Source organism: Ornithorhynchus anatinus, chromosome 4 (genome assembly GCF_004115215.2).
Source record: "Ornithorhynchus anatinus isolate Pmale09 chromosome 4, mOrnAna1.pri.v4, whole genome shotgun sequence".
In the NCBI taxonomy this organism is placed as follows: domain Eukaryota; kingdom Metazoa; phylum Chordata; class Mammalia; order Monotremata; family Ornithorhynchidae; genus Ornithorhynchus; species Ornithorhynchus anatinus.
This window is the reverse complement of record NC_041731.1, coordinates 58,220,965-58,291,505: the sequence shown is the minus strand read 5'-3', so window position 1 is coordinate 58,291,505 and position 70,541 is coordinate 58,220,965. Positions and strand designations below refer to the sequence as shown.

Genomic DNA, 70,541 nt, shown 5'->3' with positions numbered 1-70,541 from the left:
CTTTCTCTTCTTTTCTCTTTTCTTTTCCTTTCTTTTCTTCCTTTCTTTCTTTCCTTCTTTTCTTTCTTTCACTTCTTCCCTTCCTTCCTTTCCCTCCTTCCCTTCCCTCTTTTCTTTCCTTCCTTCCTTCCCTGCTTTTCTTTCTTTCTTTCTTTCTTTCTTTCTTTCTTTCCCTCTTTCCTTCTTCCCTTCCTTCCTTCACTTCTTTCCTTCTTCCCTTCCTTCACTTCTTTCCTTCCCTACTTCCCTTCCTTCCCTCCTTCACTTCTTTCCTTCCTTTCCTTCCTTCCCTCCTTCTTTCCTTTCTTTCTTTCCCTTCCTTCCCTCCTTCTTTCCTTTCTTTCTTTCCCTTCCTTCCCTCCTTCTTGCCTTTCTTTCTTTCCCTTCCTTCCCTCCTTCCCTCCTTTCTTTCTTTCTTTCTTTCTTTCTTTCTTTCTTTCTTTCTTTCTTTCTTTCTTTCTTTCTTTCCCTTCCTTCCTTCCTTCTTTTCTCTTTCTTTCTTTCTTTCTTTCCTTCTTTCCTTCTTCCCTTCCTTCCTTCACTTCTTTCCTTTCTTTCTTTCCTTTCCTTATTCCCTTCCTTCCCTCCTTCCTTCCTTCCTTTACTTCTTTCCTTTCTTTCCCTTCTTCCCTTCCCTTCCTTCCTTCCTTTTTATTGAGCGCTTCCTATGTGCTAAGTGCCTGGAATGTACAATTCGACAAAAGACAGAGACAATCTGATAGAGAAGCAGCGTGGCTCAGTGGAAAGAGCCCGGGCTTGGGAGTCAGAGGTCACGGGTTCCAATCCCGGCTCTGTCACTTGTCAGCTGGGTGACTGTGGGCAAGTCACTTCACTTCTCTGGGCCTCAGTTCCCTCATCTGGAAAATGGGGATTAACTGTGAGCCTCACGTGGGACAATCTGATTACTCTGTATCTACCCCAGCACTTAGAACAGTGCTCTGCACATAGTAAGCACTTAACAAATACCAACATTATTATTAATCCCTGCCCAATGACATGTCCAAAACTGAGCTCCTCATCTTCCCTCCCAAACCCTGTCCTCTCCCTGACTTCCCTGTCAATGTGGACGGCACTACCATCCTTCCCGTCTCACAGGCCCGCAACCCTGGTGTCGTCCTTGACTCAGCTCTCTCATTCACCCCACACATCCAATCCGTCACCAACACCTGCCGGTCTCACCTTTATAATATCGCCAAGATCCGCCCTTTCCTCTCCATCCAAACGGCTATCGTGCTGGTACAAGCTCTCATAATATCCCGGCTGGATTATTGTGTCAGCCTTCTCTCTGATCTCCCTTCCTCCTGTCTCTCCCCGCTCCGGTTTATTCTTCATTTCACTGCCCGGATCATCTTCCTGCAGAAACGCTCTGGGCATGTCACTCCCCTTCTTAAAATCCACCAGTGGTTGCCTATCAGCCTCCGCACGGAACAAAAATTCCTCACTCTTGGCTTCAAAGCTTTCCATCATCTAGCCCCCTCCTACCTCTCCTCCCTTCTCTCTTCCTACTGCCCACCCCATAAGCACCGCTCCTCTGCCGCCCACCTCCTCACCGTCCCCCGTTCTCGCCTGTCCCGCCGTCGACCCCTGGCCCACATCCTCCCGCTGTCCTGGAATGCCCTCTCTCCTCACCTCCACCAAATTAACTCTCTTCCCCTCTTCAAAGCCCCTACTGAGAGCTCACCTCCTCCAGAAGGCCTTCCCAGGCTGAACCCTCCCTTTCCCTCTGCTCCTCCTCCTCCTCTCTCCATTCCCCCTTCTCCCTCCCTCTGCTCTTCCCCCTTCCCCTCCCCACAGCACTTGTGCATATATCTATATATTATTTTTCACTCTATTTATTTTACTGATGATGCGTACATATCTATAATTCTATTTATCTATTTTAATGCTACTGATGCCTAACTACTTGTTTTGTTTTCTTGTCTGTCTCCCCCTTTTAGACTGGTAGCCCATTATTGGGCAGGGATTGTCTCTATCTGTTGCTGAATTGTACACTCCAAGTACTTAGTACAGTGCTCTGCACATAGTAAGTGCTCAATAAATATTACTGAATGGATGAATAGTAAGCGCTCAATAAATACTCTTGAATGAATGAATGAATAAAAGGGGGAGACAGACAACAAAACCAAACAAGTAGACAGGCATCAAAACCATCAAAATAAATAGAATCATAGCTAAAGACACATCATTAATAAAATAGAGTAACAAATAATATATATAAATAGGCACAAGTACTATGGGGAGGGGAAGGGAGTAGAGGGAGGAAGTAAGGGGAATGGGGAGGGGCAGAGGGAAAAGGGGAAGCTCAGTCTGGGAAGGCCTCCTGGAGGAGGTGAGCTCTCATTGGGTTGGACACGGTCCCTGTTCTCCATAATAACTGCAGTATTTGTTAAAGGGGTTACTATGTGAGGGGCACTGTACTAAGCACTGGGGTAGATACAAGCAAATTGGGGTGGACACAGTCCCTGTCATTCATTCAATCATATTTGTTGAGCACTTACTGTGTGCAGAGCACTGTACTAAGTGCTTGGAAAGTACAATTCAACAACAGACACAATCCCTACCCAACAACCGGCTCACTGTCCTACATGGGGCTCACAGTATCAATCACCATTTTACAGATGATGTAACTGAGGCATAGAGAAGTGAAGTGATTTGCCCAAGGTCACACAGCAGACAAGAGCTGGGATTCAAACCCAGATCCTCTGATGCCTACACCCGTACTCTATCTGCTAGGCCATGTTGGGAAAGCATGAGGCGAGTTAATGGAAAAAAATCTCAATTATTTGTATTTATTGAGCACTTAACTGTGTGCAGAGCACTGTACTAAACACTTGGGAAAGTTATCATATTATTATTATTATTATTATTAAGTGCCATCGAGTCATTTCCGATTCATAGCGACTCCATTAATATACCTTCTCCATGCAATAATAAACACATTCCCTGCCCACAGTGAGCTTATAATTTAGAGGGGGAGGCCTCTTTTATGAAGAGGGGGAAAAAAGGCACTTATGTACATATCTGTAATTTATTTACTTATTTAAATTAATGTATATTAACGTTTGTCGTCGTCTCCCCCACTAGACTGAGCTCACTGTGAACAGGGCATGAGTCGGTATTTTTATACTGTACTCCCCTATGCTCTTAATACAGTGCTCTGGATGCAGTAAGCTCTCAATAAATACGATTGACTGACTGATTATTGCCCCTTAAAGAATAATAGTGACATTTGTTAAGTGCTTACTATGTGATAAACAGTGTATTAAGCGCTGGGATAGACCCAAGAGAATCAGGTTGGAGACGGTTCCTGTCCCACACAGGGCTCTAATGAAGGAAGGCAGGCAGACCTTGAGGGGTTGGTTATGTAACCGTATTTTCTGAAGCGGAAAGTGGGACAGGGAGCGGGGCTTAAATGAAGCAGTAAGAGAGGCAGCGAGTCAGGAAGACGGAGCCAGGAAGAGTGGAAAGGGGAATCAGGGGAAGGGAGAAGGAGAAAACAGGAGAGGGGCAGAGTGAAAGATGAGAGGAAGTCAAAAAATGAGGCAAAAATGACAGATATACATGTGATTCATAATAATAACAATGATAAAGTAATAATAATGGTATCTGTTAAGTGCTTGCTATGTGCCAGGCACTGTATTACCCATTGGAGTGGATATAAACGAATCAAGTTGGACACAATCCCTGTCCCACGTGGGGCTCGCAGTCTCGATCCCCATTTTCCAGATGAGGGAACTGAGGCCCAGAGAAGTGAAGTGATTTGCCCAAGGTCACACAGCAGACAGGTGGCGGAGCCAGGTGGGAGGATGGACCCAAAGCTGCAGGAAAACCAGAGCCAGAGATGGACAGAGGTAAGGAGAAGTAGCGATAGTAGTAATAGTAAGCTTGTTGTGAGAAGGGAGCATGTATAACCACTCTGCTGGACTGTACTCCCACAGGCGCTTAGTTCAGTGCTCTAAACACAGTAAGTGTTCAATAAATACCACTGAGTGACTGCTTGACTGATAGTAGTAGAAGCAGCAAGGACAGCAGCATTTATTGAGTACCCATTGGGTGCACCGGATTAGGTGTTTGGAGAGCACAAAATTAAAAAAATAATAATAAATAATGATCAGAAAAAGATCCGACGCATTCACTTCCCACAAGGAATCTACACTCTAACGGAAAGACAAACAAAAATATTTACAAACGGAGTGGCTAAGATGAATAGAGTCTGTATATGAGCACACACAACCAACTTGGTATATAGATATAGATAGTGAGCCACTGGGGGTACAGGATCTGTGTCTAATTCCCACCTGTATACTCTGAATACAGTGTTCTGCATACACTAAGGGCTTAAATAAATACTAGGCTTAAATAAATACTACTGCTACTTTGCACATTCATATCTTCTTGCACTGGTTCCCCCTTATCCTGTTGTTGTGCGATGGGGACCGACAATTCTTTCTTCACCCCGACCAAGCACTTCCTGATTTTGGAGGCTCCCATCGTATTTTTTAATGGTATTGGTTAAGCATTTACCGTGTGCTGAGGTAGGTGCAAGGTTGAACACAGGCATTGTTCCACACGGGGATCACAGTCTTAATCTCTGTTTTACAAATGAGATAATTGAGGCACAGAGAAGTTACGTGACCCGCTCAAGGCCACACAGCTGACTAGTGGTGGAGAAAGAATTAGAACCCAGGTCCTCTGATCCCCAGGCCTGTGCTCTTTCCACCAGGTCACCCTGCTTCCCTCTCTCTCAGCCTTCATCTTACCGGATGGAAGAGTATGAATATTTTCAGTTTATCATCATAAAGAAGCTTCTCCGTCCCTCTGATCACAAACCACACATGGGCACCACAGTCAGAGGTGTCTGTGAATGTGGGAGATACATGTAGAATAACTTGGGTATTTGTTAAATGCTTACTAAGTGCCCAGGACTGTGCTAAGCGCTAGTGTAGATAGGAGATCATCAGGCCCCACATGGGGCTCACAGTCTAATAATAATAATGTTAGTACTTAAGTGCTTACTGTGTGCAGAGCACTGTTCTAAGCACTAGGGTAGATTCAGGGTAATCAGGTTGTCCACACGAGGCTCACAGTTAATCCCCAGTTTACAGATGAGGTAACTGAGGCACAGAGAAGTTAAGTGACTTGCCCAAAGTCACACAGCTGCTGACAAGTGGCAGAGGCAGCATTCGAACTCATGGCCTCGGACTCCCAAGCCCAGGCTTTTTCCACTAGGCCACGCCGCTTCTCTATGAGTCTAAGGAGGAGAGAGAGAGAGCAGGTGTTGAGTCCTCATTTTGTACATGAAGGAACTGAGGCCCAGAGAAGTTAGGTGACTTGTCAAGGTGACAGAGCAAGATTGTTGCAACCCCGGCATTAGATCCAGGCCCTCTGACTCTTGGGGCTGTGCTCTTTCTACTGGGCCAGGGTCTTTCTCGTCTGATATATGCAGTTAGGTATATAAAATATACATTCTGAAGATAATTTTTATGAAGACCCATTAAAACCTTTGACCTAACAGGGAGAGGCGGTTCCCTGCCTAAGAAAAAGCCTCTGGGATCATGGCTAGATTCCTTTGTTCCAACTCATTTCATCACCAACGGCATTTACTGAAGGCATTTCAAAACAGAACCTTGTGGCTTTCTTGTCCAGACTTTTCTGCCAACTAACTTGGTACGTCGGATGCACCACCCTGAACCCATAAAACATGGTACAGAACTACCTGCCAGATGAATTCTTTCTTAATGAGTTATGTGAAGGACGACACACACCCCAAAATGGAGTGTTACTCATTTTCTGGTAAAATAGTCCCTTTGAAGCAGGAAGCTACTAGTTTTCTTGTGGAAATAATCCCTCTGCCTGGTCTTGTCGAGTAGCCCCGCACTCTGCTCTTTAACTCTATTGACCCAAAGAAATATAATAATAATGTTGGTATTTGTTAAGCGTTTACTATGTGCCAAGCACTGTTCTAAGCGCTGGGGTAGATACAGGGTAATCAGGTTGTCCCACGTGAGGCTCACAGTCTTCGTCCCCATTTTACAGATGAGGTAACTGAGGCACAGAGAATTGAAGTGACTCGCCCACAGTCACACAGCTGACAAGTGACAGAGCAGGGATTCGAACTCATGACCTCTGACTCCCAAGCCCGGGCTCTTTCCACTGAGCCACGCTGCTTCTCTAAATATGGTATTCTAGCTCCCTTGTTTAAGGAAGGTTCTAGTCCCAGCTCTTCCTCTTGCCTGCTGGGTGGCCTTGGGTGAGTCACTTAACTTTTCTATGCTTCAATTTCCTCACCTGTTAAACAGGGATTCAAAGCCTGTTCTCCTTCCCCTTAGATTGTGATCCCCATTTGGACGAGGGACTGTATCCGACTTGATTATAAAAATAGTGGTATTTGTTAAGGACTTACGTGGTATTTGTTAAGGACTTACTATGTGCCAGGCACTGTTTGAAGCGCCGGGGTGGATGTGAGCAAATTGAGTTGGACACAGTCCCCGTTCCACGTGGGGCTCACAGTCTCAATCCCCATTTTACAGATGAGGTAACTGAGGCACAGAGCAGTGAAGTGACTTGTCCAAAGCCACCCCGCAGACAAATGGCAGAGCCAGGATTAGAACCCATGACCTTCTGACTCCCAGGCCCATGCTTTATCCACTACACCAGGCTGTGTGGTGCTAAGTACAGTGCTTGGCACATTATAGGCACTTAACAAATACCCTAATTATTATTATTAGTGCTTTTTAGACCAAAGGATGCTGCCCAAAGGCACTACTAAGAGGAGCAGCGTGGCTCAGTGGAAAGAGCCCGGGCTTGGCAGTCAGAGGTCGTGGGTTCTAATCCCGGCTCTGCCACTTGTCTGCTGTGTGGCATTGAGCAAGTCACTTAACTTCTCTGGCCTCCGTTACCTCATCTATAAAATGGGGATTAAGACTGTGAGTCCCACGTGGGACAAACTGACTGCCTTGGATCTACCCCAGCGCTTAGAACAGTGCTTGGCACATAGTAAGCGCTTAACAAATACAATCATTATTATTATTACTGTTTCTTCTGCAACCAGGCCAACTTTAGGTTCCCTACTTACTTAGAAGGTAGTTTGGGAAGTGTTGGGGGAGAAAAGAGAGGAAAGGCTGTCCTATCATAAGCAAGATTGGAGCTCTGATTGGTTTTTCTAGGACTCTATGTCATCATCACTACATTACCATTAACTGTTAACACCAAATCAAGTTCCCCGGGCAAACAGACTTGTAATTTATTCATTTGCTGTCAAAAAAGAGAAGCAGCACAGCCTAGTGGAAAGAGCATGGGCCTGGGAAGCAGATGATTTAGGTTCTAATTCCTCCTGGGCCACCTGTCTCCTTTGTGACCTTGGGCAAGTCACTTAACTTCTCTGTGTCTCAGTAACCTCACCTGTAAAATAGGGATTAAGAGTGTGAGCTCTACATGGGCCACGGAGGGTGTCCAACCTCATTACCTTGTATCCGCCCCAGGACTTAGTACAGTGCCTGGCACATAGTAAACACTTAACAAATACCATTTTTAAAAATGTATCTGGAAATCACTCAGTTTTCTTCCTTTTACCCACAGCTGGTTGGCCCTGTCTTAGAAAAGTACCAGCAGTTCTCAACTCAAGTCTTTTTACAGGATGAGAGAGCGAATAGTTGAGTTGGGAGTTAGAAATATTACTGTGAAAATAATCTTTGTAGAGAATGAGCTCTACATTTAGCTTTACTTTGGCATTCACATGCTGACCTGGTGCTGAGGCTGACTACTAATTGTAAAAGTATGTGGGAGGCAGTTTGACCCAGTGGATAGAGCACTGGCCAAGGAGACAGATGGTTGGGATCGGCTTTTGACTTTTTTCCAAATCCCTTAATATTTTGAGCTTCTATTTTCCTAGATATAAGAGGAGAGGCCAAAATTATCTGCTGCTTACCACCCAGAAGGCTGTAAGAACTGAGTGGATAATATCACTATCTAAACTATGCTGAATCCTTAGAAAAAGCTGTGTGTATTAGGGAACAATTTTACAAGGAATTTTACCATCTCCTTGCCTCTCCCTGATCTCACAGCAATGCTAGGTCCTGGAAGTTAAAGATTCTAACATTTAAAAAAAAAAACAACCTCTGGGTGTTATGACATAGGAAAGTTTATATTTTTAGAAGTATTTAATGAGCCAGATTCTCTGACAGGTTAAATTTATTATTAGGAGAAAACTGGGCTCTTGTGGAAGTTGTGTTAATTCATTTTGTTCACTCCAAAGCTTAATAATAATAACAACAATGTTTGTTAAGCACTTATAAGGTGCTTGTATTACCCTAGGACAGATAAAGTGCAATCAGAACAAAATAAATTATTAATAAATTTAGGGTGTGGATGGCCAACATGCCTACCTACTCTGTTGCATTTTACTCTCCCTAATGCTTAATATGGTGCTCTGATTCAGTAAGTGCTCAGTAAATAACATTGATTTACTGGTTTCATGTGTTAAGGCAGAGCTCCATAGTGTGAACCGTTGTGATACGTCCAAAGTGCCGAATCTACTCTCAGTAAATAGTTTCCAGGAAAGTCCAATATATATTGAATAAATGTTAAGGCACAACAGAAAATGGACTGGTAAGCTTTTTTATCCATGCTGCTAAAATATTTATTAAAACCTGAAGTGTGAGGATCACATAATCGATTGCAACTTATGGACATCCCACTGGAGATTTCAGTAATAATTATGAGTAAAGGACCACCTCGACAGGTGTTTGTTTTGCCTGTGAATGTTTAGGGCAAAAGCAAATATTTCTGCTGGAAAACTCAGCCCTACTGACACTGAAGACATCACTGGGGAGTCTCTGCAAATAACCCTTTCACACTCTCACGTACTCGTTGTTCATTCTGGACACAAATGGTAACAGTCTGTGACTATTAGATCCCTCTGAATTCCAAGTGAATAGGTCAGGGCCAATTTTCTCATCTGCTTTTATTGAAACTAAATGAGGTTTTCAACCACCCTGCTGCTGCATGGTTGAAATCTCAAAAACGTGAAACTATTCGAGACCACCTTAACAATGTTGTGATGGATAAATGGCTCACACATTCTATTCCCCCGACACGCATGCTTTTTATATTACCTGAATTCTATATGACTCGGGCATCTTCTGTAGCATTTCCTTCTGGAGATTTTGGAGAATCTCATTTTTCCTTCCTTTGACCAAAAACCGGGTCTCACGTTATTTGGCCTCTTTCTTACCAGGTTTCACACCTTCAGCAGAAATGATGACTCTTGCTCAGACCAACTTTCTTAACACAAACACACGCGCTGCTCTAATCATTTCCAGTATCCCCTTTCCCTCCACCGCTCTCGCTCCACTAACCCACAGCCCTGGATCTCTGCCTCCATCCACCTCCTTCGCTCTTATGCTCCAGCTACTGAGGGCAGCTGGCGAAAGTCTAAGCACCAAGCCTTCCCTTTATGGGCAGAGGTGAGAACTTCCTCGTCCTCATTCTCCTCCCTCCGGCTGCCATGGTCACTGATGCGGCCAATGAGGTCTCCTCCCCCTCCCCTGGCCACCTCAGGAAAGTCAGGTGGCAGAAGGAATCCTGAAAATTTCAGTCCTCATAATTGCTAAATCATATTGCAACCTTTATTCACCCCTCCCTCAGCCCCACAGCACCTACATCCATAATTTATTTAGATTCATTTCTGTCTCCCCCTCTAGGCTATCAGCTTGTTGTGGGGAGGAAAAATGCAACTCTGTTGCACTGCTGTACTCTCCTAAGAGCTTAGTACACAGTAATCGCTAGATTAATACGACTGATTAATAAATCCTGTCAGTTCTTCCCCTATAACATTTCCAAAATCTGCTTATTCCTTTCCATCCATACAGCCTCCATCGTGGTTCAGATTCTCTTCGTGTCACAATTAGGCTACCGTTCGAACTTCCTCACTCGTCTCCCAGCCTCTCCCCACTTCCCTTTACCCTACACATTTCTCTCCACTCCTCAAAAGCCTGCAATGATTGCCAATTTCCCTCCACGTTAAGTGGGAAAGTTGGCTTCAAGACTACATCAGCTTTCGTCTGCTTTCTCCTTCTCATTCTCCCTTCTGCATTGCCTAGGCACTTGGCTCTGTACCCTTTAAGCGCTTAGGTACATATCTTTTATCTTAATGCCTGCCTCCACCTCTAGATATAAGCTCCTAGTAGATAAGGAACATGGCTACTAACTCTGTTGGTTTTTTACTTCTCCAAGTGTTTGGTACAGTTCTCTGCACATGGTAGGCGCTCCATAAATACCACTGATTGACCGATTGATTGACTCTTACATCTTAGCTCTCTTCACCTGCTACACACCAGCTTGCTCTCTTCTTTCCCCTAAAGTTTTTGTTTTGGTTTGCTTTTTAAGTGCTTACTATGTGCTGGGCACTGGACTAAGTGCTGGGGTAGATACAAGCTAATTAGGTTGGACACAGTCCATGTTCCACATGGGGCTCACTGTCTTAATCCCCATACTACAGTGCTCTGCACACAGGAAGCACTCAATAAATACGATTGAATGAATTTTATAGATTCACTCATTCGATTGTACTTACTGAGCGCTTACTGTGTGCAGAGCACTGTACTCAGTGCTTGGGAAAGTACAGTACATAATAAAACAGTCACATTCTCTGCCCACAGATGCTAGGTATGGGAGGGGAAGGTGTCTGCTAATTCAGTTGCATTGTTCTCTCCCAAGTGTTTAGTAATTAATCAATCAGTGGTATTTATCGTGTGCTTACTATGTGCAGAGCACTGTACTAAGCACTTGGGAGAGTATAACAGAATTATAACGTTCCCAGCCCGTAACAAGCTGACAGTCTAGAGGGGGAGACAGACATTAATATAAATCCCATTGATTGATTGATTGATAAGGTAACAGGCACAGAGAAGTTAACTGACTTGCCCAAGGTCACACACCAGACAAGTACCAGAGCCAGGATCAGTTCTCCGCCTTCCCAACTGCTGTTGCTATCCTCTCTGAAACCCCGGGGGGTTCAGAACCTACAGACTAAGTTATGACATTTAAGCCCAAAGTCGAGAAGCAGTGTTGCCTAGTGGATAGAGCACAGGCTTGGGAGTCAAAAGACCTGAGTACTAAGCCCGGTTCTGCCACTTGTCTGCCATGTTACCTTGAGCAAGTCACTCGACATCTCTGTGCCTCAATTTCCTCAGCTGTGAAATGGGGATTCAAACCTTGTTCTCCCTCTTACTTAGGCTGTGAGCCCCAGGTGGGTCAGGGACTGTGTCTGACCTAAGGATAATAATAATTTTGGCATTTGTTAAGCGCTTACTATGTGCCAGGCAGTGTAGTAAATGCTGGGGTGGATTCAAGCAATTGGGTTGGACACGGTCCCCATCCCACGTGGGACTCACAGTCTCAATCCCCATTTTACAGATGAGGTAGCTTAGACACAGAGGAGTGAAGTGACTTGCCCAAAGTCACACAGCAGACAAGCAGCAGAGCCGGGATTAGAACCCATGACCTCTGGGCTCCCAAGCTCGTGCTCTATCCACTTCGCCATGCTACTTCCCAATGAACCTAATGGGCTTGTACCTAACCCAGCGCTTAGAACAGTGTTTGATCCACAGTAAGCAAATGTTTTTCTTTACTCTTTAAAATCCTGATTTGAGTTCTACTTCCTGGTAGCTGGGTAGAGATTTCTCAGAAATCATGTTCTCTGAGTAATGTCAGAGAGGAAGCTTATTGCCTAACAGATTTGTTCATGAAGAGTCAAGGGGGATTTTGGTCCTGTAGAGATGAAAAATAATTCCCTGCTGTTAATACACTATATTTCTGAAAGTATTCATCACTTGAAATAGAGACTTTGGTTCTGCTTACTTTATCATTCACTGGGTGGAGATGTATAAATGCTAAAACACCGAGCAGAACTTTCACCACTGGTGTTAGTCTCTTGCCCTCCCTAGACTGAAAGCTCATCTTTTTTTATGGTTATTGTTATGCACTTACTATGTGCCAGGCACTAAACACTGGAGTAGATACAAGATGATCAGGTTGGACAAAGTCCTTGTCCCACACGGGGCTCACAATCTTAATCCCCATTTTACAGAGGTGGGAACTGAGGCTCAGAGAAGTGAAGTGATTTGCCCAGGGTCACACGACAGAAAAGTGGCAGAGCTGGGATTAGAATCCAGGTCCTCTGACACCCAAGCCTGTGCTCTGGCCACTGGACCATGCAGGGAACGTGTCTACCAACTCTGTTATATTGTACTCTCACTAGTGCTTAGTACAGTGCTCTACACATGATAAACACTCAATAAATGCGGTTGATTGATTGACTGTAGCTGCTTACAGCCGGATTGGGGTGTTCAAACCCTACAGACTCTAACCCCATTTGTGAAGTAGGGTTTCAATTCTTTGCAGTTTGTGGCTTACTAATGCCACAAAACCTAAAACCTGTGACCTTAGAGGTCCCTGAGCGATCAACAATCTAGCCAATGAGGTAAGATGACCAGAAATCTGGTCACCTAATGTGGTGCAGGCCTAGTGACACGAGGGACCGAAGCCAAAAGGGAGCATTCTGAGAGAGGACTCAGTCAATCAATCAATCAATCAATCAATGGTATTTATCGAGTGCTTAATGTGTGCAGGACACTGTACTAAGCATCCCAGTATAACAGAGTTGGTAGTAAACATGCTCCCTAGGGGCCCGCAAGGAGCTTATAGTTTAGAGGTGATTAGGGAAGAGAGGGTGGGGGAGAGCACAAGGCTTGGAAGAAGGGAAGTTAGAAGGAGAAAAAGGGAGAAATGGGAAAAGGGTGACAAAGAGATAAGAGCAAGGGAAAAATGAGGAGAGATAAGCACAGGCTGGGGGGGAAGGGGAAGGGGGGATAAAGGTCTGACTTGACTCTTCCTTTGCTGCTGCCCACCATCTTCTGTCATCCTAAAATACCTAGGCCAGCATTTCTGCCCAAAAAGGGAGCCGCTGGTATTACCCACCAGTGCCACTGTCACCCAAGTTAGGAACCAACCTATCTGTGACGTGAAGGGGTGTCTCTGTCACAGCCGGTTAACGGGTTTCCGGACATACAGGAAACTTCTATCCACAGTCCTGAAGGGCAAAATCAGTGACAGCTGATTTGGAGAAGTAATACGGTCCACTGGATGGAGCACGAGTCTGCACTTCAGAAGGACCTGGGTTCTAATCCCACCCCCGCCACTAGTCTGCTGTGTGACTTGGGTAAGCCACTTCACTTCTCTGTGCCTCAGTTACCTTATCTGTAAAATGGGGATTAAGACTGGGAGCCCCAGGTGGAACATGGAAGGCATCCAACCTGATTAGCTTGTGCCTAGCTATGCTAACCTCAGTGCTTACAACAGTGCTGGGAACATAGTACATGCTGAGCAAGTACCATAAAAAAAAAAAAGGCATGATGATGGCGGTAATGTGAACAGGGTCGGCTATTACCACTACAAAAAAAAGATGATAAGAAGCAAGCCAAAGCCCAACTGCAAGAATGTCTCATCCGTTTCCTAACATAGAGGTCACTATGAAAGACCAGAAGATATGAGATGAAAATCCATGAACGACAAGGTCCTACTACATGTATTTCAGGGAATCAAACCAAGATGCCTGGAGAAACCTAGGACATGAATATCAACTGAGAAAATGAGGACCGTGAAAAGAAAAGACTGAGTTCCAAGTTTTTGAAATCACTAGGGCAGAGGACTCATCCAAGCACTTAGTACACAGTAAGAGTTCAGTAAATACGAATGATCGATCGATTAGCCCTCTAGACTGTAAGCTCGCTGTGGGCAAGGAATGTATCTCATAATTGTTATATTGTACTCTCCCAAGCGCTTAGTACAATGCTTTGCAAACAGTAAGCGCTCAATAAATGACTGAATGAATGAATCAATGATTAGGGGTCTGATTAAACTGTTAACTCTGCTGACAGATAAACTGGTTCAGAGCTCAGCAGCTTGAACCGTGGCTTTGAGAAGCAGCTGTATCATTTCAGAGGTCTGTTTCAGACTTGCCAGGTTGGCTATGTATTCATCTTTATGATTTCCAAACAGAATTCTTCTCTCAGTATGAGCACTGAGTTAGAGCTTTTCCAGAAGATGGATCTCATTCGAGGGTATAATCATCACATGGATCCCCCACCGCCCCTCACCCCAAAGCATCTTGCTGTCCTCTAAGGAACAGAATAAGGACCGAATGGGCCATCATTCTGACCCAGTGATGGCGATGCTTAGGGACTTACGTTCTCAAGAAGCAATTTTCTTCCTCTCCTTTGGAGCAAATATGCCTTCACTTGAAAATCTACTTTCGGGATTTATGCAATAAAAGTTAGACTTCACCCAAAAAACCCCAAAAAAAAACATGAAACTTATTAGTCATTGTAATGGTTTTAGATTGAGGCACTCAGTTTGGCTTTTTCTTTCAAATGAGGCACTACCCATTTACCAGAGCATGTGGGAGGAACTGCTATTTATTGACCCCACTCTCCTGTACTCCCCACCCTACAAACACATCCAGATAAGAGATTTCCCTCCTCTGGAGGCTGAAATCAACTGATCTCTCCGGAGGAGTTTTCAGCAGGACCCAAGGTCCCCACAAACGAGCTGCGTTCCTGTTTGGAAATCATAAAGATTCATTTATTCATTCAATAGTATTTATTGAGCGCTTACTATGTGCAGAGCACTGTACTAAGCCCTTGGAATGAACAAGTCGGCAACAGATAGAGACAGTCCCTGCCGTTTGATGGGCTTACAGTCTAATCGGGGGAGACCGACAGACAAAAACAATGGCAATACATAGAGTCATGGGGAAGAACATAGTAAATACTCAACCTGGCGGACTGATCCAAATTTTGAAATGATATAGCTGTTTCTTAGAGCCACAGTTCAAGCTGCTGAGCTCTGAACCAATTAATCTATTAGTAGGGCTAAGGGTTTTATCCCAAACTGAACAAACCAATGCCTTCAAAAGGTATCTCCTCTCTGAAGACCTTGGCTAGTCTACAGAGGATCACGGGTTGCTACTGTATTTAACTGGAATATTCTTTTGGTGTTCATTTCCTAATATTCAGTGTTATCCTCTAGATCAGATCAATTCTATCATTTTCCTCTTCGGGACCAATTTTTTCTCACGATTTATATGTCTGAAGGCCTAAAGGTTTTACATTTGAGCTAAAGAGGATTTACCGCATTACCTGCTAATCAGTCCTCCCAGCTCCTTTCGTCAGTTAATTGCTTCAATTAGAATTCATCCCTTACTCCATCTACACCCACTCTCTTGGAAAACTCATTTGCTCCCCTGGCTACAACTTCCAAAAAGAACCTGGGCTTCGGAGTCAGAGGTCATGAGTTTGACTCCCGGCTCTGCCACTTGTCAGGTGTGTGACTGTGGGCAAGTCACTTCACTTCTCTGTGCCTCAGTTACCTCATCTGTAAAATGGGGATTAACTGTGAGCCTCACGTGGGACAAGCTGATTACCCTGTATCTACCCCAGCGCTTAGAACAGTGCTCTGCACATAGTAAGCGCTTAACCAATACCAACATTATTACTCTGTTGATTCCCAAATCTACCTCTCCAGCCCTGACCTCTCCTCTGCAGTCTCACATTTCCTCCTAGGGGGGAATGGGGAGGGGAGGAGGGGCAGAGGGAAAGGGAGGGCTCAGTCTGGGAAGGCCTCCTGGAGGAGGTGAGCTTATAAATATTTTTGCTCTGTAGAAAATGACTGTGGGGACATAATCATTTTGGGAGAATTTCTGTAAAACAATCCAGAATGTTTCCTAATATGTGCCAGGCTCCAAAGGCTGGGAAGGTCTTTTTATTTATTTCACTTGTTTTTATTTTTCTAATCATTTAAGAAAAACAACAACCTAGAAGCTGCAAAAAAAATATCATGAGCAGGACACTGCCAAAAAGAACACAGCCCACTGTTTGCTTGTAAAGATGTTTGCCCCTTTTAGAAGTCCTTTGCAGGAAACAATGTTGCTGTGAAAGATCGCTATTCATTCTGCAAACTTTTCAAACTCTCCCTCTGGGATGTTGAACGCATACTTCAGAAGGTAAAAGAAAGTACTCTGGCCCTTGGAAAATTTAATTAATGCAGAAGAGATGAATGCATTGTCTTTGTTGATCAAAACATATCAGATTTAAATCCCTATGTAAACCGAATTCTATACTATTTTATTGCCATTGCTCTTGTCTGTCTGTCTCCCCCGATTAGACTGTAAGCCCGTCAAAGGGCAGGGACTGTCTCTATCTGTTGCCGACTTGTTCATTCCAAGCGCTTAGTACAGTGCTATGCACATAGTAAGCGCTCAATAAATATTATTGAATGAATAAATGAATGAATACTACCTAATAAGGTGGCAGAGATGTTGGTGGCTATCAGAACCATTTGTCTACATGTCAGGAGTTTCTGGCCAACCTATGTCCAGCACCTGATTGTCAAGGGACAGAATAACGATACTAATATTAATACTGATAATAACAATAATAATGGCATCTGTTAAACACTTACCATTTGCCAAATGTTATACTATGCTCTGAGGTGGATACAAGATAGTCACAGGTAGGACATGGCCCCTGTCCCAGATAGAGCTCAGAGTCAAAGAAGGAGGGAGAACATGTATTGAATTCTTACCTGGGCCTCAGTTTCCTCATCCATTAAGTGGAAATTCAATACCACTTTATGGATGAGGAAACTGAGGCCAGAGAAGCAAAGTGACTTGCCCACAGTCGCACAGCAGGTAAGGGGCAAGAGCTGAGATCAGAACCTCTGACTCTCAGGTTCTACTCTTTCCACTAGGCCATGCTGCTTCTCTCCACGGCAGGCCCCTCGACAGATCTCTCTCAGGCCTCCCATGCCAGCTTTCTGACTGGCACCTCTGCCGCCATCCCTGTCACCACTCCCGCTGCCACCTGGGTTGTGGCGTAGCTTAGTGAATACAGCATGGGCCTGGGAATCAGAAGGTGCTGGGTTCTAATCCCAGCTCTTCCACGTGTCTATCGTGTGACCTTCGGCATGTCAGTTCGCTTCTCTGGGCTTCAGTTACCTCATCTGTACAATGGGGATTAAGACTGTGAGCCCCATGAGGGACAGGGACTGTGTCCAACCTGAGTAATTTGTATCTACCCCAGTGCTAGAACGGTGCTCGGCATATAGTAAGTGCTTAATAAGTACCATGATTATTTTTTTTATCCTGCCCCTCCTTCCCCTTACAGTAGTACATTTCCAATTTTCAAAGTAGTATTACAAACAATAAACTAGTCCTTTATCTTCCAAATAATAAGCCAAATTCTCCCAGATATTAAAGTTAGCTCCTCACACCAAATGAAGCTCCTTTTGTGAAGCCTTGATTACCTTCTGCTACTAGGGGGTGGTTTTGTGTCTGGCTTTTTTTTAAAATTCATTCAATCATAATTATTATTAATAATAATAATAATAATGATGTTGGTATTTATTAAGCGCTATGTGCAGAGCACTGTTCTAAGCGCTGGGGTAGACACAGGGGAATCAGGTTGTCCCACGTGGGACTCACAGTCTTAATCCCCATTTTTTATAGATGAGGTAACTGAGGCACAGAGAAGTTAAGTGACTTGCCCACAGTCACACAGCTGACAAGTGGCAGAGCTGGAATTCGAACCCATGACCTCTGACTCCAAAGCCCGTGCTCTTTCCACTGAGCCATGCTGCTTCTCTTGAGGACTTACTGTGTGCAGATCACTTTACTAAGTGCTTGGGAGAGTACAAGACAACAAGACACATTGCCTGCCCACATGAGTTTAAATGGTATTTGTTAAGCACTTATTATGTGCCAGGCACTGTACTAAGCACCGGCGTCAGATACAAGCAAATCGGGTTGGACACAGTCCATACCCCACAGGAGGTTCACAGTCTTAATCGCCATTTTACAGATGAGGTAACTGAAACTCAGAGAAGTTAAGTGTCTTGCCCAAGGTCACACAGCAGATGAGTGGCAGAGCCAGGATTAGAATCCAGGTCCTCCTGACTCCCAGACCCATGCTCTTTCCACTAGGCCACGCTGGGTCTTAGGCACCAAAAAGTTCCCAGCTAGCCCGTAGGAGTTTCTTGTTCCTTTGAAAGTGTAATTAACTAGTGTCCAGGACTAGCAGTCGTAGTAATTGTATTTACTGGGCACTGTGTGCAGAACACAGTACGAACCTGACACAGTCCCTGTCCTTCAGGGGGCCCAATCAATCAGTGGCATTTATGAGTGCTTATTGTGTGCAGGGCACTGTACTAAGCGCTTGGGAGAGTACAACACGATAGAGTTGGTAGAGGTGTTCCATACCCACAAGGCGTTTACAGTCTAGAGAGAGAGAGCTACTGGAATAACAGTTCAGGAAATATAGAGCTAATGCACCTTCATTTACAAAATAGATTAAAATTAAATCAACTCTTGAAGCTTTAAGAATCCAATATTACAGTTCTTTCATAGGCAAAAACTTCCATTTACTAAATCTAACAGGACCTCATCCAGCCATGCAGAGTAGTGGGAAAAAAAATCTCAAAATACAATCACAAACAACATATGTTTCAGATGGAAAAATTCACTGGGTATTCTGATTTATTTCCAGCCGTCGGACATAAAACTCGCTTGAGTACCCAGTAAGAGCCACACGGTTCCGAAGCAAAAACTAATCTCTTTTTAGCAACGGAGCACAAGAGGATAAACCGAGAATATACAAATCAAGGAGGGTGGAATATGAAAGCTGCAGAGAACTTTCTCGACTGAAGAGAACGAACCAGAAAAAAACTAAATAGTCCCAGATGACAGATGCTGAGGGCCAAATAGAAATGACAGAATTCAAGACTAGAAACTTGCAAAATGCCCAAAGTAGGCCTCTGATGAAGCTCACCATTGCCCTGCCTTAAAACAGCATTTGGAAAGGCCAACTGGGTGGGCTGCAGTTCGAAAAAGCTGAATTGCAGACATATTTCCAACGGCAGAACCAGCTTGTGAGGCGAGAGTATTTGCAAAACTATCAGTCAGTTAATTTCCTAAATAGATGTTTGGACCCAAGTGACACCACAAGAGTACTCTTCTAGCGAACACCATCAGTGCCGCCTTAACTGATCTGTGAGGAAAACAACTCATCTCTAGCCAGTTTCAACAACTCAATCCGGGAGCACTGAGGTGATACATACCTTGAGCTGCTATTTCCTGAGATAATCAAATTCGTGTGCCGGTGAGGTATCTTTGAAGGAGTCTGTGCGCCAAGGTAAAAATACTCCTAACGAGCATTTAATACATCGAGAAGCAGCATGGTATAGCGGATGGCACACAGGCCTGGGAGATGTAAGGACCTGGGTTCTAATCCCAGCTCCTCCACTTGTCCGCTTGGGCAAGTCGCTTCCCTTCTCTGGGCCTCAATTACCACATGTATAAAACGGGGATAAAGACTGTGAGCCCCATGAGGGACGTGGACTGTGTCCAACCTGATTAGTACCATGACTGGTACGTAGTCAGAGCTTAACGAATACCATAAAAAAAATCTACAGGAAAACAGAGTCGGTGAGTACATTTTCAAAGTCTCTATGGAATGCAAAAGGATTTCTTCAATAAATCCTTAATGCTCCAGGTTCCTGAAGTGACTTTTGTAATACCACCTAAACGGGGCCATGTAAATAAAAAGCTTGGGATCTTGGTTTCTGAGGTATTGTTTTATTCCCAGGAGGCAGAGGAAAGATCCTCACTAAGAGTAAATGAAGTAAACAGAGGAGGAGATGAAGAGCTGTAGAATGAGGAGACTACAAAGAAGAACATGGGCAACAAATAAAAGGGAAGAACCTAAAGGCCTCTATTTTTATTGCCCATCACATCAGAGGGGCCAACTTTTCATTTTAAGCACTGGGGTGGGAAGGAAGGAGAAATAACCATTGGCAAGGGACAGGCTTCAAAGAATTAATGCGAGAATACTTATCCTGGGCAAGTTCTGTTTTTCTTTCTTTTTTAAAATGGCATTTGTTAAGCACTTAACATGAGTCAAACACTGTTAATAATGATAATAATAATGGAACTTGTTAAGCACTTGGGTGCCAAGCACTCTTCTAAGTGCTGGGGTAGATACGAGGTAATTAGGTTGTCCCACATGAGGCTCACAGTCTTAATCCCCATTTTCCAGATGAGGTGGCTGAGGCACAGAGAAGATAAATGGCTTGCCCACGTTCACACAGCAGACAAGTGGTGGAGCCAGAATTACAACCCACGTCCTCTGACTCCCGTGCCCGTGATCTTTTCATGAAGCTCCACTACTTCTCATTACTGGGGTAGATGCAAGTCAATCAGGTTGGACACCATCCCACATGGGTCTTACAGTTTAATAATAATAATAATGTTGGTATTTGTTAAGCACTTACTATGTGCAGAGCACTGTTCTAAGTGCTGGGGTAGATACAGGGTAATCAGGTTGTCCCATGTGAGGCTCATAGTTAATCCCCATTTTACAGATGAGGTAATTGAGGCACAGAGAAGTGAAATGACTTGGCCACAGTCACACAGCTGAAAGGTGGCAGAGTTGGGATTTGAACCCATGACCTCTGACTCCCAAGCCCAGGCCCTTTCCACTGAGCCACGCTGCTTCTCATCTAAGTAAGAGGGAGTAGGATTTAGTCCCCGTATTACGGTTGAGGAAACTGAAGCAGAGAAGTAGGCCACAAGCAAGCAATTGGTAGACAGGGGATTAGAACCCAGGTCCTCTGATTATGACTCTTTCCCCTTGGTCACTCTGCTTCCATAACATTTTGGAGCCTGACCCCTGTACCTCGGTTTCCTCATCAGTAAAATGTGGAGAAAATCCCTGTTCTCCCTCCCTCTTTGACCGTGTGCCTCATCAGGGACTGTGCCTGACCTGCTTACAATGTAACAACCCCAGACAGTTAGGTCAGAAAGCCAGCGTTTTGGGACTTTTTATCTCTGATTGGAAACTATCAGGTCTTGCCAGAGATCTAGGAAGAGCAAGTCTGGGAGTTCAGCTCAGAAAACCTGGAGACCATCACCCTCTAAGTGGGCACTCTGACATCCAGTCAGTCCATCGTATTTATTAAGCGCTTACTGTGTGCAGAGCACTGTTTGTCTTCCCCATTTAGACTGTGAGCCCGCTGTTGGGCAGGGATTGTCTCTGTTGCCGAATTGTACATTCCAAGCGCTTAGTAAAGTGCTCTGCACATAGTAAGCACTCAATAAATACTACTGACTGAATGAATGAATACTAAACCCTTGAGAGAGTGCAATATAACAATAAACAGATACATTCTCTGTCCACAAGGAGATTACAGTCTAGAGGAAATAGACCTAACACACCACTTTGGAGACAAAATAATTGTAGATGTACAGAGTCGTTACAGAAAGAAAACATAGTCACGTGACACCCTCAGAATGCACAAACCTATTTCAGTATTATTTCTTCACATTTCATATTTCTTCAGTACTATTTCTACAATACCAGTATCCGATAAGGATATAGCAACTTCTGAAAACAAAGAACACTAAGACCCCATGAGTTGAGGAAGAAACTATAACTCACCCTTGATTCTTGAGGTCTTCCCTGATTAAGCCCTCTTTTTCTCAACTCCCTCTCCCTTCTGCATCCTCCATGCACTTGGATCTGTGAACCTTGGCCATTTGATATTCACCCCACCCCCAACTTCATAGCACTTACGTAACACATCTTTAAATTATATATTATAGAGTACTTATTTATTAATGCCTGTTTCTCCCTCTAGAATGTAAGCTCATTATGAGCAGGGAACGTGTCTGCTATAGTATATTTTACCAAGTGCTTAGTACAGAATTCTGCACATAATAAGCACTCAATAAATACCACTGATTGATCCATCCCTTTGCTCTTGCTGTTTCCCTACCTGGAATTCCTTCCCTCCCCACAAATCCTAAAGACCGTGACACTCCTGTGTTCAAAACCTTCCATGATTAATTTCCCAAATCCCAAGACATATCCACCAAACTGCCATCTCTAGTACTTGTGTATTTATTTAAATTATTTAAATCGTTTCAAATATTTTCAAAAAAAATTCATCGCTATAAACTCCTTCAGAGCAAGAGACACCTCTTGTTCCTGGTATATAGCAATAATAAATGTTACTATTCCTTCTCCTCCTCCTCTTTCATATGTAGAGATGAAGCTTCAGCTAGGGACAGCGACTTGCTCAAAAATCACTCAGGTTTCAGTTTTCAGGAAATTAACAGTACGACAGATTGAAAAGGAAAAAAGGATTATTTCTGCTGCTTAATGACCATTTGGGGCTCCAGCTCCTTTTTAAATCACAATTCGGGGGTGACAATAATAATAATAATAATGGTATTTGTTAAGCGCTTACTATGTGCCAAGCACTGTCCTAAGCGCTGGGGTTGATACAAGGTAATCCGGTTGCCCCACGTGGGGCTCACAGTCTTAATCCCCATTTTACAGATGAGGTAATTGAGGAACAGAGAAGTCAAGTGGCAGAACGGGGATTAGAACCCACGTCCTCTAACTTCCAAGCCCGGGCTCTTTCCTCTAAGTCACCTTCCCATCAGTTGCTTTGCCCAAGGTAGATGAGGTGAGGCTGTGTGATTGGCAGCTGATGACCACAGAGTTGCAGCCCTGTGACCGTTGTGACTGTTGGATTCATTCATTCATTCAATAGTATTTATTTAGTGCTTACTATGTGCAGAGCACTGTACTAAGCGCTTGGAATGAACAAGTCGGCAACAGATAGCAACAGTCCCTGCTGTTTGACGGGCTTACAGTCTAATCGGGGGAGACGGACAGACAAGAACAATGGCAATAAAATTCTAAACAGTTCCGTACAGAGCTCAAAATGTCTTCTTCCCCCAAAGTCCTCGTGAGCTCGTACACTGTACAGTGTTGCTCCTGAACTCCTTGTTCCGCCTCTCTGGATTTCGATCTTTCCTCACGTGCTCTGGCCAACCTCCCAGTCCAACCCCGCTTCCTAGACTGGCAGCCCCCTGTGGGCCAGGGATCATGTCTTATTTATCTCTTTTTCCCGCCTGCGCTTAGTACACGGTGGGTGTTCAATGCATTCCGCTGAGTTTATCAATGAATAAATAGTTGGGACTACAGGCATCTTCTAGCAAAGCAGCAGAGAAGCAGTGTTGTCCGGTAGATAGGGCACAGGCCTGGGAGTCAGAGGACCTGGGTTCTAATCCCGGCTCCGCCACTTGCCTACTGTGTGATCCTGGGTGAGTCGCTTCACTTTTCGGTACCTCGGCTTTCTCATCTGTAAGATGGGCACTCAGTTCCTGTCCTCCCTCCTACTTCACCGGGAGCCCCACGTAGAACGGGGACGTTGCCCGACCTGATTAGCCTGTATCTACCCCAGAACTTAGAACAGTTTTTGACACAAAGTAAGCATTTAACGAATACCATCATCATTATTATAGCGAAGACATGATAAAGGAGTCTGTAAAAGCCATGAATTGACTCCAGGAACCCTCTCACTTTAGCTACCTTGTGTTCAGCTAACTTACAATTTTGATTTTCTCTAAGTATTTACCTCATGCCTAAAAAGCTGTTTATCAAAAAGACTGAACTACCACAAGTGCTTGTGGTATATATTGGCTGGCATTTTTCGGATCCCTAGGCAAATCAATCTCGGTTGTTTTAAGATGGTTTTAATATGTTTTTTTCCAGGACCGAATATACAAAAGCAAAGGCAGTAACGTGTTCTTCTGTTGTAAGCTTGGGTGGAAAACATCAAAATCTACTTTTTGAATTTTCTTTAAAAAATCTTCTAACACAACCTGAAAAGAGAGAACAGGTCATCAGTCGATATACCAGCACAGAAGAAGCCATAATCCTATAAAAAACTTAAGGAACAAAATAGCCTGGGTAAGATCAGAACCTACCCTGCTGAGATGGATAGTAAAGACATAGGAATGGGAATTTTTAAAAGTAGAAGAAAACCGCAACCCATTATCAACGAGAAACGGGATCTCCAAATTCTAGTAAAAGACTATTTCCCAGTACACACACGCAGTAAACTTGAGTTGGAGAGATACGAAACATGTACCCAGATTAAAAACCAATTTTTAATGGTTTTAATGAAGTAGCCAGTCAGAATACAAGAGCTTGTCAAGCCTCCTTGACTTTACTTCCGTGACACAAATATTAGCAATTTCCAGTTTGTCACCTGCTGCGGAAGTCACATTATAGAAAATTCAATTCTATACTTAACATTTTAGTTCAGGGGATGAGCCTTCTTTTGCTTTAGTTACTGAATGATGAAAGAAGCTGATAATTTCAATCTCTCACTGCCTTTTGAGAAGACTGGTACCTCAAAATAGTACTCAGAGAAATGTGAAGAGCGGCAGTGAATTCCTTTCCCTAGAAATATTTGCCCTAGGTTCAGTTCAGGCCTTCTAAATGTTATGGCACCAGAGCTGCTGCCAAAACATTTACTTTATACCTTTCTTCGGACCCAAAACTAAGAATTTTGGACCACTTCTCAGAGGTCTGCAGAAATGCCATGTGGCAACCACAGTAGATTCAAATAAGGAGGAAAGAAACTGGGAACCATGTTTATAGTTTATAATAACTTTATCTATAATCACGGTACTTAAGTGCTTACTATGTGCCAAACACTGCACTAAGCACTGGGGTGGAAAGAAGAGGATCAGGTTGGACACAGTCCCTTTCCCACATGGGCCTCACAAGTCTAAGCAGGAGGGAGAGCAGGATATAAAACCTGACTTGAATTTTCTTTGCTAAAAATAGAGGATTGCCACATAATCAATCAGTCGTATTTATTGAGCGCTTACTATGCGCAGAGCAGTGTACTTGGAAGAGCACAATACAACAGAATCGGCAGACACGTTCCCTGCCCACGACAAGCTTACAGTCTACAGGGGAAGACAGACATTAATATGAATAAATAAGTCAACTAGTATCAGCTAGTCTTTGTTCAGTAACCACAAAGTATATCACGTACAGCATAGCAAAATGTGATATGCACATCTATAGATTAACACTGCTTATTTGTCCTCATTTTACGGGGGAAAAATGTGTGCTGGTGTTCTTTATGGAACCAGGTTTTGGGGGGGTTAGATAAGTGACTGCTGTTACATAGCCTTCACTGAGATAGGGATGTTTCATATCCCTAAAATAATGATGGTAGTTTTAAAATGTTGTGCTAGAATCACACAATTCATTTCCCATGAGTCCCATGAAAGATAGGGACTGTGTCCGACCTCATTATCTTGTCTCCACCTCAGCGCTTAGTAGAGTGCTTGGCTCATAGTAAACTCTTAAATACCACATTGTTGTTCTTCTTTGAGCAGAATCAATGTTAAGAAGAGTGCTAAGCAATTTCTCTGGAAAGTCTAGGAAAGTCTAAGTTTGTGGCTAGCTTTTGCATATCCCATCAATCATTGGTATTTATTGAGTGCTTCTTGTGCGCAGGGCACCGTACTAAGCACTAGGGAAAATATAATATGACAGAGTTGGGAGGTGCGATCTCTGCCAACAGGGAGCTTAGAGTCCACAGATAATCTTCTTGCATAGCCACACACAGATTAATAACACGGTTAAAGGAAAATACTTTTTCTACTTTTATAATGTTAGTCACAACCCACATGATCATGGGCTTTCAAGTGGAAAAAATAACAGCTACGTGATCTCAACTGATCTTCTGAAATTAACAAGGGTTTGTCACTAGTGAAGTTATATTTAAAACATTTAGGCTTTAAGATGACCTTTGGCTGATTGTCTAGAAACAAAATAGCAATTTGCCAGCTAATTGATGCCACTGGGACCAATTCAGACCTCTCAACTCCAGCTTATTTTTTAAAACTACAACCTTGGGACTGAACTCGGGAAAACGATAAACATCCGGGAAGATAGTACTGGAATACACGTGACAGACACATCTAAAAAGGAAAGGTAACGTTCTTTATATTTCATGTCATGGCGGAGCTTAAGGACCTCTATGCCGTAAGCTCGCTGTGGGTGGGGAACATGTCTACCAACTCTGTTATACTGTTCTCACCCAAGCACTTAGTACAGTGTTGTGCACGCACTAATCGCTCCATAAATATGACTGATGGGAATCTGGATCAGAGACGTGAAAGGAAAAACACCCCTTTCGCTCTAACGTGGGCATGGTCAACTGGCAACTCAAGACCAAATTGATGCTAGAGCTGTTTTTCCGAGCCTCTGCCCAGGCAAACAGTACCAGGCTGAACTAACTGGGTGATAATAATAAAAATAATTATGGTATTTGGTGAGTGCTTACAATGTGCCAAGCATTGTAATCAGTAATCAGGTTGGACACAGTTCCTGTGCCACAGGAGGCTCACACTCTTAATCCCCATTTGACAGAGGCCCAGAGAAGTGAAGTGACTTGCCCAAGGTCACCCTGCAGACAAGCGGCGGAGCCAGAATTAGAACCCACAACTTCTGACTCCCAAGCCCATGCTCTTGCCACTAGGCCACGCTGCTTCCTGGCAGGGCGTACCTGGCAGGGCCTTCGGTTTCTTCATAACGTTATGACCAATTTAGGAGGGCATCTTTTGCTCTCATCTAATTCTACCCCCGTTCTTTTTAACAACAATCTATGTTCTGAAAAGCTTCCCCGGTAGCTCAAGTAAAATAACATCAACCGCATTTATCGAGCGCTTACTGTGAGCAAGGAATACCTCTGTGGAGGGCTGAAATGAATCAGGGAGCCATGCACTGAGATGTCATTGTGGCCAGGGGGAAGCGTCCATTTACTGTTATAGCGAGTGTACTCTCCCAAGCGCTTCGTACAGTGTGCTGCACCCGGTGAGCGCTCAATAAATACGACCGAGTGAATCAAATTTAAGGGGCTTTAAGGAATACTGAAAATTACCACATTATTAGTCCACCGAAATGTCTTCCCTGAAATTACCCTTACCGTCTGGAGAAAAGCAGGAAACGTCTTTACGGGGACATTTTTATGGAAGGATCTGGCCTAAAAAGAAGGGAGAGAAAACATGAATCGACAGACCGAATTACTTAAACACCTAATCACTTAAATATCCCCTTTCCCTCTTTTCATTCACCAATCAATCAGTGGTATGTACTGAGCACTTACTACGTACAAAGCCTTATACTAAGCACTTGGGATAAAATACAACAGAATCAGCAGACACGTGCCCTGCCCCTAAAGATTTAACGTAAAATGATTTTAGTATCTGTCTCCCCAGCTAGATGGTAAACTCTTCGAGGTCAGGACTGATGACTGCTGATTCTACCTGTTCTCTCCCGAGTGTTTTGTACGATGCTCTGCACCTCAGAGGCTCAGCAAACACTACCAAACGACTGATACACCCCACACTGGAGAGTGACTAAAGCCCCACATTGTGAGAAGCTGTTAACGTATTACAAACCGTTTATTTTGGCCCTCTTTTATCCCGGGGGGAAGGGCGTGTAAAACAGCTCTGGCTGGCTTGTGCGCCGTACACACAGACACACACACACAACCCCACCCCACCGCGACTACAGATGTCAGAGCTGAGTTTTTACAGAATGTGGGACTCTGGATAGGAAAGGAACAGATTTCTCTGGTGTAGCTCAGCATCTTCGAAGAATGTTTTATCCTAAGAAATGATCTGTTTCCTCCCAACCGTCGGTGTAAAACCCAACCTCATTCCAACACACAGGCTCCCTGCTCTACCCCTTCTCATGTGACCAGGTCAGGTCCTCTCCTCCCAGGGCCTGGGAGACCAGGATCTCTCTTCCAATCAATCCATCAATCAATGGAATGTACTGAACACTGTGTACACAGCGCTTGAGAGAGTAAAATACTTGCTATGGGTGGGGAACGTGTCTGCTAATTCTGTCGTATGTACTCTCCCAAGTGCTTAGTACAGTGCCCTGCACACAGTAAGCACTCAATACACACCACGTGTGATTGACTGAACAGGGTTCAGGCCTGCTATCTCAGGGAGGCCAGAACAACCCTCTTCAATAACTCAAAACTCACCTGGAAACACCACCCGCCTTGTGATTCTCCTGCTTTTCCTTTCCTTTTGAAAAAGAAACCCCATCCTCCCTAAGGAAAATACCCAAGAAGATCTAGAAACCCTCGGTTAAACCCAGCCGCTCCTGCGGCTTTTGCATTGCCGGCTTCAATACTGATGCCTGTCTCTCCTTCTAGACTGTAAGCTCACTGTCGGCAGGGAATGTGTCTATTGTTTTATTGTACTCTCAAGCTCTTAGTACTGAGCTCTGCACACAAATAAGAACTCAATAAATATAACTGAATGAATGAATTGGTTATAGAATGATAAAGCAATGAGACTCTGTCCCAGTTGACACACTTCTTAATCAAGGGGATCCTTTCTTCCCCAAGGCCCAAAGTTTATTACATTTCAATACTACTCCCAGCAAACAGCTTTTCTAACATTGAGCGGGAGGGGCTTGAGGTAATAATAATCATTATTATGGTATTCGTTAAGTGCTTACCATGTGTCAGGCACTGTAATTAGCACTGGGGTGCATACAAACAAATCCGGTTGGACACAGTCCTTCTCTTTCATGGGGCTCACAGTCTTAATTCCCATTTTACAGATGAGGTAACTGAGGCTCAGAGAAGTGAAGCGCCTTGCCCAAGGCCACACAGCAGACACGTAGTAGAGCTGGGATTAGAGCCCAAGTCCTTCTGACTTCCAAGCCCATGCTCTGTTCACTAGGCCAAGCTGCAGGTCACATGATTCAACAGCAGGAATAACAGTCGGCAAAAGCTGAATAAATGGTCCAAACTAAAATAAAACACAAAGAAGCCACCTGGCTTCGGCCTCTGGCTCCGCCAGCCCTTCTTCTCTCCTCTCGCCTTCCCATTGCCCTGTTTTCCTTCTGGGTCCTGCTTTTGTTGCAATAATAATAATAATGATGGTATTTAATAATAATAATAATAATGTTGGTATTTGTTAAGCGCTTACTATGTGCCGAGCACTGTTCTAAGCGCTGGGGTAGACATAGGGGAATCAGGTTGTCCCACGTGGGGCTCACAGTCTTCATCCCCATTTTACAGATGAGGGAACTGAGGCACAGAGAAGTTAAGTGACTTGCCCACAGTCACACAGCCGACAAGTGGCAGAGCTGGGATTCGAACTCATGAGCCCTGACTCCAAAGCCCACGCTCTTTCCACTGAGCCACGCTGCTTCTCACTGACTATGTGGCAGGCACTGTTCTACGCGCTGGGGTGGATACCTGCAAATCGAGTTGGACACAGTCGCTGTCCCATGTGAGGCTCACAGCCTCAATCCCCATTTTACAGATGTGGCAACTGAGGCCCAGAGACATGGAGCGACTTGCCCAGGGTCCCACAGCAGACATGTGGCGGAGCCGGGATTAGAACCCATTACCTTCTGACTCCCAGGCCCGTGCTCTATCCACTACGCCATGCTGCTTCTCAAGAGCTCGGTACAGAACTTGGCACTCAGTCGGCACTTAATACCAGTGAGTCATTGGTTGGTTGACTGACTGGCTGCTCAGAGATGGAATATTGGGTTGTGATGGCACCGCAGGAGTAATAATAATAGTAATAATTATTATCATTATTATTGTGGTACTTGTTAAGCTGTTCTAACAGCTGGAGTAGATACAAGTTAATCAGATTAAACACAGTCCCTGTCCCACCTTGGTTTCACAATCTTTATCCCCATTTTCTACAGATGAGGGAACTGAGGCCCAGAGAAGCAAAGTGACTTGCCTGAGGTCACGCAGGAGACAAGTGACAGAGCCGGGATTAGAACCCAGGTTCTTCTGACTCCCAGGCCTGGGCTCTATCCACCAAGCCGCGCTGCTTCTGCTTCTGCACTGGGGACGCTAAGCACCTAGAACGGCAGAAGGTGCGTAAGCGCTTTTCTCCACTGTCGGCAAGCAAGACCCACTCGGCATGGTGTAGTGGACAGAGCACGGGCCGGGAGTCAGAAAGTCATGGGTTCTAATCCCGGCTCCGCCACTTGTCTGCTGTGGGACCTTGGGCAAGTCGTTTCACATCTCTGGGGCTCAGTTCCCTCATCTGCAAATGGGGATGGAGACTGAGCCCTACGTGGGACAGTGATTGTGTCCAACCCTATCTGCTTGTATCCACTCCCGGGCTTAGTACGGTGCCTGGCAGACAGTAAGCGCTTAACAGATATCATAATAATAGTAATTATTATTATTATTATTATTACCCACTCTGGGAAAGGGGGTGAAAGGGGACATGACTAAGAATGCAGTTCAGCTGATCCCAGCTTCAGGAGGGCCTGGGCTGTTGTAAACTGACAGTCCTTCTTTCCCTACTGCTTCCTCCTACGCCTCTCGCTGCAACCAGGAGACCCAACAGCCGATCAAGTCCGCCAACCGACTCGAGAAGGGTCAGACTTTTCCAGCTCATGAAGTCCCTGGCACCCCACCCGCCCTCCCTCCTACATTTCTCCCCAGTCAGAAAGAGAAAGGCCCACAGTTCGTTTTTCTGGGATCGCCACAATCAAAGAGTTATTCAAAAGACAAACAGAAGGTCTTCTGGATTCTGAGGGCCTATCGTGGGATTGTAGAGGGGAAGCCTAGTGGAAAGAGCATGGGCCTGGAAGTCAGGAGGACTTGGGTTCTAATCCTGGATCTTCCACTTGTCTGCTGTTTGACCTGGCGCATGTCGCTTCACTTCTCTGGGCCTCAGCTGCCTCATCTGTAAAATGGGGGTTAAGACTGTGAGCCCCATGTGCGTCGGGGACCATGTCCAGCCTGATTACATTATATCTACACCAACGCTTAATGCAGTGCCTGGCACATAGTAAGCGCTTAAATACCAGTAAAGAGAGGGAAAGAGAGGGGGAGAGAGAGAAGAGAGGATAGGAGAGGTAGAAAGGATGTGGGTAGTGAAGGAAAAGTGAGGAAAATGCTAGACAAGCACAGAGGCAAAGAGAGGGACCAAAATATAAAGACATAGGCAACAGGAGACAGAAACAATACGAAAGGAGATATCTAGGAAGAGAGTGATGGAGAAAGCTAAAGAAAGAGATAAAAGAAAAAGGGACCAGGGCTCCAGGAAGAAAAAAAAATACAGTATTCATCTAACCCACATGAGCTGCATCTTTCTGCGATTACTACATAATCTTTGAAAAGAACATTAAGTATCCATGAAAAAGAACACTACGACAATATACCAGAAATAGATGAATCCAGTAGTTATATTTGGTTACATTAAGAACAAGACAAATGAACTTACATGCTCTAGGTGAATATGTGCTTGGCTGGCAATGTCATAAATCACATCTCTCACATTTTTCTCTCGATTCTTTCTTAGAAAATCCTCTTGTGAAACACCATGCTGTGGGAAGAAGTCCAGATTTTAGTAGGATGCTAAATGGGTACTTGAAACCAACCAAGTACCTGATACGAGTGAGACAGATTCAGCAATCGGGAACAATTCCCCACAAGATGCTAGATTTTAATCTTTCAAGATAAGAGTCTGAGCAATAAAAATCTACTAGCAAAAAGTTTAAAAGAGGAGGTATTGGTGGATTTCATTCCAAGATGTATAAAATTGATATATTTCTTCAAAATTAAATTGGGGGGTGATTTTGGTAGTTTATCATATATTTTCTATTTTTAAAAAAACCCCATCCAGCTACGTGGCGTACACCTTAGGGGAGGATGAAGAGGGCTAATTTTTCTGACCTACTCAGTTAGGAAAGAAGACATCAACATAAGAAATACAAAATCCTTTAAACCACCACTTGGATACAGAAATGCAGAAATGTATGGATCATAACAATTTTGATCTAGTACAGTCCTCTGCCCACAGTAAGCACTCAATAAATGCTACTGAGTGACTGAATGACTGAAGAAAACTGCATTTGTGGAAGAAACAAAGTCACACTAAAATCACTCTGGCTATTTCAGAAGTAGCTGGTGGTCTTTGCTGAGTATTGGTTGCAAAATGTCAGAGAAAGAATGAGGAATTGGGATATACCAGATACAAAGATAGTTGCTTAAGGAACAGCTTCAAAAAGGAGGAACTTCAATGATTGGAGAGTACTAACAGTTCCCAAAGCAGAGATGGCTGATTTTTTCAATGGATCAACTAAATTGAACACTTACTGTGTGCACACGAGAGGACAGTAGCAGTAGAAGACATGACCCCTAGCTTTATCAGCCCAGCCCCTCAGCATTCAGGAAAATATCCTTATGTTCTCCAGTAATTTCCCCCTGTGGATAGGGAGCTGTCTACCAACTCTGCTGGATTTTCAGTAAGCATTCATGGACTGATTAATTTATGGATTGATTACAGTCTAGGTGGACAGGCAGAGACTGAAGGATATTGCCGCATATTTCAAATAAGAGGAAGTAACGAGGCCTAGTGGATAGAGCCCGGGCCTGGGAGTCAGAAGGACCTGGGTTCTAATCCCAGCTCTGCACTTGTCTGCTGTGTGACCTTAAACAAATCACTTCACTTCTTGGTGCCTCAGTTACCTCATCTCTAAAATGGGGATTGAGACTGTGAGTCCCATGTGGGACACTGGCCATGTCCAACCTGATTACCTTGTATCTACCCCAGCACTTAGAACAGTGTTTGGCACATAGTAAGTGCTTAACAAGTGCCATAAAAAAAAGTAAGACTATATATGAATCTAGACTGTAAGCTCCTCCTCTAGACTATAAGCTCCTTGTGGCAGAGAATATTTCTACTGTTATACTGTACTCTCCTAAGTGCTTAGTATGGTGTTCTGTACACAAGCACTCAATAAATACCATTGATTGATAAGTCATGTTCATAAGTGCTTCGGGAGGGTTAAGAGCACGTAACTGGGTGGTGAAGAAGTGCTGGTGTGAGTTGGAAGACAAAAAGTGGGGAGATTATTCAATCGTATTTATTGAGCACTTACAGTGTGCAAAACATTGTACTAAATGCTTGGGAGAGTACCACACAACTACAAACAGACACATTCCCTGCCCACAATGAGCTCACAGTCTAGAGGGGGAGACAGACATTAATATACATAATATATAAATGAATTACAGACACACACACATATATATATATATGTATGCTGGGGGGCTGGGAGGGAGGATGTAAGAAGGGGGCAAGTTGGGTGATGCAGCAGGGAGAGGAGGGTTTACCTCAGGGAAGGCTTCTTGGAGGAGACGTGCCTTCAGTAAGGCTTTGAAGTGGAGGAGAGCAATTATCTGTCGGAAATGAGGAAGGAGGGCGTTCCAGGCCAGAGGCGGGATATGGGCGAGAGGTCGGCAGCGAGACAGATGAGATGGAGGCACAGTGAGAGGGTCTGCATGAGAGGAATGAAGTGTGCGGGCTGCAGTGTAGCAGGAGAGTAGGGAGGTGAGGCAGGAGGGGGCAAGAAACTAATCGGGGAAAGCCTCCTGGAGGAAATGAGATTTCAGGAGGCCTTTGAAGATAAGGAAAGCCGTGTAGACTGTGAAGGAGTTCCACGTGCAGGAGGAGGATATGAGCAAGAGATCGGCCACAGGAGAGACGAAAATGAGGCCCGGAGAGTAGGTCAGCTTGAGAGGAACGAAGAGAGCGAGCTGAGGTGTAGTGGGAGAAGGAAGTGGATAAGGAGGGAGAGGACTGACTGAAGGCCTTGGAACCACTGGCTACGAGTTACTGCTTGATATGGCGAGAAATTGGTAGCCAATAGATGACTGTTGCCAAATTTTCTGAACCCTCTGAGGGCTGCCCATAACTTTTCTGGCTACAACGGGAAAGAGGTAGGGAAGGCAGACTGTTTAAAGCCTGGAAGTGACTCTTTATTCCGGCAACAGTGGCTAGCTGGCTCTGTTCCCGCCGAGGAGAATGTCAACCAATTAGTCCGGGGGCTTCAAGGGGCCGGGGAATGGGGCGGGATCGCTGACTGTTCCTGACTCTCTCTGGCTTCAAAACCTTATTAAAGGCCCATCTCCTCCAAGAGGCCTTTCCTGACTAACCCCTCCTTTCCTCTTCTCCTGCTCTTTTCTGAGTCACCCTGACTTGCTCCCTTTATTTATTCCCCCCTCCCAGCCCCACTGCATTTATATCCATGTCTGTCATTTATTTATATTAATGTCTGTCTCCCCCTCTAGACTGTAAGCTTTTTGTGGGCAGGACTGTATCTGTTTATTGCTGTAGTATACTCTTCCAAGAGCTTAGTACAGTGCTGTGCACGCAATAAGCACTCAATAAATCCAACTGGCTGACTGACTGACAGTCTTGGAGCCAGCTAGAAGCTGCGGCGCGTAAAACTCCAGAGGCTTTTGCCACCAATCAACTGGCAGGCCCGGGGGCCCGATTCGGCCCAGAGGCTATATTCCGCCCCCTTCTAGTCCAGGTGGACGCTCACTTACCAGCATACAAATATCCACGGGAAGAAACACCTTCCGTCTGCTCCCGTGATACGGAGTTGCCCTCAAACAGGTGACAATGCCTTGTGCTTTTCCAATATGACTGGCGGCATGATCAGCATGAAGGTCCTTTATGCCTATTTGAAAAAAAATGAACAAGGTCCACCGGCTTATTTTTTCATCCACTCATTCATTCAGTCGTATTTTTTGAGCCCTTGCGCGTGCAGAATACTCTACTAAGTGCTTGAGAGTGTACAATATAACCATAAACAGACACACTGCCTGCCACAGATGCAGACTGTGAGCCCGTTGTTAAGAGACCGTCTCTATTTGTTGCCTAATTGTGCTTAGTAGAGTTCTCTACACACAGTAAGCGCTCAATAAATATGATTGATTGAATGAAAGACTCAATTGCATTTGACTGCTTTTGATCTACTGAACAGACTCAGGGCAAAACAGAGTGGAAGGGGAAGAGGAAAGCTTGTACAACTAACTATAGATTTGTTAACCTCAACAAATGAAAGGGAAAACTCAGCTTGCATTACTGCACACTACCGTGCCTCCCGGAAACACCGTTGGATTAATGTATTCCATCATCTCTGCAATTCTCTTCCCCTCAGCGTATTTTCCAATACAGTGGAATACACAAATCCTGCTGCTTATTTTCAGTGAGAGGAAAACATGTTTCTGGGTACTGGCAACTCGGGGGGTTTTTTGTTTGTTTCTCTTTTTTTGTTTTTAAATGGTATCTGTTAGGCTCTTACTATGTGTTAAGCACCGTTCTAAGCGTGGGGGTAGATACAAGCTAACCAGGTTGGACACAGTCCCTGTCCCACAGGGGGCTCACAGTCAATCCCCATTTTACAGATGAGGTAACTGAGGCACAGAGAAATGAACTGGCTTGTCCAAGGTCACACAACAGGCAAGTGGCAGAGAAGCAGCATGGTGGAGTGGATAGAGAACAAGCCTGGGAGTGGGAAGGTTCTAATCCTGGCTCCATCACTTGTTTGCTGTGTGACCTTGGGCAAGTCACTTAACTCTCTATGCCTCGGTTTCCTTCTCTGTGAAAAATGGGGATTAAGAGGGTGAGCCCAAGGTGGGACAAGGACTGTGTCCAATCTGGTTAACTTGTAAGTTAATTGGCTAATTTAGAACAGTGCTTGGCACCTAGTAAGCGCTTAACAAATACCATAATAATTATTATTATAACACAGGTCCCCTGATTCCCAGGCCTGTGATTTTTCCACTAGGCCACACTGCTTCTCCATGTGGTAAGTCAAATTGAGAAGTGATTTTACTCCAATGTCTCAACACCAGCCGCCACTCCCCAGATAAACAACTCATCCTTGGCTTAGGGAACTTCTGAATTACAGAGAAATACGGAATGGAAAACACGTACCCAACATTTCCAGTATCAGATACAGGAGAGAGCTTTGTGTGTTTTCAGCATATGTTTCTAGTTCGTGGATGTTGCTATAAGCTTTATCATCCAAATTTTTTTCCTACAAATAAAATACAATAAACAAAATACAAATAAAGTTTAAGAAGGCAGCAACATCTCAGACCGGAATGCAATCCGTTTCACTCAAACTACTGAATAATAAAAATGCTTAGTGACTAAATATAATTTTTTTCATGATGAGCTAATAAAAACTAATAGATGACTACTCTAAACAGGAAATTGGGAGGTTTTTTTTAACTGCCCACACTGCTAAACTTGTAGATACTGGGCTTAAAAGCACACCCATCACTTTAGGGCACTGCTGAAAAAAACTGTAGTTGTTGTTCACTCCACCCTCAGCCCCATAGCACTTATGTACATGAAAATTAATTAAGGTTTTTCTCCACCTTTAGACTGTAAGTTCGTTGTGGGTAAGAAAAGTGCCTACCAATTCCGCTGTACTCTCCCAAGTGTTCAGTACAGTGTTCTACACACTGTAAATGCCCTATAGACACCTCCGATTGATTATTTTGCTAATATCTGCTGCTTCTCAAGAGAAGCGGCGGGGCCTAGTGGATAGAACATGGACCTGAGAGGCGGCAGTACCTGGGTTCTAATCTCAGACACGCCATTTGTCTGCTGTGTGACGTGGGGCAACTCACTTCGTTTCTCTGTGCCCCAGTTACCTCATGTGTAAAAGGGGGATTAAGACTATGAGCCAAAAGTGGGACACAGACCGTGTCCAACCTGACTCGCCTGTGTCTACCGCGGGCGTTAGAATAGTGTCTGGTCCATAGTAAATGCTAGACAAATACTATAGAGAAGCAGTGTAGCTCAGTGGACAGAGCCCGGGCTTGGGAGTCAGAGGTCATGGGTTCGAATCCTGGCTCAGCCACTTGCAGGCTGGGTGACTTTGGGCAAGTCACTTCACATCTCTGTGCCTCAGTCACCCCATCTGTAAAATGGGGATGAAGACTGTGAGCCCCACGTGGGACAACCTGATCACCTTGAATTCTCCCCGGCGCTTAGAACAGTGCTTTGCACATAGTAAGCGCTTAAATGCCAGCATCATTATTATTATATGCAGATATATATATACACATTTATGCATGTGTATGTGGGCCTGTGAGTATACTTACCTAGATAAAGCGGTTAGCACAGTGCTCTGCACACAGCTAGCACTCGATAACGTGGCTTAGTGGAAAGAGGCCGGGCTTGGGAGTCAGAGGTCATGGGTTCGACTCCCGGCTCTGCCACCTGTCAGCTGTGTGACTGTGGGCAAGTCACTTCACTTCTCTGTGCCTCAGTTCCCTCATCTGGAAAATGGGGATTAACTGTGAGCCTCACGTGGGACAACCTGATTACCCTGTATCTACCCCAGCGCTTAGAACAGTGCTCGGCACGTAGTAAGCGCTTAACAAAGACCAACATTATTATTATTATTATTATTGTTATTATTGTAAATACGACTGAATGGAGATAGATAGGTGCAGTGCAGCAAGTGGCCCCCTAGTGGCCCGAAAGCGTTAATGCTCCTCCCAAAGGGCTTAATTTGCTTCCAGAGCAATTTTTGGCACCAGGAGAATTCAGCTCAGCAAGATTATTTCATTGAACGAGCGACTGCCAACCATCACGTACCAACTGGGCTTTATAATCACTTCCGTTTCTAAAGAGCAGGAGCCGCTTCTAAGAGAAGCAGCGTAGGTTTACTTGAAAGAGTACAGGAGACCCCTTCCCAGCGAATTCTAAGCCCAGCTCCGCCACCTGCCTTTTCTAGCGCGGCTCAGTGGAAAAGAGCACGGGCTTTGGAGTCAGAGGTCATGGGTTTGAATTCCGGCTTTGCACTTGTCAGCTGTGTGACTGTGGGCAAGTCACTTAACTTCTCTGTCCCTCAGTTACCTCATCTGTAAAATGGGGATTAAGACTGTGAGCCCCACGTGGGACAACCTGATTCCCCTTTGTCTACCCCAGCGCTTAGAACAGTGCTCTGCACATAGTAAGCACTTAACAAATACCAACATTATTATTATTATTATTATTTGGGTAATAGACTGAATACCTTTCTGCTGTGACAAACTCCGTACGTTTAATAATAATAATGTTGGTATTTGTTAAGTGCTTACTATGTGCAGAGCGCTGTTCTAAGCACTGGGGTAGATACAGGGTAATCAGGTTGTCCCATGTGAGGCTCACAGTCTTCATCCCCATTTTACAGAGGAGGTAACTGAGGCATAGAGAAGTGAAGTGACTTGCCCACAGTCACACAGCTGACAAGTGGCAGAGCCGGGATCCATCAATCAATGGTACTTACTGAGTGCCTGCTGGGCGAAGAGCACCGTACTAAGGGTTTGGGAGAATATAACATAGGAGAGTTGGTAGACAGGTTCCCTGCCCACCGTGAACTCACAGTCTAGGGAGGGAGACGGATATCCATATAAGTGAATAAAATATGCACTGTGGGGCAGAGGGAGGGGTGAATAAAGGGGGGAAAAATCCAAGTGCCCAGGTGACCACCCACAGTGGGATTTGAGCAGTCCAAGCAGGAAGAGACCCAAGAGTCTGAGGAATTGGGTCAGATCCTGCCTATCCCGGAAGAGTCACAGCCTTATTGAAGGCACATCTCCTCCATGAGGCCTTCCTTGACTAAGCCCTCCTTTCCTCTTCTCCCACTCCCTTCTGCATCATCCCGACTGGCTCCCTTTATTCATCCCCCTCTCCCCTCCACCCTCCCGCTAAGCTCCACAGCACTTATGTCCATACTATAATTTATTTATATTAATATCTGTCTCCCCCTCTAGACTGTAAGCTCATTGTCGGCAGGGAATGTGTTTGCTTATTGCTATATGGTACTCTCCCAAGAGTTCAGTACAGTACTCTGCACACAGTAAGCACTCGAGAAATACGATTGAGCATATGAAGGAATAAACATGGACTCCTCCCAGCCCAGCCCCAACTGCTCCTCATTCCCCTGACTGGCTCAGCCTAACAAGCCAGTGCTGCCTTGAAGAGCCTCAGCTGACAATAATAATAATAATGATGGTATTTGTTAAGCGCATACTACGTGCCGAGTACTGTTCTAAGCACCGATGTGGATACAAGGTAATCAGGTTGTCTCACGAGGAGTTCACAGTTTTAATCATCATTTTATAGATGAGGAAACTGAGACACAGAGAAGTGACATCTTCCATCCCACCACATCCCTTTCCCTCTATCCCCCTAAGGCGATCACTCTCCTCTCAGCTTCCTTCCTCCACAGCCAGGGGAGCTGAGGGGTTGGCAGTGATGGTAATGATGATTTCTGTGAAGCACTTACTATGTGTCAAGCACTATTCTAAGCGCTAGGGTAGATACATGGTAATCAGGTTGGAAACAGTCCCTGTCCCCCAGGGGGCTCACAGTCTTAATCCCCATTTTATAGATAAGGGAACCGAGGCCCAGAGAAGTCAAGTGACTTGCCCAAGGTCACCCAGCCGACAGGTGATGGAGCCAGGATCAGAACCCAGGTCCTGCGGACTCCCAGGCCCACGCTCTATCCACTAGGCCACACTGCTCTGGCCCGGGGTAGTTGACGTGGGCTCACTGCAGACGGCAGGTAAGGCAGGGCAGAGACTGGTGGCAGGGTTCATTCATTCACTCGTATTTACTGAATGCTTCCTGTGTGCAGAGCACTGTACTATGCGCTTGGGAGAGTACCCAATAACAACATGACAGACACATTCCTGCCCCCACAAGCTCACAGTCTAGAGGGGGAGATGGACATGAATATACATAAATTACAAATGACAGAACTATAAGTCCTGTGGGGCTGGGAGGGAGAATGGATGAAGGAGGGAGTAGGAGCGGCGCAGAAGGGAGTGGGAGAAGAGGAAAGGTGGGTGTAGTCAGGGAAGGCTTCCTGGAGGAGATGTGCAGGGTGAGGAGCAGAAACCCAAGCGGAAGCCTCTTCGCCCCCTCACACCTCCCCCCTGGTTCTACTGGCAATCACTCAAGCCCGCTGGATGGAGGAGCGCTGAGGTCCAGGCTAGGGGACCCTCCCCACCGCCCCCGGAGAGGGGAGAGGACAGGCGGAAGGGACGGGGGTGGGCATCTGAAGGCAATCAATCAAAGGAATTTATTGAGCGCTTATTGTGTGTAGAACTGACTGAGCACTTGGGAGAATACAATACAAAAGAGTTGGTAGACACGATCCCTGCCCCCCTCAGAAGCTTACCATATACTAAGGGGAGACAGACAATCAAATAAATTAATAACAACAACTAACTGGGGTATTTGCTAAGCGCTTACTATAAGCCGAGGGCTGGACTAACCGCTAGGACGGATAAGAGATAATCGAATCCCGTATAGGGCTCACAGACTAAGGAGGAGGGAGGACAGAAATGGGAATCCCATTTTGCACATGAGGTAGCTGAGGCCCAGAGGAGTGAATTGTCTTGCCCAAGGTCATCCAGATAAAGGAAATCGAGACATATTAAAGGGCTGCAGGGGTCGGGTATAGATCGAGGGCTTAAGGCGGGCAGATTCAAGAACACAGACAACACAGAAGGGAGGGCGAATGGGGGAAATGAGGCTTAGGGAAGGAGGAGTTATAATATTAGTAGAGCTTTGTAGATGGGAGGGGATAGTCTGTCAGATATGAAAGGGAGAGGGAGCTTCAGGTCAGATGGAGGAAGTGGGCAAGGCGTCGGTGGTTGAGGCAAACGAAAAGTGGGAAGGCCCCCAGAAGTCAACACGATTCTGTTTCTTTCTCAGGAGGATGAGCTGCCTCACTACTTAACCAACGGCATTTACTGAGTGTTTACCACTGTACTAAGCGTTTGGGAGAGTCCAATACGACAGAGTTGGTAGACGCTCAAGGACTAGCTTCGAGACTGAGGGAAATGAAAATAAGAAATTTTTAAACTTACTCTTTCATCAATAATTCTCATAAGCCACCGCTTAGTCAGGTTATGCCTCTTGACCGCCTGGAAAAGAAAAGAAACGTTAAGACCCGATACAAAGAAGTAAAAATGATTTCAGACATTCTGCGTTTTGAATTCACAGGTGTCAAGTACCACCACCACCACACAATCACCACACATTACTACTCATTAAACAACAGCATCTGTAATCGCTTGTAACTGGGCGGACGACACACTTAGAATAGACAAAAGGACACATATTAGGGAGGAAGAAGAAAGTCACCAGAAGAAGACTTCAAACTGTATCATCATCGGTAATGTTATCAGTAGAGGTGAACGATCCGTGATCGGGAGGGACCCCAGAAGATATTTATGTTTTTGAGCAGAAAAATATCTTCAGGGCCCCTTCCCAATCACGGATTATTCACCTCTACTCAGAGAATAATTTCTACCATAGAAGCAGCAATATGGCCTAGTGGATAGGGCATGGGTCTGGGAGTCAGAAGGACCTGGGTTCTAATCCCAGCTCTGCCCCTTGTCTGCTGTGTGATCTTGGGCAAGTCACTTCACTTCCTCTGTGCCGCTGTTCTCTTATCTACAAAATGGGGATCCAATACCTGTTCTCTTCATTTCTACTTACACTACGAGCCCCACGTGGGACCAGGCTCTCTTGTATCTACCTCAGCACTTAGAACGGTGCTTGGCACGTAGTAAGTGCTTAACAAATACTACCACCATCATCATCGTCATAAGTCTTAGTTGGACAGAGGTGCCAAGACGGCGTCCCCGCTGCCTTAGCGGTAGCGGTTCACTTATTTGTGGATCTCTGAAGGATGCACAGCAGGAGCCTGGCTGTCTAATCAGTCAGTCGATCATATTTATTTAGCATTTACTGTGTGCAGAACACTGTACTGAGCACTTGGGAGAGTACGACATCAGAATAAACAGACACATTTCCTGCCCACAACGAGCTTACAGTCTAAAAGAGAAGTCTCGCCTGGGAAGCTCGGAAGCAGGAGGGACAGCTCCACTCCCAGGCCGGGAGCATTCCCGCCTTTGTAGAGACCAAACGGAACTTCCTATTAGCAGTAGATACGGTAATAATAATAATTGTGGCACTTGTAAAGCACTTACTATGTGCCAGGCACTGTGCTAAGAGCTGGGGTGGATAGAAGCAAATCGGGCTGGACAGAGTCCCTGTCCCATGGGGGTGCTCACAATCTCAATCCCCATTTTACAGATGAGGTAACCGAGGCCCAGAGAAGTGAAGTGATTTGCCCAAAGTCACACAGCAGACAAATGGTGGAGCCAGGAACCCAGGTCCTTCAAGCGCTTAGTACAGTGCTTTGCATATAGTAAGCGCTCAATAAATACTATTGAATGAATTAGGCCCAGGCTTGAGCTCTATCCATAAGGCCACTCTGCCAAGCCCTGCAGTGCGCTGCCCTAAACTCTTGGAAAAGTATAGAGGTCCCCAAGGCCACAGATGGCCTCCCCATGGGGGCGACGGCAGCCACCACCCCAACTATTGTTTGGTCCGGACCCCCAGACTTGCTCATCCCCAGCTTCTGAGACATCCTGGGCATTTCCAACGGGGGCCAAGACCCAAGATGCCGACTTATTTGGCCTATTAGCTCTTTCGGGCCTGCTCCCTCCAAGATTTCAGTTATTGGAGAGGAGGAGGCCTCCGGATAATACCATCCACTTCTTTACGTTGCTCTGCGCTGGGCAGACAGATGGACAAACGTAGATGGACAGGGCTAGAGCAGACAAACATCAGATGTAACGAGAAAGTGCCTTTTCACGTGCACAATGTGGGTCCCACATCAGTTTGTGAGACAGCCACGTACAAAAAGACATACACACTCTCTTAAGTGAACTTAGCTGTCATTGCTGTCGTCCTCAAACACGACATCAGTATACAATGGGCTAGGTGAGGCCACTTGATTTCTGGTTCTGGAAAAGGCCTCCAGCCTTTCAGGACAGAAAAATTCAACCCTGGTTTGTCCTACCTAAATCCACTCCTGGCCTGGATACGCTACCGGAAAGGGTTTCGAATGCGGAAACGTTTCAGTGGGATCGCCGCAACGGACCCGCTGCAGGTCGAAGAGCTGGTGAGGTCTGGGGCTGTGCTGGGCCACCGAGGCAGAGTTCCGTGAATTGGAACAGGCAGAGATAAAGAGCTAATCTGAGACTTCCAGCTCCTCCCATCCACCTTCTCTCCTTGGCCCTGCGGTCGGGATCTACCTTTCCACTCAGGGCTTAGTCTCGACATGCCCTGGCCGATCGCCGGACCTGAGGAGAGGTTTCCTAGTGCCAGGCCGGCCCTTTTTTTTCCAATTACAAGGAGGGTGTTGAGTTTTTTTAATGGTAATGGTTAAGCACTTACTGTGTGCCAGGCACTCTACCAGGCATTAGGGTAATAATAATAATTGTGGTATTTGTTAAGCGCTTACTATGTGCCAGGCATTGTATTGAGCACTGGATGAATACAAGCAAATTGGGTTGGACATGGTCACTGTCCCACGGCGGGGCTCACAGTCTTAATCCCCCTTTAGAGATGAGGTAACTGAGGCACAGAGAAGCGAAGTGACTGTCATAGAGCAGACAAGGGGAGGTGCTGGGATTAGAACCCAGATCCTTCTGACTCCAAGGCCTGTGCTCTATCCACTGGACCACACTGCTTCTCCTTATCCTGTTGAATGGTTTCTAATTTCACTGTTATAGCTAAGCCACAAATGGCAGTGAATTAAATGAATTAATGGTTTTGTGGAAAAACGATCCAGACAGCAAAGTACGGACTGGAGTGGGGAGAGACAGGAGACAGGGAGGTCAACAAGGAGGCATATGCAGTAGTCAATAATACTAACAATAATAATGGTATTTGTTAAGCGCTTACGATGTGTCAGACACCGTACTAAGCACTGGGGTGAATACAAGTCAATCGGGTTTGGACTGTAAGCCCATCAAACGGCAGGGACTGTCTCTATCTGTTGCCGACTTGTTCATTCCAAGCGCTTAGTACAGTGCTCTGCACATAGTAAGCGCTCAATAAATACTATTGAATAAATACTGTCCCATGAGGGGTTCACAGTCTCAATCCCCATTTTACAGATGAGTTAACTAAGGCACAGAGAAGTGAAGTGATTGCTTGGATCACCACAGTAGCAGCTCAGATGAAGAAGACTGGGTGGATTTTGGCGATGTTGTACGGATCAAACTGACAGGATCTAGTGATAGATGATAGAATATGTGGGCTGAATGACAGAGGTGAGTCAAGGAAAATGCCAAGGTAACGGGTTTGTGAGATAGGGAGGATGATGGTGCTGCCTACAGTGATGGGAAAGTCAGGGGGAGGACAGAATTTGGGAGGGAAGAGAAGGAGTTTTTTTGGATATCTTCATCAATGGTATTTACTGAGCACTGACTATATGCAGAGCACTGTACTAAGTGCTTGGGAAAATACAACAGAGTTGGTCTACACTTTCCCACATTCCCCGCCCACTAGCTTACAGTCTAGAGACAAGTTAAGTTTGAGGTGTCAGTGAGACATCTAAGTAGAGATGTCCCGAAGGGGAAGGAAATACGATACTGCCAAGAAGGAGAAAGATCAGGCCTGGAGATGTAGATTTGGCAATCATCCGCATGGAGGTGATAACTGAAGCCATGGGAGCAAATGAATTCTCCAAGTGGGTGCAGATAGAGAACCAGAGGAACTCCCAGAGTTAGGGGGAGGGAAGCAGAGAAGGAACCCACAAAAGAGACCGAAAAGGAGCAGCCGGAGAAATTGGAGGTGGACCAGCAGAGAACAGCGTCAGTGAACCACGGCTGGATAATATGTCCAGGAGAAGGGGGCGGTCCACAGTGAAGAAGGCAACTGAGAGTCCGAGAAGGATTCTTGAATTGGCAAGAAGACAATCGTCGGTGACTTTTAAGAGGGCAGTTTCTTTGAAGTGAAAGGGGCCAAAGCCAGACCGGAGCAGGTGCTGAAGGAGAGGAAGTGGAGGTAGACAACTCACTCAAAGAGTTTGGAGAGGAATGGTAGGAGGTAAATGGAGTGATAACTAAAGTTCCTCAGCATGACAATGGCATGTCCAGGTCATCCAGCTATTCAAGGTTGTACCACATCACTCAATCAGTGGTTCTCTTATAAACTTCTTATAACTTCTCTTTATAAAAAATGCTTTTTTAGTGCATTCTGTTTAGCGCTTACTTCGTGACAGGCACTGGGGTAAGTGCTGGGGTAGATAGGAGATCTCAGGTTGAACAGCCCCTGTCCCACATGGGGCTCTTATTCCCCATTTTACAGATGAGGAATCTGAGGCACAGTCAAGTGGCTTGCCCAAAGTCACATAGCAGACAAGTGGCAGAGCTAGGATTAGAACCCCGGTCCACGCTCTATCCATTAGGCCACACGGCTTCTCGTTGTTTAAGTGAGGAGCTTTTTAAAAATAATCATTAGCATTAATAATAGTGGGGGGAAAAAAAGAAGGATCATCTAAGTTTTGGTGGGCAACATTTTAAGAAGCACACGAGAGGCGGACCTTCTGTGTGAACTGATTTTTAGCTGGTAGCAGGCCTGGAAGACCTGTTCTCTCACTGCTATATACGTCTCCACAGTTGGAAGACAAAACTAACAAAATAGTTTCCAAATACCCTATTATCAGAGCAGAGAATGTGAGGAGAGGGTCAAAGTGAAAGAGGATAGTTTTTTTGGGTTTGTTTGTTTTTTTACCTTCCAGAGTTCAATGGCCACTGGCTGATGAGGCGGGTTATCACGATATATATTTTCCACCGCATCCTTCCAAAATTGCATCCGCATCAGGCCGATTGTCTTCTCAGAGACGGCGTCTTTAACCTGAGGGCAACACTAAAAACTTTTACAAACGTTCTCTTCCTCAGCATGAAACAGGCACTTGCAGGCACAGTTGTGATCAGACGATTCAGTAAAAAATGAGCATCGTTTGCTTGTCTATTTCTGATTTCTTATCAAATCGCTTCACTGACAGCGGCTTACCAGTTCCAGCCATTCGGAGAAAAACTGCTAATTTTTATACCAAAATAATAATAATAATGTTGGTATTTGTTAAGCGCTTACTACGTGCAGGGCACTGTCCTAAGCGCTGGGGTAGATACAGGGTAATCAGGTTGTCCCACGTGAGGCTCACCATCTTCATCCCCATTTTCCAGATGAGGTAACTGAGGCACAGAGAAGTGAAGTGACCTGACCGCAGTCATATAGCTGACAAGTGGCAGAGCCAGGATTCGAACCCATGACCCCTAAAAGAGCCCCAAAGATTAGAGCTCAGAAAAGAAAACAGATGGAAGAAAACATGTCCGCTCCAGATCGAGTATATTCTTAGAAGGTACTTCTTCCAATCACTTACCTAAATGAAAATCTTCCCCATCTTCACCCCGGCAATAAACAACGAGTCAGACCTACCGTAATAGTTCTCTGTATCCTGTGAAACTCAAAAAATACTTGATGACTGACAGGCAGTTCTAACGTGGTCATTACTGATTCACATGCCGTACAATTTAAGCATTAATTCATGGCATAGTGAAAATAGCCGGCGGCTGGGGAGTCAGAAGGTCATGGGTTCTAATCCCGGCTCTGCCACTCGTCTGTTGTGTGACCCCGGGCAAGTCACTTCACTTTTCTGTGCCTCAGTGACCTCACCTGTAAAGTGGGGATGATGACTGAGAGCCCCATATGGAACAGAGACTGCATCCAACCCCATTTGCTTGTATCCACCCCAATGTTTAGTACAGTGCTTGGCCCACTATAAGCACTTAATACATACCATTAAAATAGTGGGTAAGGTAATCGCATTCCTGAATGCAGAGCACTGAATGCCTGAAAAAAGGAAGTGCAAAGTTTCCGACTGACATTTTTGGAAGGCAGCTCATCAGCTAAAACTTCAAAACCGGCAACGGGATTTATAGCTTTGGTTCTGATTAAAAATTTAAAAAAAAAAATGTGGGCTATCAACTGTTCCTAATTTCCTTAATAATTTTGGTTCGTGAAAGTTAAACCGGAACACTCACACACCACCACTGTGCAATTCAGTATTTGAAGTATTTTAATACCTGCCTGGGCCAGTTCCACGTTGAAGGCTCTCAGCGCAAAAGCAGAGTTGCGGTATTCGGAAGGCAGCAGCAAGGAACACAAGTAACCTTCATAGTCACGTTTCCTAGAAACCGAAAAGAGAAAGACGGAGTTTTAATTCCCTGCCTAGACCACATAAAAACATACAGAATTCAGGAATGTGAGATACGGACCCCCGAACTTGAAGACATCAGAATTCAGATGTAAAATGGTATTTATTCAATCAACCGTATTTATTGAGCGCTTACTATGCGCAGAGCATTGTACTAAGCACTTGACAGAATTGGCAGACACATTTCCTGCCCATAGTGAGCTGACAGTCTAGAGGGGGAAACAGATATTAATACGAATAAGTAATTTACAATATCTAATTTAAAGATAGGTGCATAATTGCTTTGGGGTGGGGCGAATATCAAATGTCAAAAAGTCACAGACTGAAGCGCATAGACGATGAAGAGGGGAGAGGGATCTGGGGAAGAAAGGGGGCTTAATCAACTTTATTGAGCCCTTACTGCGTGCAAAGCTCTATCCTAAGCACTTGGGAGAGTATGGTACAACACAGTTGGCAGACATGTTCCCTGTCCACAATGAGCTTGCAATCTAGAAGGGGAGACAAACATTAATATAAAGTCTTTATGTAACCCCCAGAAGATATTTTCCTCCGGTTCTAAAGGGACAGACCTATACAATCACTCCCTTTTCATGCCAGTATTACTGTACAGACAGAAAGGATGACTGCAGGAGTACATTCCAAGTGCTTAGTACAGTGCTCTTCACATAGTAAGCCCTCAATAAATACTATTGAATGAATAATAATAATAATAATAATGGTATTTGTTAAGCGCTTACTATGTGCCAAGCACTGTTTTAAGTGCTGGGGTAGATATCAGCTAATCAGGTTGTACCACGTGGACTCACAGTCTTAATCCCCATTATATTGTTGGGGTAACTGAGGCACAAAGAAGTGGCTTGCCCAAAGTCACACAGCAGACAAATGGCGGAGCCGGGATTAGAACCCATGTCCTCTGACTCCCAAGCCCGGGCTCTTGCCACTAAGCTACGCTGTTACTTAATCTCCTCTGAGGTTTCTGGTCCGTTTGCCGCTTGAAACTGGAAAACGACCCTGGCTTTCACGAGCTAGTTAACTGGGTTCCAGAGAAGGGGAATAAAAACAAAACAAAAAAGTATTACATAGTGTTCTTTCCACAACATTCCGGACCCAGCAGTATTTCCCACACTGCAGCTTTTGATTTCAGAGAAAACACTGCAATACTCCCTGGAGGTCAGAGGAAAGAACCTTTGTCCAACTCCAGGAACGTTTTGCTGCGGGGAGGGTGGGGGATCAACGCTAGTCAAGCCAAAAGTTTTCCCAGGCCCCGTTCTCACGACAGAGCCCAAACGCGACATCTCGAACAATAATAGATTATTTTGTGCCGCCAGGGAGCACGCTGAAATTTAAAATATATGACCACCCGAATCACGGCAGATTATCATCTGAACACATTGGCTGTTAACACTGAAACCGTCACGGGATCTTTATGTTGTGGAAGGAGGAAGGGGTGGGCAAAGTATCCTCGATCCCGTCTCACTTTTCCTTTTCTTTTTCTACTCATTCCCTCCCAGTTTTCCACTTTCTTTCCCCCGCCACTCCTCCTGACCTCTCCTTCCTCCTTATTCCCTGACCTCCAACTGGCCCTGTGGGCCTCTGGGCCTGACTCTCTGGCTCTCTACCCCTTTCAGGTGGGGGCTGTGGGTGTGTCTTCCTGTATACAGCCCTCCAAATAGGTCCCTGGGAGACTCCACGGCTGGACAGGTGTCACTACGGAGCTACTTGGCTGTTGTCCCGTGTTTCTAATCCACGTGTACTTATGTATTTTTCTAAATGTGGCTGGGTTTCATGTGCATGGTGTGTATTCACGTACACACACTCTCTGTTGGTTTGTCCACGTAGTTTTTTTTATGGTATTTGTTAAGTTCTCACTGATCTCCTACCCACTCCACTCCTCTACTGCCAACGTACTCACTGTGCCCAATTTCTCCTATCTCGATGCCGAACCCTTTCCCACGTCCCCGCCCCCAGCCTGAAACTCCTTTTCGCCCTTTCCCCCCGAAATGCACCAGACCACCAGTCTCCCCACCTTCAAAGCATTATGCATTTAGAGGAGCAGCATGGCCTAGTGGCTAGAGCACGGGCCTGGGAGTCCGAAGGTCATGGCTTCTAATCCCGCCTCCGCCACTTGTCTGCTGTGTGGCCTTGGGCAAACAACTTCACTTCTCTGTGACTCGGTTACCTCAGTTGGAGGGAGGTGGGGATGAAGACTGTGAGCCCTGTGTGAGACAGGGACTGTGTCCAGCCTGATTTGCTTGTACCCACCCCAGTGCTTAGTGCAGTGCCTGGAACATAGTAAGCGCTTAACAAATACCATAATTATTAATTATTATTATTAAGGTCACATTTCTCCTAAGAGGCCTTCCCCCATTTAGCCCCCCCTTTCCCCGGCTCCCTCTCCCTTCTGTGTCATCTATACACTTGGACCTCTGACCTTTGGACATTTCCTATTTGCCCCACCCAAAACCCCATAACACTTATGTACATAGCTTTTAATTATTATAAACTATATTTGCTCATATTAACGTCTGGCTCCTCCTCTAGACTGTAAGCTCGCTATGGGCAGAGAACATGCCTGCAAATTCTGTTGCGCTGTACTCTCCCAAGTGCTCAGTACAGTGCTCTGCACATAGCACTCAATAAATGCCATCAATTGATATGTCAAGTACGATTCAAAGCGGTGGGGTAGATACACTTTTTTTATTATAATAATAAGAATTATGATACTTGTGAAGCACTTACTATGTGCCAAGCACTGTTCTAAGCGCTAGGGTAGATACAAGGTAATCAGGTTGGACACAGTCCCAGTCCCACACGGGGCTCACAGCCTAAGTCCCCATTTTACAGATGAGATAACTGAGACACAGAGAAATGAAGTGACTTGCCCGAAGTCACACAGCAGACCAGTGACGGAGCCAGAATTAGAACCTACTTCCTCTGACTCCCAAGCCCGTGCTCTTGCTACCAGGCCATGCTGCTTCCTGTCCCACATGATGCTCAGAGTTGGAAGGAGGTGGAGGCTTTAATCTCTATTTTACAGATCGGGTCACTGAGGCCCAGAAAAGTGATGTGGCTTGCCCCAGGTCACACTGCAGGAAAGTGGTGGAGTCCAGTTTCGAACCCTGAGCCCCTGACTCCCAGGCCCAGGCTCCTTCCACTAGACCCCGCTGTTTCCATAAGACTAATCTCGCCCTGCTGTTTTGGTTTTATGTTATTGTTGTTTGTTGTTCCCTGTAGGACTTGGGGCTGAACCACAGCAGTGACAACCCAAAAGTGTCCTGCTTCAGCCCACTGGAGGTTTGGAGTCCCAAGTCCCCTAGACAATGTAAACGGGTTTTGTAAAACACATCCTCCGATGCCAGTGTGACCTTGGGCAAGTCACTTCACTTCTCTGTGCCTCAGTTCCCTCATCTGTAAAATGGGGATGAAGACTGTGAGCCCTACGTAGGACAACCTGATTACCTTGTATCTACCCCAGCACTTAGAACAGTGCTTGGCACATAGTAAACGCTTAACGTGGCTCATTGGAAAGAGCCCGGGTTTGGGAGTCAGAGGTCATGGGTTCGAATCCCGGCTCTGCCACCTGTCAGCTGTGTGACTGTGGGCAAGTTACTTCACTTCTCCGTGCCTCAGTTACCTCATCTGTAAAATGGGGATTAACTGTGAGCCTCACGTGGGACAACCTGATTAGCCTGTATCTACCCCAGAGCTTAGAACAGTACTCTGCACATAGTAAGCGCTTAACAAATACCAACATTAGTATTATTATTATTAACACCAACATTATTATTATTATTATAATCTGGGATGGCAAGGAGTCCTGCAGCCAAAACAGCTGAAAACTTAATCCCTTTGGAGACCTCCAGAAGCAGCGTGGCCTGGGGGCTACAGCTCGGGCCAGGGAGTCTGAGGACGTGGGTTCTAATCCCAGCTCCGCCACTTAGGTGCTACGTGACCTGGGCAAGTCACTTCATTTCTCTGGGCCCCGGTGACCTTGTCTATAAAACGGGGATTAAGACTGCGAGTCCCAAGTGGGACAGGGACTTTGTTACCTTGCATCTATCCCAGTGCTTAGTACAGTGCCTAAGCACACAGTGAGCGCTTAATCAACTACCATTTTTTTTTTTAAAAAAAGGCCACAAAGTAACCAGGAGCTAAACTAGTAGCTCTGACCGGTTTTTCTATCTCTTCCTTCTCAGGCAGGGCATGGGGGGCAAATAGGGGATGGGAGAGGCTGGGAAAAGGACGGAGGGAGAAAGAATTTATAGGATCTAATCAAACGGTAGCTGATTCCTCCTCTCCCACTTCTTGCTCTAGCTATCAACAGACCAGTGATCTACAGAGACAATCCTGAAGCCACTTTTATTTGCTAACATAAACACCTTTGGAGTGTGTGCTCAGACCCAATTTATTCCAGAAAAACTTGTTCCAAAAGGATAGTGTCATATTTTAAGGACTTTGTTCTTCCAATCTGACTAATCAAGCTATCCCCATCCCTCCAAACCTTAATATGGCCCCAATCTTCTCCTGCTGCCATCTGGCTCTGAAAAATTCAAATGCACCTTCTGGACCCCTGCAAAAATCCTTCCAAGAATAAGACAAGAACATCTGGCATGGGGATACAAGTTAAACTTGTATACCTTCATGCCTTCTTTTTTTCATGGCCCACAGTGTCCTTTGTTCAAACAGGCAAACACTGCACAACGGTCTTCATCTAGTTCAGGAACAGTGAGTGAAACTTCTCGGTTGTTTTTTTGTGTGGCTTTTTTATGGTATTTGTTAAGTACTCACTAAGTGCCAGACAATGTTCTAAGCACAGGGGAGGGGGGAAGAGACAACAAGCTAATCAGGTTGGCCCCAGTGCCTGTCCCACAAAGGGCTTACAGTCTTCACTTTTACAGATGAGATAACCGAAGCACCGAGAAATGAGGTGACTTGCCCGAGAAATGAGGTGACTTGCCCGCAGTCACACAGCAGGCAAGTCACCGAGGTAATTGTCCTGTTGGGGGAATCACGCTTGTATTTGTTCCCATGGAGGAAATAAATACTTTCTTCTCTTCTGTTTAGCATCGTAAAACCATCCGGATTTTAGTACAGCGCCGGCCACAGAGTCAGCAGTGAACAAATACCAAAAAACAAAACAAATTGGCCCTAGAAAAGAAGTATTAGATATCACTTTACAGCAGAAGGAAAACTACACCTCCATCAATTCTCTGGCTAATAACACTTCAGGGTTGCCTTGGCTGAGTCCTTTGTTCCTGAAATTATACAAATTTTTTTTTCTTTTTCCCTTTACTTCCCAGTGCCTCTCACAAGACTCGCTCCAGATTATCAGTGTTAAGATTTTCCATCAGCTAATTTCCAACTCGGATCTGGTTATGTGCTTCTTCCAGTTTATTCTCCACCCTTCCCAAGACAACGGCCTCACCAAACCAAAGCTCCCCTCTCCTACGTTAGAAGTAGTGGTAATAGTCCGTGTAAATAATTATAATGATAATGGCATTTGTTAAGCGCTTACCATGTATGAAGCACTGTTTTAAGGTGTACTTACTGAGCACTTATGAGTGCAGAACTCTGTAAGCTCCCTCTAGACTGTAAGCTTGTTGTGGGGCAGGGAATGTGCTTAACAACTCTGTTCTACTGTTACATGGCCCTCTCCCAAGTGCTTAGTTCAGGGCTCTGCACACGGTAAGTGCTCAATAAATACGACTGATTGAATGACTGACCGAAGTACCTGGCCCCGCCGTTGGTCCCATGGCTTCAGCACTGTCCCACGTGAGGTTCACGCTCTAAGTTGGAGGGAGGAGGATTTCCTCCCCATTTTACAGAGGAGGAAGCTGAGGCGCCGAGAAGTTACGAGACTTACCCGAGGTGACGCGGCAGGCGGAATCAGAACCTAGGTCCCCTGACTCTCAGGGCCTGCTCCTTCCACTAGGCTACTCTGCACTTCTCCTCTAATGCCAACTTACTCTCTGGTTGGAGAGGGAAGGGCGGATTTTAGTGACGTTCTGAAGGTAGACCCGGCCGGAGTTGATGACAGATTGAATACGTGGGTGGAATGAGAGAGGATGAGTCGAGGACAACACCAAGGTTATGAGCTTGGGAGATAGGGTTTTGTCTACAGTGATGGGAAAGAAAGTGGAGGACAGGTTTTGGGAGGGAAGGTAAGGGTTCTGTTTTACGCATGTTCAGTCCGAGGTGACGGCGGAGCATCTAGGTAGAGCAGCCTGAAGGCAGGAGGAAATGTGAGACTGCAGAGAAGGAGTGAGGTCAGGGCCGGAGATGTAGATTTGGGAATCTCTGCACACGGTTAAGCGTTCAATAAATATGACTGAATGAATGAATCATCTGCATAGAGTTGGTAGTTGAAGTCATGGGAACAGATGAGTTCTCCATGGTGGAGATTAGGAGGTCATCTAGAAGTGAACCTTCCCCCCTTCCACCTCCCCCCCACCCAGACTGTCAGGGAGGGAAGGCACAGGAAGAACCAGTAAAAGAAAAAGAAACAGAGAAGGAGGGGTCAGAGAGACAGGAGAACCAAGAGAGGTCAGTGTCGGTGAAGCTCACATATTCAATCTATCACTAAATTCTGTTGGTTCAACCTTCACAACATTGCTCAAATCCACCCTTTTCTCTTCATCCAGACTATTACCATGTTAATCCAGCACTTATCCTATCCCACCTTGATGACCTTATCAGCCTTCTTGCTGACCTCCCTGCCTCCTGTCTCTCCCCATGCCAGTCCATACTTTACTCTGCTGCCCGGATCATTTTTCTATCAAAATGTTCAGTCCATGTCTCCCCACTCCTCAAGAACCTCCGGTGGTTGCCCATCCACCTCATCAAATAGAAACTCTTTACCATTGGCTTTAATGTACTCAATCACCTTTCCCTCTCCAACCTCACCTGACTTTCCTAGTACAACGCAGCCCGCACACTTCACTCCTCTAATGCTGACCTTCTCACTGTACCTTGTATCTTGTCCGTCTCGCCACCCACCTCTCGCCCACGTCCTGCCTCTGGCTTGGAATGCCCTCCCTCTTCATATCTGACAGATGATTAGTCTCTCCTTATTGAAGGCACATCCCCTTATTCAAAGCCTTACTGAAGGCACATCTCCTCAAGAGGCCTTCCCTGACTTAGCCTTCATTTCCTTTTCTCCCACTTCCTTTTGCATCACCCTGATTTACTCCCGTTATTCGCCCCTACCCACCCCAGCCCATCAGTCCCAAAGCACTTATGAACATATCCATAATTTATTGGGCATTATCCTGCCTCTGTAAACCTTTAGTTTGGATTCTAGCTGGATGGTGCATTGATACTTTAGCTGACTGCCAAATTCCACAATAAATACTAAAGAAGCAGTTTGGCCTAGTGGAAAGAGCATGGGCCTCGGAGTTAGAGGCCCTGGCTTCTCATCCTGGCTCTGCCATCGCTTGCTGTATGACCTAGGGCAAGTCACCTAATGTCTCTGAACCTCCGTGCGCTTAGTACAGTTGAAGCCAAGATTGAACTGAAGACAGATTGAAGCCAACATAGGGTACTGTTTTCGGGAGAAGGGGGTGGTCGACAGTGTCGAAGGCACCTGCGAGGCTGAGGAGGATTAAGATGGAGTCCAGGCCGTCAGAATTGGCGAGAAGGTCTTCGGTTACCTTAGAGAGGGCCGTTTCCATGGAGCGAAGGGGATGGAAGCCAGGTTGGAGAGGATCATACAGAGAATTGGAAGAGAAGAAGTGGAGACAGCGGGCGTTAACCACTTTTTCAGGAAGTCCGGAGAGAAACGGTAGGAGGGAGACGGGGCGATAACTGGAGGGAGCCGTGGGGTCAAGGGAGGGTTTTTTTAGGATGGGGGGGACACGAGCAAGTTTGCAAGCAGAGGGGAAGAAGCCACTTTAGAGCAAACAGTTGAAGATGGCAGTCGAGGAAGGAAGGGGGTGTTGGCGGTGAGTGTTTTAAAAAGATATGAAGGCATGGGGTCAGAAGCACAGGTTGAGGGAGTAGATTTACAGAGGAAGTGAGAGATCTCTTCTTGAGTTACTGCAGGGATAATAGAGAGAGTCGAAGAGGGTGGAGGAGAAGGTGGAGGTTGGAGATATGTATGTACGTATTTTTAAATTTTCTTTTATGAGTTATTCAGTCATATTAATGTCTGTCTCCCCCTCTAGACCATAAGCTCATCATGGGCTGTTAATTCTGTTGTTTTATACTTTTCCAAGCACATAGTACAGTGCTCTGCACATTGTTAGCACACAATGAATACCATTGATTGATTGGAGAGGAGAAGGGGAGATTTTAGGGAGATCATGCCTGATTTTAGGGAGGTCATTAGGGGAAAGAGATGGTGGGGGCTGGGGGAACAGGAGGTTTGAGAAGGGAGTTAAATGTCTGGGACAGCTGGCGGGGGCAGCGGAGATGGGCGTGAATTAGGAAGGAGAACTATTCTTGGGCAGAGGAGAGGGCCGAATTGAAGCAGATAATTATTAATTGAAGGTGGACAAGGACAGAGAGACGTCCTGGATTTTCACCAACAGCGCTCCGCAACTCGGGCACAGAAGCGAAGGAAGCAGATTGTTGGGGGTGATCCAGGGTCGTGGGTTAGTAGTATGAGATCGACGAAGGGACGGGGAGCAAGGAGTTGAGTTGAGTGGAGAGGGCATTGATTTAGGCATAAGAAGAAGGGAGTTTGGGTCTGTAGCACTGTCAGAATAAGCAGTAGTTATTAAGTGTCTCATTGACTGAAGGGGACAAGAGATTAGCTCTCAAAGCCACTTAAATTTATGGATGCGATTTCTCTATCCCAACATTATCATCTCAGGGAAGCAGTGTGGCTTATTGGAAAGAGTCCGGGCCCGGGAGTCAGAGGACCTGGGTTCTAATCCCAGCTCTGCCACTTACATGCTGTGGGACCTTAGGCAAGCCGCTTCATTTCTGTTCCTCAATTCCTTTATCTGTTAAAAAGGGGATTAAATCCTACTCTCGCCTACTTAGAATGTGAGCTTTGAGTGGGCCAGGGGCTGTACCTCACCTGGTTATCTCATATTTACCCCAGTGCCTAGCACATAGTAAGCACTTAAGAAGTACCATAATGATAAGAATAAGAAGAATTATGGTATTTTAGTGCAAACCACGTGCCAAGCACTGTATTAAGTGCTGGGTTAGGTACAAGATCATCAGGTCCAAGTAATAGTCATCATCATCTTTGAAAGAAAAGGGCAGCTTAGCTAAGCGTAGGAGTGAAATGTTAGTTGTTGGGGAAAACTTCACAAGAAATAAAAGAGATGATTTCTAAACATCCTCAGAAAAATATACCAATCTCTGTTGAGCAACAATTATGTGCAAGGCACTGAATCAAGACACTTGGGAATTTTTCAGAGAAAGAAAGACAAGCCGCCGACAAGCAAACAAAAAAGCAGCAAGGTTTAGTGGAGAGAGCAGGGGCCTGGGAGGCAGAGAACTTGGGCTCTAATCCCGGCTCTGCCACTTGTCTGCGGTGTGACCTTGGGCAAGCCATTTCACTTCTCTGAGCCTCTGTTTCCTCATCTGTAAAATGAGGATTAAATCCTCCTCCCTCTGATTGTGAGCCCCTTGCGGGCCCCAGTTCCTGTGTTCAGCCTGATTAGCTTGTATCTACCCCAGTGCTTAGTACAGATAGTTCTTAACTAGCACCGTTATCATAATTAATATTATTAATGTTACTCTTAATAAGGATTCAGCTATTACATTAGAAAAGCTTGTGCCTGGATAATTGAAAGTAACCCATGGGAATAAGAAAATATAAAAGTTCGATGGAATCTCTCCTTGTAAAAGGCAGACACGGAGCTGTGCCCAGGCCCAGTGGACTCAGAGACTGCGTGAAGAAAGTGATGACAGCGCTAGTGATTTGCCCGGTCCGTGCCATGCACGCTCTCATCCCTACGGGGTCGTGTTCCCGCTGGAGCTAGTGGATGCTACACGCGAGTCGGCAATCAGTCGTATTTACTGAACGCTTACCGTGTTCAGGGCATTGTACTAAGCGTTTGGGAGAGTACAACACAACAATATAACAGACACATTATATCTACTCCAGTGCTTAGAACAGTGCCTGGCACATAGTAAGCACTTAACGAGTACCGTTATCATTCTTATGGCCAGAAGCCAGAAGCGAGGAGGCCGCTCTCTCCCCTGACCTCGACCCGGTCTCCAGCTTGGACCCCTGCCTGTCCCCTAGTCCCGGCCCAATCAAATCAATCAAGCAGCGGTATTTATTGAACACTTACAGTGTGCAGAGCACTGTACTAAGCGCTGGGGAGAGCGCACTATAAGAGAGTCGGTGGATACGTTCCGGGCACACAATGAACTGACAATGTAGAGGAAGCCACCCCTGGTCTCTCCTCAGCCCCGACCCGGTGTCCGTTCCCTAACCCTGACACCTTCCCCTCCCCGTCCCCTGACCCCAGCCCGATGTCCGTCCCCTAGTCCTAAACCCTGTCCGCCTCCCGGTTCAGTCTCCATCCCCTCCCCCGACCCCTCTCTGTCCTCCGGTCCGGGACCAGTCTCCATCCCCTATAGCCCTGACCGCCTCCCAGTCCAGTCTCCATCCCCTCCCCCGACCCCTCTCTGCCCTCCGGTCCGGGCCCAATCTCCATCCCCTATAGCCCTAACCCCCTCCCAGTCCAGTCTCCATCTCCTATAGCCCTGAATGCCTCCCGGTCCACTCTCCATCCCCTCCCCCAACCCTCTCCATCCTCCAGTCCAGGCCCAGTCTCCATCCCCTATAGCCCTAACCCCCTCCCAGTCCAGTCTCCATCCCCTATAGCCCTGACTGCCTCCCGGTCCACTCTCCATCCCCTCCCCCTAACCCTCTCCATCCTCCAGTCCAGGCCCAGTCTCCATCCCCTATAGCTCTGACCTCCTCCCAGTCCAGTCTCCATCCCCTATAGCCCCAACCGCCTCCCGGTCCACTCTCCATCCCCTCCCCGAAGCCTCTCCATCCTCCGGTCCAGGCCCAGTGTCCATCCCCTATAGCCCTGACCCCCTTCCAGTCTAATCTCCATCCCCTGCCCCGACCCCTCCCCTCTCCCCATCCCCCGGTCCTGGCCCGGGGTCCATCTCCTTCCCTGACCTACTTCATTTATTCATTCAATAGTATTTATTGAGTGCTTACTATGTGCAGAGCCCAGTACTAAGGGCTTGGAATGGACAATTGGGCAACAGATAGAGACCATCCCTGCCCAATGATGGGCTCACAGTCTAATCGGGGGAAAATAATAATCGCGATGGCATTTGTTAACCACTTACTATGTGCCAAGCACTGTTCTAAGCGCTGGGGAGGATAGACGGTGATTCATTCAATAGTATTTATGGAGCGCTTACTATGTGCAGAGCACTGGACTAAGCGCTTGGAATGGGCTTGATTCTATTTAGTTGCCATTGTTTTTACAAGATGTTCTTCCCCTCGACTCTATTTATTGCCATCGTTCTCGTCTGTCCGTCTCCCCCGATTAGACCGTAAGCCCGTCAAACGGCAGGGACTGTCTCTATCTGTTGCCGACTTGTTCATTCCAAGCGCTTAGTCCAGTGCTCTGCACATAGTAAGCGCTCCATAAATACTATTGAATGAATGAACAAATCGGTAACAGATAGAGACAGTCCCTGCCTTTTGACGGGCTTACAGTCCAATCGGGTTGTCCCACTTGGGGCTCACAGTCTGAATCCCCATTTTACCTAAGAGGCCCAGAGAAGCCAAGTGACCTGCCCACGGTCACAGAGCTGACCAGCGGCTGAACTGGGATTCGAACCCGTGACCTCGGAGTCCCCGGCCCGTGGTCTTTCCACTGAGCCCCGCCGCTTCACGCCGGGCCCAAGGTCCGAGCCGTGGCCCTGCCCCCCGAGTCCGGTCCCCCAACCCTGACCCCTGCCCTCTGCCCTCTGCCCCCCCGCTGCGGTGTCCATCCCCGCCCCGTGCTGACCGGAGGAGCTGGGCGCAGTAGAGGTGGAGGGCGGGTGGGCGGCGGGGGGCGGTGGACACAGGGCAGGGGCCGCCGGGCGCCGCCGAGACACCGCGCAGGAGGAGGCGGCGGGGGCGGCAGGACAAGCAGGAGGACCAGCAGGAGGAGGGGAAGCTGGAGGAAGAGACGCGGGAAGAGGAGGGGAAGGAAGAGGAGGGGAAGGAGGAGGAGGAGATGCAGGGGGAGGAGGAGGAGCGGGCGGCGGAGCGAGCCCCCCGCCGCAGCAGCCCCAGCCTTCGGCCCAGGCCCGGGCCCAGCCCGCCCGCCGCCATCACAGCAGCAGCAGCAGCAGCAGGAGGAGGAGCGGGAGCCCCTGTGACCTTTGCCCTAGATCCCGTCCCCTCCCTTCCCACGTGCTCCGGGCCCCCCCCCCCTCCGTCCCTCCGGCCGGGTCATAGCGCGCCGCTGCCGCCAGGGGGCATCCCGCCCTCGGCCGCCGTCGCCGCCGCCCCCCCCCCCCCCCCAGGACCGGCCGGGGCAGCGCCTCCTCCTCCTCCTCCTGCTCCTCTTCTTTCTCTTCCTCCTTCTCCTCCTCTTCTTTCTCTTCCTCCTCCTCCTCCTCCCCTTTCTCCTCCTCCCCCTCCCCCTTCTCCTCCTCCTCCTCCTCCTCTTCTTTCTCTTCCTCCTTCTCCTCCTCTTCTTTCTCTTCCTCCTCCTCCTCCTCCCCTTTCTCCTCCTCCCCCTCCCCTTCTCCTCCTCCTCCTCCTCCTCTTCTTTCTCTTCCTCCTTCTCCTCCTCTTCTTTCTCTTCCTCCTCCTCCTCCTCCCCTTTCTCCTCCTCCCCCTCCCCCTCCTCCTCCTCCTCCTCCTCCTCTTCTTTCTCTTCCTCCTCCTCCTCCTCTTTCTCTTCCTCCTCCTCCTCCTCCCCCCTTCTCCTCCTCCTCCGACCCCTTCTCCTCCTCCTCCTCTTCTTTCTCTTCCTCCTCCTCTTCTTTCTCTTCCTCCTCCTCCTCCTCTTCTTTCTCTTCCTCCTCCTCCTCCTCCTCCTCTTCTTTCTCTTCCTCCTCCTCCTCCTCTTCTTTCTCTTCCTCCTCCTCCTCCTCTTCTTTCTCTTCCTCCTCCTCCTCCTCTTCTTTCTCTTCCTCCTCCTCCTCCTCTTCTTTCTCTTCCTCCTCCTCCTCCTCTTCTTTCTCTTCCTCCTCCTCCTCTTCTTCTTTCTCTTCCTCCTCCTCCTCCTCTTCTTTCTCTTCCTCCTCCTCCTCCTCCTCTTCTTTCTCTTCCTCCTCCTCCTCCTCCTCCTCTTCTTTCTCTTCCTCCTCCTCCTCTTCTTCTTTCTCTTCCTCCTCCTCCTCTTCTTTCTCTTCCTCCTCCTCCTCCTCTTCTTTCTCTTCCTCCTCCTCCTCCTCCTCCTTCCCCTCTTCCTCCTCCTCCTCCTCCCCTCTTCCTCCTCCTCTTCCTCCTCCTCCTCCTCCATAGTATTTATTGAGCGCTGACTGTGTGCAGAGCACTGAACTAAGCGCTTGGAATAGATAATTGGGCCACAGAGAGAAACCATCCCTGCCCAACGACGGGCTCACGGTCTAAACGGGGGAGACAAACAGCAAAGTAGTCAGGCGTCAATACCATCAAGATAAATAGAATCATAGAGATAGACATTAATAAAATAGAGTGATAGATCATGGATGCAAATATGCACAAGTGCTGTGGGGAGGGGAAGGAGGTGGAGCAGAGGGAGGGAGTGGGGGAATGGGGAGGGGAGGAGGAGCAGAGGGAAAAGGGGAAGCTCAGGTTGGGAAGGCCTCCTGGAGGAGGTGAGCTCTCAGGAGGGCTTTGAAGAGGGGAAGAGAGTTTGGCAGAGGTGAGGAGGGAGGGCGTTCCAGGACCGCGGGAGGACGAGGGCATTCCAGGGGCCGACGGCAAGACGGGCAAGAACTAGGCACCGTCATCATCATCATCATCATCGCGATATTATTATTGATAACTTTGCTTACAAACTTGTTTATTATGTATACATTACATAATATGATTTATAAAGTATGTACTATAATATGGTGATTACACTATATAAACTATATGAGTAAATACATAAAATTATAATGTGCATCTAGTTCTATAATTCAATTTATTATATTGATGCTATTGCCTGTCTCCTCCCTTCTAGATTGTGTACCCTTTGTGGGCAGGGATTGTCCCTCTTTGTTGCTGAATTGTACTTTCCAAGTGCTTAGTACAGGGCTCTGCACACAGTGAGCGCTCAATAAATACACGTGAATTGAATTGAATTATTAATAATAATAATGGTAATACTATTTACCAATAGAGAAGCAGCGTGGCTTAGTGGAAAGGGCACAGGCTTGGGAATCAGAGGACGTGGGTTTTAATGCCGGCTCTGCCACTCGTCTGCTCTATGACCTTGGTCAAGTCACTTCACTTCTCTGGGCCCCAGTTATCTCATTTGCAAAATGGGGATTAAAACTGTGAGACCCTCATGGGACAACCTGATTTCCCTGTATCTATCCTAGTGCTTGGAACAGTGCTTGGCACAAAGTAAGCGCTTAACAAATACCATAATTATTATTATTACTTATTCATTCATTCAATTCAATCGTATTTATTGAGCACTTACTGTGTGCAGAGAACTGTACCAAGCACTTGGGAGAGTACAATATAACAATAAGCAGACACATTTCCCGCCCACAACAATCTTACAGTCTGGGCGCCGGGGAGACAGACATTAATATAAATAAATAAATTACAAGTATAAATTACACCCCAGCTGTGGGGCTGGGGTGGTGGAAGAACAGAGGTAGCAAGTCAGGGCAACGCAGAGGCAGTGGGAGAAGAGAAAAGGGGGGCTTGATCAGGGAAGGCCTCTTGGAGGAGATGAGCCTTCAGTAAGACTTTGAAGTGGGGGGATTTGAGGAGGGAGGGTGTTCCAAGCCAGAGGCAGGACATGGGTGATGGGTCGGTGACGAGACGAGCGAGATCAAGGCAAGGTGAGTTAAACACACTTACTGTGTGCCAAGCACTGTTCTAAGCCCTGGGATAGATACAAGGTAATCAGGTTGAACCCAATCCCTGTCCCCCCATGTGGCTCAGACTCTTAAACCCCATGAGGGAAGTGAGGCCCAGAGATGTGAAGTGACTTGCCCAAGGTCATCCAGCAGACACACGGATTAGAACCCAGGTCCTTCTGACTCCCAGGCCTGTGCTCTTTCCACTAAACCACGCAAGGCCCCTTTGTGAGTCTTGCATCCCCGGTCCAAAGCCATGAGGCCAGGCTCCTGAGAACCGAGGAGGGCAAGGAGGGCTTCCCCAAAACTTCCCCCACAAAGCCCCTTCCCGGCGGCCCCGAGCCCTGATTTCTCCCCGGGGACCATTTTGGCTAACGGACACATACAAGCCAGATGAGCTGTTCCGGGCCATTATGCGGTTGATATTGTTAACCTTCAGTTTTGTCACTGTACTCTCCCAAGCGTTTAGTACTGTGCTCTGCACACAATAAGCGCTCAATAAACACCACTGATCGATTCAGGGTTTCTAAAGACAAGGTCCTTACCTGGACCTCAGTTTTACAACCCAACTGGGAGAACAGTTTTACAACCCCCCTGCTCCCTACCTCTGGAGGCGTAAGTGGCCATTCAGCCTGTTTTACCCTGCTCTTCTACTAAAATTCCTTCCTCCTGCCCCCTTTCAACTCTCCCATCTTTCCCAGGAGTAGTATCTCAAGAGGAGATCTTCCATGTCCTTTAAAAATCTAACCCCTTCCACCCGCACCTCCCACCCCATCCCTTTATAGCTTATTAAAATCATTGCCCCGCCGTCCTCCCTCCCAAACCACCACTTTCAACCACTCACTTTCCAGTAGCTACTTTGCTACCAGTTTCAAACATGCCCATGTATCCCTTATACTGTAAAAAAAAAAATTAGCCCGTGAACCCCCGAAACCCTCATGATACCCCCACAATATGCCCCATCCCTCTCCTACTATTCCTCTCCGAACTTCTCGAGTGAGTTACCTCCACTCGTGGCCTTTACTTCCTCTCCCCAACGCCCCCCGGCAATCTGGCTTCCTCTCCCTCAGCTCCATGGAAACGGCATCCTCCAAGTTTCCGGGTGTTCTCCTTCTTGCCCAATCCAACAGCCTCTATTCCTCCTTGACCTTCTTGCTGCATTTGACACCAACAGCCAGCCCCTTTTGGAAAAATTATCCAATTTTGGCTTCATTGATACTGTCTTCTCCTGGTTCTCCTCTTCTCTGACTGCTCATTCTCGTCCTCTTTCACGGACTCTTCCTTTGCTTCCCCCCCTTAACTGTGGGAGTCCTTTAAGGTTCTGTTCTAGGGCCCCTTTTATTCTCCATCTACACCCACTCCCTTGGGCAAACTCACTCACTCCCACGGCTTCAACTACCATCACTCTGCAGATGTCTGCCAAATCTACCTCTCCAGCTTTGCCCTCTCTCCTTCTCTGCAGTTTTATATTTCCTCCTGTCTTCAAGACATCTCTACTTGGATAATGTTGGTATTTGTTAAGCGCTTACTATGTGCCGAGCACTGTTCTAAGCGCTGGGGTAGACATAGGGGAATCAGGTTGTCCCACGTGGGGCTCACAGTCTTAATCCCCATTTTACAGATGAGGGAAGTGAGGCACAGAGAAGTTAAGTGACTTGCCCACAGTCACACAGCCAACAAGTGGCAGAGCTGGGATTCGAACTCATGAGCCCTGACTCCAAAGCCCATGCTCTTTCCACTGAGCCACACTGCTTCTCTATGTCCCACAGACACGTCAAACTTAACATGTCCGAAACAAAACTCACCTTCCCACTCAAATCCCTTTCTGCCCCTACAAGTATAATTGTACACAGCAGCATCATCCTCCCTGTCTCACAAGCCCAAAACCTTGGCATTATCTTCAACTCGTTTTCCATGGTATCTGTTAAGCACTTAACTGTGAATCAAGCACTATTTTAAGCACCGGAGAAGATACAAGTTAATCAGGTTGGACACAGTCCCTGTCCCTCATGGAGATCACAGTCTAAGAAGGAGTGAGAAATTCAACCCACACATTCAATCTGTCAGGAAATTCAGTCCTTTCTACCTTTCTTCTCCAACCAAATGGCTTCCACGTCGACGTAAGCATTTATCATTTCCTGCCTTGACTACTGCCTCAGCCTCCTCCTTGACCTTCCTGCCTCCTGTCTCCCCCCTCTCCATTCAATACTCTATTCTGCTGCCCAGATCATTTTCCTGAAAAACCTGTAATCTCCCCACTCCTCAGAAATCTCCAATCGTTGCCTATCCACCTGCACAGCAAATAGAAATTCCTACTGGCTTTAAGGCCCTCAGTAAAAGCCCTCAATAAGCTATCTTCCTCCTACCTAACCTCACTCATCTCCTTTGACAAGCCAACCCATGGGTCATGGGTTTGATCCTGACTCTGCCACTTGTCTGCTGTGTGACCTTGGGTAAGTCACTTAACTTCTCTGTGCCTCAGTTACCTCATCTGTAAAATGCGCTTTGAGTCTGCGAGCCCCGCGTGGGAAAAGGGACTGTGTCCAACCTGATTTGCTTGCATCCATCCCAGCGCTTAGTGCAGTGCCTGGTACATAGAAAGCACTTAACAAATACCATACCAAACAAACTCTACTCTTTTAATGCCAACCTACTCCCTGTACCTCAATTTCATCTATGATGGCGCTGGTATTTGTTAAGTGCTTACTATGTGCTTTGCAGTTTTCTAAGCTTTGGATAATGATGGTATTTGTTAAGTGCTTATTATGTGCCAAGCACTGTTCTGAGCGCTGGGGTAGATACAAGGCAATCAGGTTGTCCCACCTAGGGCTCACAGTCTCAATTCCCATTTTACAGATGAGGTCACTGAGACACAGAGAAGTGAAGTGACTTTCTCAAGGTCACAAAGCAGACATCTCACCACTGACTTTTGTCCACATCCTCCCTCTGGCCTGGAACGCACTCCCTCTTCATATCCAACAGACGACCACTCTCCCCACCTTCAAAACCCCGCTTAAAATCACATCTTCAAGAGACCCTCTCTGATTAGGCCTTCATTTTGCTGTTCTTGCAGCTAACAAACACAAATGCCAACAACTGAAGAGGAGCGATCCATGGCAGCACACAGTTGAAAGGAAAAGGTTCTTTCCTCATCTGTAAAATGGGGAGAAGACACCTGCTCCTCTCCCTCCCTCTTAGCTTGTAAATCCCTTGTGGAAGGGAGCCATGTCTGGTCTCCTTGGCCAGAGGCAGCATGGTGTAGTGGATAGAGCACGGGATGGGGAGTCAGAAGGTCACGGGTTCTAATCCCGACTCCTGCACGTGTCTGCTGTGTGGCCTTGCCTTCACTTTTCTGGGCCTCAGTTAGCTCATCTGGAAAATAGGGATTAAGATTATGAGCCCTATGCAGGACAGGGTTTGTCAACCCGATTTGCGCGTATCTACCCCAGATCTTAGTACAGTCTCTGGCATACCGTAAGCGGTTAGCAAATATCATAATTATTATTAATGATAATTATAATAATAATGGTGGCATTTGTTAAACACTTACTACGTGCCAAGCACTGTACTGAGAGCTCTGGCACATACAAGATAATCAGGTCAGATATAGTCATCTCCCACATGGGGCTCCCAATCTAAGTATTAGGGAGAACAGGTATTTAATCCACTTTTTTTACAGGTGAAACTGAAACACAGAGATGTGAAGTGTCAAGCTCAAGGTCACACAGTAGACGGGTGCCAGAGCCGGGATTAGAACCCAGGTCCTCTGACTCCCAGGCCCATTAGGGCTCAACCAGCACTTAGCATGGTGATGGAGACAGATTAAACAGTTATCGAATTTACTGTAATGAACAGTACAATAAACTTCTGTAACACAAGAGTAAGGAAGCAGTCCGGTCAGTGAAATGAGATTGGCTAAACCTCTACTTTAACCTCCCCAGCCCTTTTCCTTGCTTGGACTTTCTCTAATAATAACAATGTTGGTATTTGTTAAGCGCTTACTATGTGCAGAGCACTGTTCTAAGCACTGGGATAGACACAGGGGAATCAGGTTGTCCCATATGAGGCTCACAGTCAATCCCCATTTTACAGATGAGGTAACTGAGGCCCAGAGAAGTGAAGTGACTTGCCCACAGTCACACAACTGACAAGTGGCAGAGCTGAGATTCAAACCCATAACCTCTGACTCCCAAGCCCGGACTCTTTCCACTGAGCCACGCTGCTTCTCTATATCTCTCTGTCTCGATGATCTATCAATCTTATTTATTGAGCGCTTACTGTATGCAGACCATTGTACTGAGCTCTTGGGAGAGTAGAATGCAACAATAAAGGGACACATTCCCTGCCCACGACAGTCTAGAGGGAGTTACTAGGAGAAGGGGCAGGGTGAATCCTGGAAGTCAGGGTTCTAATTACTGCCCGTTTTTCTGGTTCACACCCAAGGCAATCTGGGGTGCCTTGCTTGCAAACTGGCCCACTTCAAAGGGTGGCCATCCTCACCCTTTAAAGGACTATACCACCTTGTCTCCTCCTACCTCACCTCGCTACTCTCCTTTTACACCCCAGCCCGCACGCTTCGCTCCTCTAATGCTAACCTTCTCGCTGTGCCTCCGTCTCACCCATCTCGCCGCCGACCCCTAGCCCACATCCTGCCTCTGCCCTGGAACGCCCTCCCTCCTCAAATCCGACAGACAATTCCTCTCCCCGCCTTCAAAGCCTTATTGAAGGCACATCTCCTCCATGAGGCCTTCCCAGACTTAGCCCCCTCCTTTCCTCATCTCCCACTCCCTTCTGCGTCACCTTGACTTGCTCCCTTGGTTATTCCCCCCTCCCAGCCCCACAGCACTTACGCACATATCTGTACCTTATTTTTTGGAATTGATGCCCGTCTCCCCCATTCTAGACTGTAAGCTCACTCTGTGGGCAGGGAATGTGTCTGTTTATTGTTGTACTCTCCCAAGAGCTTAGTACAGTGCTCTGTGCACAGTAAGCGCTCAATAAATACAATTGAATGAATGGCTCCAGAAGATTCCCAGTCCCTGTCTTCTTCGCCTGGTACTAACTCCCCTCCCTGCCATAAAAACTTTGGAGGTCGGAGCTTGGGAGTCACTGTGAGTGGATGGGGTGAGAAGGAATAGAGAAGAGAATTTTCAGGGGGTGTAAACTTGGAAACGGAACGTTGTTTTCCTGGGCCCACCTCAAAGGGTAATATTCACTTACTTTCCCAAGCGCTTAGTATAGTGCTCTGTACACAGTAAGTGTTCAATAAAATCCACTGATTGATTGATTCCTGGGGTGGATTCTGCAGGAGAAGGACCAGTCTCCTTCCTGGGCCTGTCTACCAACTCTGTTGTATTGTACTCTCCTAAATGCTCAGTACGCTGCTTGGCACATGGTAAGTGCTCAATAACTATGACCGGTAGATTGATTACTCTTCCCTCTTGCCCAGTTTGGCAGTAGTTGATAGTACTCTTGTCAGCTGTGTGACTGTGGGCAAGTCACTTCACTTCTCGGTGCCTCAGTTCCCTCATCTGTAAAATGGGGATTAACTGTGAGCCTCACGTGGGACAACCTGATTACCTCGTATCTACCCCAGCGCTTAGAGCAGTAAGCGCTTAACAAATACCAACATTATTATTATTATTACAACCTGAAGGAAGCTTATAAACTAAGTCAGTTCCTTTTTTTGTTGTGGTACTTATTATGTGCCATTCACTATACTAAACACTGGAGTAGTTACAAGATAAACATCAGGTTAGACATAGTCCATGTTCCACATGGTTCTCACAGTCTTAATCCCCATTTTACAGATGAGGTAACTGAGGCCCAGAGATGGGAATTGACTTGCCCAAGGTCACAGAGCAGGCAGGTGGTAGAGCCAGGATTAGAACCCAGGTCCTCTGACTCCCAGGCTCGTGCTCTTTCTACTAGGCCACCCTCCTTACCACCCACCCAGACAACTGTGGTTTTTGTTAAACCCTCACAATGTGCCAAAAACTGTACTAAGCCCTAGGGCCCACACAAGATAATCAGGTCAGATATAGTGTCTGTCAATCAATCAAACAAGCAATGGAGAAGTGGTATTTATTAAACATTTACTGGAGGCCTCACAATCTAAGTAGGAGGGGCAATGGATATTTTCATCCCCATTTTACAGATGAGGAAAGTGAAGGACAGAGAAGTTAGGTTATTTGCCCAACGCCACACAGCGGACAGTAACAGAGCCAAGTTTAGCACCCAGGTCCTCTGGCTCCCAGGCTGGTGCTCTATCCACTAGGCTACTCTGCTTCTCTAGGGAAGCAGCGTGGCTCAGTGGAAAGAGCCCGGGCTTGGGAGTCAGAGGTCATGGGTTCGAATCCCTGCTCTGCCACTTGTCAGCTGTGTGACTGTGGGCAAGTCACTTCACTTCTCTGTGCCTCAGTTCCCTCATCTGTAAAATGGGGATGAAGACTGTGAGCCTCACGTGGGACAACCTGATTACTCTGTATCTACCCCAGTAATTAGAACAGTGCCCTGCACATAGGAAGCACTTAACAAATACCAACATATATTCTCTAGATGAGACTCTCCTTTCTTCTGGGCAGGAAATGTTTGTGATGTGTTAAAGTGAAGACAGCTGATGCAGGGTGGATGACTGTGGGGGGAGATTTGTGTATATGTGCGCCTGGGCCTGGATTTTGTGAGGCAGAGTAACTGAGTAGCAAAGCCAAGCAATTTCCACTAATCGAAAATAAAATTATACCTTGAATAGTGACTATGAAGGTACTGTACATTTTAAGTAGGCTAATGAAGCATGTAAGCAAATAAGATGCTCAGTTATACGACTAAATTTATGTCTTCCGCACTCCTGGTTGTGTCCTGTGAGAAAATTCTGACGGACTCTGCCTTAGTGGAATGGTGCAAGGCATGTAAGCGGAAAGAGCACGGGCTTAGGAGTCAGAGGTCATGGGTTCTAATCCCGGCTCCACCACCTGTCAGCTGTTTGACTTTGTCACTTAACTTCTCGGTGCCTCAGTTACCTCATCTGTAAAATGGGGATTAAGACTGTGAGCCGCAGGTGGGACAACCTGATTACCTTGTATCTATCCCAGTGCTTAGAACAGTGCCCTGCACATAGTAAGAGCTTAACAAATACCAACATCATTATTATTATTACAAGTGCTAAACGAGCCTAACTCCATTTATAAGAGATCCTAGTTATAAATAATAGGACAATGTGCTCTTCTTCCATCTCACTCTCATCAACCACCGAAATCAAGAATTAAACCAACAAGTAGATGGATAAGGAGTCGTAGAAATAGCATTTGTTGAGTACCCAGAGGGTATAATGTGCTGTACTGAGCCCTTGGTCAGGGCAACTGCTTCCAGGTGCTTTTAAGAAGGCAAAATGACCGTCACCTTAGTCTTCACTGGTGAAGTACGTTGCAGTTCTGAAGTATGTTACAGTTCTCTCAAATAGGGGAGATAGCAGGACACTGTTAAGGATGGAATGAATTCAATGAGGAATTAACTGGTGGGGGTCTAAAGGCAGGTGACTTTCATTTCCCCACAGGAAGCCAACCCAGCTCAAAAATTTCTTTGATTTTTTTTTAATTAATATGCTCTCTAGACCCATTCACACAGTTCAAGGGGGACTGAAAGAGCTTCTGAAATTGAGGGTCGCTCTGCTTAGAGAAATAAAGTACAGTGCTCTGCACACAGTGAGCGCTCAGTAAATGCGACCGATTGATTGATAAAATTGGCTAGGCCGCAGTCTGTAAGCCTCCAATCAGCTAGTCACATCCACGTAAAAGTGAAATAAAGAACTGTGATCTCTGTTGTGAAATAAAATGGGGGAAGGGGGAGATGCGGTGAGAGGAACACATGGAAGCGGAAAGAGTGGGATTACCAAGCCCCCTGGGCTTTGTGGAAAAAAGCCCCTTGTGAGCAGGAAATGTGTCTGTCACTTCTATATTGTATTCTCCCAAGCGCTTAGTACAGTGTGGCTCAGTGGAAAGAGCATGGGCTTTGGAGTCAGAGGTCATGGGTTCGAATCCCGGCTCGGCCACTTACCGGCTGTGTGACTGTGGGCAAGTCACTTAACTGCTCTGTGCCTCAGTTACCTCATCTGTAAAATGGGGATTAAGACTGTGAGCTCCACGTGGGACAACCTGATTCCCCTGTGTCTACCCCAGCGCTTAGAACAGTGCTCTGCACATAGTAAGCGCTTAACAAATACCAACATTATTATTATTATTATTACAGTGCTCTGCACACAGTAGGTGCTCAGTAAATACCATCGATCGACTAATTGATTCTTCTCTGGCGATGGTGTTCAACAGTTCCCACCTACATACCTCTCGATAACATTTGTGGCCGATACGATCAGGGGATGGGAAAACAGAGAGTCATATTCAAGTCCAACAAGAATCTGGAACAGCACCGGTACATCTAGTCAGTATAGGTGAAACACAACTGTAAAGCGAACTGGAACAAAATGGAGCAAAGTAAGAATCAAAGCTCCTGGACTAGCTCATCTGGCTGCTTTCCTACTACGATCCAGTCCGCACCCTTGGCTCATCTAATGCCAGCGTACTCGTTATACCTCGATCTCGTCTATCTCGCCACCGATCCCTCACCCGCATCCTGCTTCTGGCCTGGAACGCCCTCCCTCCTCATACATGACACTCTCTCATGCATTTCAAAACCTTATTCATTCAATGGTATTTATTG

General features: G+C 46.3%; 1 protein-coding gene across 8 annotated transcripts; it reads right to left on the bottom strand.

The window, feature by feature from the left end:
• Positions 1-23,639: 23,639 nt before the first annotated feature.
• NDUFAF6 (NADH:ubiquinone oxidoreductase complex assembly factor 6) lies at positions 23,640-58,998 on the bottom strand. 8 transcript variants are annotated; one of them, XM_029064072.2, is made up of 10 exons: positions 58,838-58,998; positions 46,762-46,865; positions 46,476-46,528; positions 45,407-45,529; positions 40,678-40,734; positions 35,732-35,834; positions 34,336-34,469; positions 31,223-31,324; positions 26,917-26,973; positions 23,640-23,785 (listed from the first exon to the last, which is right to left on the bottom strand). In XM_029064072.2, exons 3-10 carry the CDS (start codon positions 46,476-46,478, stop codon positions 23,657-23,659), a joined length of 708 nt encoding a protein of 235 aa, XP_028919905.1. In that variant the 5' UTR covers positions 46,479-46,528; positions 46,762-46,865; positions 58,838-58,998; the 3' UTR covers positions 23,640-23,656. The 8 variants fall into 8 exon arrangements, with proteins under 8 accessions (XP_028919905.1, XP_039767746.1, XP_039767747.1 ...); XM_039911812.1 differs by lacking the exon at positions 58,838-58,998 and adding an exon at positions 54,475-54,716; XM_039911813.1 differs by lacking the exon at positions 58,838-58,998 and adding an exon at positions 52,756-52,821.
• Between the last annotated feature and the right edge of the window lie 11,543 nt (positions 58,999-70,541).

Bases quoted from the DNA above. Each gene is read 5' to 3' on its own strand.
- NDUFAF6 (XM_029064072.2), bottom strand. The intron at 31,325-34,335 runs GTAAGTGAGCGT...TTCTTCCCACAG, and splicing joins CCGTGGATATTTGTATGCTG to CATGGTGTTTCACAAGAGGA. The intron at 26,974-31,222 runs GTAAGTTCATTT...CCTTCTTTTTAG, and splicing joins CACATATTCACCTAGAGCAT to GCCAGATCCTTCCATAAAAA.